The sequence below is a fragment of the Clytia hemisphaerica genome, unplaced genomic scaffold (genome assembly GCF_902728285.1).
Source record: "Clytia hemisphaerica strain Z4C2 unplaced genomic scaffold, Clytia hemisphaerica genome assembly, whole genome shotgun sequence".
Classification (NCBI taxonomy): domain Eukaryota; kingdom Metazoa; phylum Cnidaria; class Hydrozoa; order Leptothecata; family Clytiidae; genus Clytia; species Clytia hemisphaerica.
The window spans coordinates 120,371-189,612 of record NW_027104588.1 but is presented as its reverse complement, the minus strand read 5'-3'; the positions used below and the strand labels follow the sequence as shown (position 1 = coordinate 189,612).

The 69,242-nt window shown below is 36.3% G+C and overlaps 3 protein-coding genes across 3 annotated transcripts in view; all 3 read left to right on the top strand.

Moving 5' to 3' along the window:
• Nucleotides 1-9,668: 9,668 nt before the first annotated feature.
• Nucleotides 9,669-47,121, top strand: LOC136823578 (S phase cyclin A-associated protein in the endoplasmic reticulum-like). The gene is made up of 33 exons (XM_067079759.1): nt 9,669-9,820; nt 13,717-13,885; nt 14,924-15,378; nt 15,794-15,888; nt 17,188-17,965; nt 18,180-18,350; nt 18,557-18,772; nt 20,501-20,572; nt 20,945-21,085; nt 21,596-21,667; nt 22,176-22,205; nt 22,424-22,477; nt 23,753-23,824; nt 25,381-25,451; nt 25,660-25,741; nt 31,504-31,563; nt 31,959-32,051; nt 32,734-32,829; nt 33,185-33,312; nt 33,667-33,732; nt 34,200-34,329; nt 34,828-34,946; nt 35,401-35,524; nt 35,728-36,011; nt 36,613-36,753; nt 37,007-37,083; nt 37,547-37,698; nt 38,112-38,173; nt 38,947-39,037; nt 39,443-39,522; nt 44,548-44,659; nt 45,841-45,880; nt 46,926-47,121. The coding sequence occupies exons 1-33, from the start codon at nt 9,746-9,748 to the stop codon at nt 47,078-47,080; spliced, it is 4,563 nt and encodes a 1,520-aa protein (XP_066935860.1). The 5' UTR covers nt 9,669-9,745; the 3' UTR covers nt 47,081-47,121.
• Nucleotides 47,122-48,867: 1,746 nt separating this feature from the next.
• Nucleotides 48,868-65,615, top strand: LOC136823581 (alpha-aminoadipic semialdehyde dehydrogenase-like). The gene is made up of 17 exons (XM_067079763.1): nt 48,868-49,091; nt 49,467-49,520; nt 49,853-49,918; nt 50,323-50,403; nt 51,806-51,929; nt 52,262-52,394; nt 52,865-52,909; nt 53,212-53,289; nt 53,660-53,717; nt 54,369-54,408; nt 54,533-54,574; nt 54,929-55,023; nt 56,525-56,609; nt 59,698-59,804; nt 60,213-60,366; nt 64,733-64,937; nt 65,382-65,615. Exons 1-17 carry the CDS (start codon nt 48,921-48,923, stop codon nt 65,434-65,436), a joined length of 1,593 nt encoding a protein of 530 aa, XP_066935864.1. The 5' UTR covers nt 48,868-48,920; the 3' UTR covers nt 65,437-65,615.
• Nucleotides 65,616-69,108: 3,493 nt separating this feature from the next.
• Nucleotides 69,109-69,242, top strand: part of LOC136823591 (uncharacterized) — a 2,412-nt gene continuing 2,278 nt past the window's right edge. The window contains exon 1 of the mRNA XM_067079773.1: nt 69,109-69,242. This exon is cut by the window's right edge and continues 942 nt beyond it. Within this exon, the coding sequence (XP_066935874.1) occupies nt 69,149-69,242 (94 nt within the window). The 5' untranslated portion in view covers nt 69,109-69,148.

Sequence of the window (69,242 nt, the reverse complement as noted above, 5' to 3'; positions counted from 1 at the left end):
TTTTTTTTACAATAACATTTGTCTTCTCACAAATCCAAAAATAAAGGTTATAAAACCAACACGGGGGTCAACATTCTTTACAACAAAACCGTCAGATCAAACTTTATAAGATCAACCACGTAAATGTCACTTGTTTTCCTGATATCTGAATAATATGAAAACCTTTCTGTATATATTTGGTTCTTCAAAACCATTTCCCTTTCCCGCAGCAGGCTTTAAAGTTCATGTTGACCCCCGGTTTTATTTGCGCGGTAATCTAGAAAGGCCTTTAGTGCGGTATAAACAAATGATTTCATTGGTTTAAAAAAGTCAAAACATCAAGCTATATCACGTGATCAGAATCATGATCGGACTAAACGGAAGCCGTGGTCATATGTCATATGATATTTTCGCACGTTTTAATTCGGCAAAGTTTAGTAAACTCGACCACGTATCAATGTTTTGATTTTTCAAGCGGGGATTTCTGTAGAATGATAAAATATGGCTTGGCTGGAATCGACACCATAACAGCAGTGGAGTAGTAAAAGGATTTTTACGAATTTTTACATACCACCACCCAGACTCTTGGAAGAGGTATTTTACTACCCTGGTAGTAAAAGCTTTTGGGACAATTTGTCATGGAGACCACCTATTTTTTGGTTGCTTTTCGGACTGATTTTGCAAAAAAAGCTAAAAAATGATTATTTCTGTGACACATTTTTCACGTAGTGCAAAAATTAATGTTTTTCCCTTAGAATTAAAGTCTTTTTATATTGACAAAAAATTTCAAAAATTTCGAGAATTTTTTGTTTGCAGCAAACAATTTTCCAACAGAAAATTTTTTCAAATTATAAAAATTTTCAGATTTTTTCAGAAAAGTCATCCAGAAAATTAAAAGAATTACAAAAAATAGCTAAAATTTGCTAATTTTACCAGTTTTAACTACCCAGGTAGTAAAATTTTTTCAACATTTAACACATAGATACCACCCATTTTAGTATTTAACTACCCTGGGTAGTAAAATTTTTTTTTGATTTTTCGTCACACCACCACCGTAGTAAACGTCATTATGTCTGAGATTTTACTACCGACCCCCCCCTGCCTAAACTATTGACAATTTTTGCAGCACCAAAGTAAAAACTTGGCCTTGATGCTTGCAGTTTGATACTAGGTAGCTGTAATAATTTGTTATTGTTCCTTGTACCAGGGGATGTCGATTACCGAATCAATCGAACTTAATCGAAGCCAATCGAATGATTGATTTTCGATTAGCCGAATTGATCAAACGCCAATCGAATTTCACATCTTTTATTTGATTGGATTCGATTACCGTTCGATTGGTGTTCGATTGACGTTCGATTAGTTTCGATTAGCTTTGATTGCATATACTTTTCGATTGATTCGATTAGTTTGATTAATGTTCGATCAATTCGATTTATGTACGATTGGCATTCGATTAATTCGATTTATGCTCGATTGGCATTCGATTGATTCCATTTTTGTTCGATTGGCATTTGATCAAGTTTTGTTCCGGTTTTTTTGTAATTTCGATTTTCGTGGTTCCGTATTTCCTCTATACCGCCGCCCTGTTTTAAGCGCCTCCCTTAATATAAGAGCTGCACCCAACCTCGTCCCCGTGTATCCCAGGCTTTATTTACGTTACTGATTGACGCCAGAGAATTATCTAGCGCTATCAGTAAGCATCATAAAGCTGATAATGCGCAGGGAACGAGGTTGAGCTGCACCGTAATCTCAAGTTTCGAAATAAGCGCCTCCCCCAATAAGCCCCGCCATCCAATAACAGGCAGCCGGATTGATCGAGTGCGGCTTGCGTATTACGTGGGAACCAACCCCACAGAACTATCTCAGTAGTAATAATTAAAGACACTCCAGGAAAATAAATAAAATCTTAAGTTCGAAATTTGCGCTGAAATAGGATACGAACGGTATTTCGGAATTGCGGAATTCGACCTTGGAATTTGAAAAAAACCCTACCCTTAGTAGAGAGAGTTTTTTCAATTTTTTCTCTCTGAATCAAAAAAATTTCCTAGAAATCTTGAATTTTCCGACCCTTAGAGAGACTTATATGAATTTTTGTGATTTTTGCCGAGATTTTTGCTACCCTCTTAGAGAGACTTTGAAAGGTGAAAAAACCGACCCATACCGTCCGCACATACCCATCACCCATTTTTGCCTAAGTACCCCGCCCCCCCAGGAATTAAGCAAACATTCTTCCGCTAACTTCTTTTGGCGGGAAGGGAATTTCAAGGTGGTGTTACCGCGTAACTTCAGATGACTTCGGCCACTTTTGACCATTTTTATTTTCGTTTGCAATAAATATTGATCGTACGAGCATGAAACTTCTTATATTATACATCATCTTGAAGTCCCTCAAATTAATGTGTTAAAATTTCACAACCTAAAAGTATTTCCTTCGAAAGTAAGTCTTCAAAGAAGACCAAAAAGTAGCAAAAATAACATCGGCCAGCCTCAAAATCAAAAATATGAAAATATATCTGTCTGTTAGTAATTACGGCTCGTTAATTGTTCGCGTATATTTTTACGATTACTAGGCAGTGAACCGGTTTGGTGGGATCGTGTTAAACATGCTTATTAATTAATCGTTTTTCCGATTTCATTTTTAGGCCCTGTCCTCTTTGGAATCAGGACGGATTAAGAAACGAAGTTTATAAGAACAAACAAACTCTGCAAGCATTTGCTTTGCGTTTGTTCTTTTACCGAAGCTTTAACGATTACATGTCAAAAGGAAATGCGATCAACAGAAGAACATAATAATCTGCCCTACACTCTTTGTATCACAGAACCCGGTGGGACCTAACACGGGAAATTGCAAATATCACAAATGTCATGAATTTCTGTTGCAAAATATCTTATTGGGGAAGAAGATTTGGGGTTTACTTTTAATTAAGTCGGGGAAAAATTGTGACGGGATAAAATTTTGTTAACTTTTCAAAATTGTCATCATTTTCCCCCAAATTGTTCAAGTTCATCTCCTTTTGGAAGTTCTATTGACAAACTCAACCCTTAAAAATGACTGAATTACTCAATGGATCTTTCTCTTTCCCCCAATTGGAATTTTTATCTTCTCTCCACTGGGTAAAATTCACCAATAAACTGCGACATGACCTCTCCGATTTCACTAAACTGGGAATCAAACGCAAGTGTAAAATTTGATGATACTCTGTTTGGTTATTGTAAAGCCCCAGCGTGTGGACATAAACGGATGATATACACTGTCCCGGACATTTACTGATACACATAGACACACGTACATTTTTTATATTTCATATATAATAGAATACCCCTTTCTCAGTGACCCAGTGAAGTTTTGAAACCCACCGAGTCTGACTATAGGGTCCCCAAAACTCACTAAGTGATAACTTTTAACTTCGTCGGGTAGGGAAAAAGTAATTTCAAGTAATATTCCAAGGATTCTTAAAAAAAATTAACGATTGTTGGCCGGGGTAAGACCATAAATAAGATCTTTGATTTGGGTTCTATGTAATTTCTTTCACCGGGTTATCCATCAAGTGGAGCTGACCGGGTCACTGATATAGGGAAATAGTAAAAATATTTGCATAAATAATCTCCGTGGATACAGTCGGGTGCATAAATGATTTTCCTGCCGTGTTTTAGTCAAGTTGACAATTAAGGGTCATGTCTACCTGAGAACGATCTCGATTATCGGTTCATCCAGTGGTTCCTATAAAAGACAACGAATGAATAAAAATAGGTATATTCAGGGCTTCATTACCTTCGCTCTTTAGATAGAAAGCACAACCAAACCCATCGAATATTTATTAGACATGTAAAGAAATTTGCAGTTAACGTTATCACAAAACTTAATAAGCGGGTGGGGGGTTATAAAAATGTCCTGGGTGGAAAATTTTCGCTTTTTCGAAAAAATAATTAGTGCCCCCCCTTAGCTATTAGGTACCCGAGAGTACTTACTTGTACGCTATTCCGCACTTTCACGGTATCCCTCCTTTTTATGTCATTATATACCGCCACGCGTCATATTGATACTACCTAGAACTCAAATGTTATTGTCAAAATCCTGGAAATTAGACAATGTAACTTTACTTTATCTATGTTGGGATAAATTTTTGTCATTCAGTAGTCAACGACCTAAAATAGGGGTGCATGATAAAATTATTTTACTAGAAGAAAGATACATTAAAATGGTATAAAGGATGACGATAAAATCAGGTGAAAACATTCGAGAACTAAATACCTTTTCCTAATTGTATGCCGTCCAATATGACGATGCGTGGACTTCTCAACCCGGGATACTTGATAGCTGTCCCATTATTCGGCAAGTCCATTTGGAATATCTTGAAAGAAAAGCAATATATTCAAATTATTTTAATCTTCAACCTGCAAAACCACATCTTAAGAGCCATTTTCTGTAAGAATCAGACAGGTCGAGGAAGTGATATCCTCAGATTTTGCCAATTTTTGGATATTTTGCTCAAATACATGAAAATAACATTCTGTGAAAATTTTTTTGAAAAATCTTTTTTCGTTCCCAAGATATGGGCCTTTAAAATTTGGGCCAATTTGCCCAAAAAAGTGCACTTTTGATAAATCTTTGACTACAAGAGCAATTTTAGACATGATCAAGCTTAAGATTCATTTCAAAACATATTTTCCTGGAAGAAATCCATGGGTTCTTTGAAAAAATGGCATTTTGAGAAATTTTTTTTGACCCTATGGCTAGAAATCATTGCCTGAAATCACAACATTTCTAATTTTGAATAGATTTTGAGAGCAATTAGCTGGCTTGGCCACAAGTGTCACATTGATATTTTTGTATATTTCTGAAGTCTTTATGGTCATCTTTAACTTTCAATTAAAATTGTCATGTGACACTTAAGGCCACGCCCTAAAATGGCGGTCAAACATAGCTTTTCGCTCAATTTTTAGTATTTTCAATGAGCTTTTAAAGCCATGGCCCTAAGTTCCACCACTGAAACAAACCATTTTTAGTTAGTGTTTTGGCCATATTACCCAATCCTAAAATCAAACCCATGTGGTCTAATACCATTTTTGCACAATTTATCTTGGAAAATCTTTTTAAGTCATCAAGACAAGACAAGCCAATTTTCCCCTTAGCAACGCATTGTTTTCCCTAGCAACCAGGCATCCAGCTTTATCAAAATTTTCCAAACTGTTTCCTAGTGGTTCCAGACCATGGTAAATGTCTTAGATTGCAATATCAAAGTCTTGGGCACAATTTTCACTGAATTTTAGGGCAAATTAGGGTTGCAGAGACAGAAATAGCAGACCCCAACAGGTAACGAGGAAGCAACTTTGGCTGATGCTTGTTGCAAAACCCTAAATCAAATCAAATTGATTCTAATGTTTTTAACATTATTGCAGAGGAAATACTAAGAGAAAATTAAGTGGGGGTACTTAGCATAGAAGTTGAAGGTTCTTTTAACAGGTGAAATGAGGCTTTTGACAAGAAATTTCACCACTAAGGAAAAGCTAAGTCTCTTGTTTTTCTTTGTTTTCAAATGCTAAAAATTATTTGCAATATTGATCTTTGAAGGGAAGTCTCTTCTTGCATTTCATACCTTTGTACTGTTTTATCATTATAGATACTACACAGACCTAGAAAAGAACTTTGAAGAAAGTTATGCTGCCTTACAGATGAACTCTAACTACAGTACTTTACAGAGGATCGTACATAATTTCAGTGCAACATTGATTTTTTAGAACCATTTATGCTAGATTCCATCCAATTTCATTAGTTGAATTTTGACTCTTTGATATTAGTTTTGATCAAAATATTGAAATAATTTGACTTGAAATGATCATGCTTGATGAAACTCAATTAAAGTGGTTCTAAAAACTCAGTGTTGCACTGAAATTCTGTATCCTCTCCTCCTCTTAGAGTTCATCTGTAAGGCAGTATAGCTTTCTTCAAAGTTTGACTTGATGACTTAAAAAGATTTTCCAAGATAAATTGTGCAAAAATGGTATTAGACCACATGGGTTTGATTTTAGGATTGGGTAATATGGCCAAAACACTAACTAAAAATGGTTTGTTTCAGTGGTGGAACTTAGGGCCATGGCTTTAAAAGCTCATTGAAAATACTAAAAATTGAGCAAAAAGCTATGTTTAACCGCCATTTTAGGGCGTGGCATTAAGTGTCACATGAAAATTTTAATTGAAAGCTAAAGATGACCATAAAGACTTCAGAAATATACAAAAATATCAATGTGACACTTGTGGCCAAGCCAGCTAATTGCTCTCAAAATCTATTCAAAATTAGAAATGTTGTGATTTCAGGCAATGATTTCTAGCCATAGGGTCAAAAAAAATTTCTCAAAATGCCATTTTTTCAAAGAACCCATGGATTTCTTCCAGGAAAATATGTTTTGAAATGAATCTTAAGCTTGATCATGTCTAAAATTGCTCTTGAAGTCAAAGATTTATCAAAAGTGCACTTTTTTGGGCAAATTGGCCCAAATTTTAAAGGCCCATATCTTGGGAACGAAAACGTTTATTCACTTTTATCGATCGTGATATAAAAGAGGCCCTTAAAAATATCCTTGAACTCATTTGCATGTCAATGAACTTCATAAAGGAACTCTTGCAGGAAATCTACAAAATGTGACGTCATTCTAATTAGATCGTGCAACATTTTAACAACTTAATCGATATTGACATGAATATTTCAAGTTGTCAACATAGGGTTATTATCCAAAATAAGCCAAAAAATAGCGTCAACTTTAAGGGGTTATAGCTCGTTAAAAATTCATCATTTTTCAAAAAGATTTTGTACACTTTACAATTGGTCTATTATATGCAGCACTGCTGTGTAAAATTTTTACAGATATCTTTCCGCAATCTTTTATGATCACGGTTTCAAAAAAGACGGTCAAAGATGTCCGTTTTTTGCCCCATTTTCGCTAGGGATAAATATAAATAAAAATCTTCCAAATTTAGCCCCGCAAAATTTAAACTTTTTAAAGTAAAATCGAAGTTGATCGAACGTTAATCGAAGTTGATCGAACGTTAATCGAAGTTGATCGAACGTTAATCGAAGTTGATCGAACGTTAATCGAAGTTGATCGAACGTTAATCGAAGTTGATCGAACGTTAATCGAAGCTCGTCGAACTCAATCGAAACCAATCGAATTTCACATGTTTTTCGGTTTCGATTAGAATTCGATTAGCGTTCGATCAATTCGGCTAATCGAAAATCAATCATTCGATTGGATTCGAGTAAATACGATTAATTCGATTGGTTCGATTGGTAATCGAACGTTCGATTGACATCCCCTGGCTTGTACCACAATCATGTTTTACTGTATCACTTTAAAATTCACTTTCTTTACACAATTTTTCACCATTGTGCAAAGTTCTTTCTCCATCAAAGATTCAGTCTTTTTAACTGAAGGGATACCAATGATCTTAGCTGCACGACGTTCAAGAGAAGCAAGCTTTGATTTTTGCCCCTCATTGAAGGTGGTTTTGATCGAGCAACTGTAAGTCAACAGTGGGACAATCATCAGTTCATAAATTGATTGTGCAGCACTGGCTGTCAAAAATTTTCGAACACCAAATAACAAACGTAATCGACCTGAGGCAGTTTTGTTGGATTTGTCAAAATTAGTGGAAAGGTTGAGGTGGTGATCGATTGAGCATTTGCTCCTGCGTTTCGAACCAACCGACATGAAAATCAGAATATGGTTTTTCAATGGGAATCAAAACTGTAAAGTGCACTTACAAACATCAATTTGTCAGCAAAGATCCAACAAAATTAATAACGGCACTGTCATCATTGACAATCAAACAAACAATATTCTGTCAAGAGCCTTGTAAACATTCATCAAAATGATCTGCATGTCTACCATTTTAGCGTGCGGTCCGAGGATTGAGCTGAGAACACGCGTAGAACGCCCGCCAGTTCCCGCACGGGTGAAAAACTTTAATCTGTCAATCATATTCTCAAGTGAGAAGACGCAAAGCGATTCTAGCTTTACGATAGTGCCGCGGATCATCAGTGAATAGTATTCAATTATCATTATCCCTTTATTTTCATTTCTAGAACTTTTGCAAAAAAGTTGACGGTAGACTAGTCTTACCTCTTTTATCTTTCCTTTTATAGCAATACAATGCTGACAAGTTGACACAACACATTAACAAGTAATCCCTGAGAGAAGTTTATATCAAAATAATATGCAATAAAAACAAAAGTGGTCTCTTTTACTGAATGCTTCCTGGCACTCCTTTGCAGCTGTTTATCAAATTTCCATCAATAAGGTTGCCATATTTCAAACGGCCCTTCTTTTTGCACCTGTAGCCTCTCAGTATGTATCTACTACTATACTACCTCTCAGTAGTGTTTATCACTGTATCTCACCCTTAATTAGTTTCAATCTGTGATCCTAAGTCTTAGGTTCATCAAAAATGAAACCACTGAAAACGAAAGTAAAAACGGCTCGTACTCGAAATCCCGTAATCTTGATTTACGAGTATAAGTCTAAACTGTTTGTCATACTTTGCAATCAAAATTTTCTTTATGACAATATCCTACTCCTGCTTGTCTTTTCAACGAGCACAGAATCGCTACTTGATTCAAATTCTATCAAAAGTTATTGAGGTTTGAAAAAACACTGCCAGCTAATTTGAAATAGACTTTAGTCATCTCATAATTACAACCCATTTGTCTTCGAAGAAATTTTGATATGTTTTCATTTATATAAATTCTAGCATACATCAAAACATTACTTTGTATCAACAAAAAAATTATCATTCATTTTGGCTTACTGTATTGTAGATTTTTAAAATTTCATTGTTATAAATTGCACTGAAATGACATCTGTAGGGGGGACACTCAAATTTTAAAATGATTGTAAATAATTGTAGGCACATTTGAAAACCCTTACATTCAGAAATCCACAAAGGGGGTCATTTGTCCAAAATGGTTGAGTATTTCAAAAGTTATAACAAAAAGAATCTGGTTTTTGCCTACGCGGGTAAGAAAAGTTGTCAACCAGCTACAAAAAAACTAGATTTCCCAAGGAGCAGTTGATGATATGAAAAAACAATACTTTTTTAGCAATAAGAAAAGCTTTCAGCTTTCTTTTGATTACTGGCTTAGTTGAAAATTTTCAATGATTCCCTGAGAAAATCTGGATTTAAAATTAAATCTTTAATTTGTTGTGCCTCAGCGTACCCCATGGGGTTGTAAAGGAGAGCCAGGGATATAAAGAAAGAGGAAGTAGTCTACTTTAAGATGTAAAAACCAAACAGAAAAATACCAAACAGCTTTTCGGGAATCCTAAAAATAATAACCCTCATTTTTCAAAAGTATGCGTGCCGGTAAGGACACAACAGGACACAAAGAAATTAAAAACAGAGCAAACAGAAATACAAAAGACTTTATTGTTAGATGATGAAAGCTATGGACTTCTAGTTTTTTGCATTGTACAGGTGAATAGTTTCTCTTCATATTTAAAAATAGTTTTAGATTAGTATTTGTTTTCTTCATATTTATATTATTGATTCTTAAGTACAAATGTTATCCTTTTTTCACCTGTGTGGTTTTTGTTGCGTTCAAATTCTCTGACTTCTGTCATCCCTAACATTTATCTCTAAAGTTGATCCCTTGCAGTATCATCTTTTTATCATTGATATTTCAATTGAACTTTGTGCATTTCAGAAAATGATGTAGCTAAGTAGAAGAATAATGTATGTGGATGTTCTAGAAAAATTAAGGACAGAAGAATGTTGCAGAGAGCAAATTCCCATGGATCAATCAACAAAAAGAAGAAAAATGGGTTTCTTTTGACTAAAGAAAAGGTAATGGGCCATTTCATTTTATATCTATGCAGGGGGGGGGGGTGGAGTGAACATTTCTAGGGGATGATTTGTACAGAATTTCAGGGGGTCTGAAATAAAAGAGTGTTTTTTCATCTTACTAGGGGGTGAAATTTTCTTTTTAATTTCCAGTGGTAAAAGACTGATTTTAGTTCATCCACCGTCACTTTAAAGCTTTTTTGAAAATTGTGCGATTTTAAGGTGTGTCCACACATTTCAAAGAAATGTTTTTGACTTTAAAAAGGTTCGTTCGATCACCCTCTGTATAGAATTTAATGGAATGGTCCAATCTTATAAGAACCTCTTAGAAATTTATAGACTGTAGGAATAACTTACCTTAAGGGAAGAAATTTTCGCAAGAAGAAATTTTTGCGGAAGAAATTTTCGCGGAATTCAATTTCGCAAATTCCGCAAAATTCGATTTTTAGGAGGAAGAAGACGGAGATGAACTTTAATCATGACTTATCATAGAAACATTCATATTTGATGTTATTATTTTGTTGTTAAAGTTTGTTAATGTGACTGAAATATGTCTTGAAATCAATGAAAAATATGAAAAAAAAAGTTTTTTTGAAATTTCTCAATTGCGAAAATAAATTCCGTGAAACTTTTGAAATCGGCTCATCCGCGAAATTAAATTCCGCAAAATTTCTCATTTTGAAACTTTGAATCGCGAAATTAAATTCTGCAAAAGTTTTTCTCACAAAAATTTCTTTACTTTACAAAAATTAATCGAAATATATGCTTCATGTTGTTTCAAATTTTGGGTAATTAACATAGCAGTGTTTACACCTACTTTATATTCTAACAATGACCATTATCTGATGTAGATAATTTTGTTTCTTTTGAATTTTTCAGTAGCTCTTAAAATCTTGGTCTATTTGCTAATGTCCATAGTATGAATATTGAATTGGGCATAATATATTTTTCTTTAATTTAGCCCCCTTTTTGAAATCATTGTTTTCATAATCTATTATACCGTAATTTCTCTAATTTAATACGACCAAAAAAATAATTATTTTGGAGGTGTCGCACTAATAATAGGAGGATATAAATTGCTCTGAATCTGGAATCTTTTTATCGTACTAATAATTAGAGGAAAAACTTTGTAAAGGCGCGCTAAATTGGAGGAAAAATAAAAAAGACAATTTTTTTTATTTTCTGTTTTTTGTTTCTTTCTTTTTTAAGCTTTTTTCTAACCCATATTTTCTTCTCTTTTCAAACTCTTCCAACTTTTCACGTGTCATCTGCCTCATTTGGGCGAAAAGATCAGCGTTCTCAGTCTTAAAAATAAAGCTTGCGGGAATTTCCATTCCTCCTTTAGGCAGGTCATGAGAGTATCTCCTTTCTCCTGTAATTTTCACCGACAATCCTCCTCCATTCTTGATGAAAAAAATATGTTAATTTTGACAAAAATTTGGGAACGTGTCCAACCGTTTGACCATCACTACAGATAGCAATCGCGTATTGATCTTCGACTAATGCACCAGGTCTAACTTCTGGCTTCACAGTCAAAATGGAGCCGATATCAGCAGTCCACCCAGTCCAGCTGTAGATATGGTATCCTCTAATACAACAAGCAGCTGTAAATTCCTTTTCCAATACTATTGGAATTTTTAAATCTTGAACAAGAAGAGATTTAAAAAGATTGTCACACATTTTTGTTGTTGTGTATACGCAAAGCTGTTTCTTGTCGAAACGACCTGAGAAAAAAAGAAGTCGCTGCAGTGGAACTTTGTTTGTTAAAAAAACTCACAGCACAATCGAATGTTTTTGACATTCGAATGTTTTCTTCGGCCATCACTTCTCACTCGCGAGATCTATCTTTCTGAACTTACACGTGTGGTTTATTTTGTTCTTGTTCTTCGAAAGAAAATGTCTACCCAAACGAATATAATCGGTTTTTTAAAACAAGCATCGAATACCAAAAGGAAACGCCAGTCAACTATTACATCTTTCCTGGCACCTGGACAAAATCAAGTTGATGACTCTGTGGTATATCTAAGAAGTAAGTACATACTATTTTGCTCTGCGAAGAACAAATAAAATCTTCCCTTTGCGTTAAAATTACCATATATAGTTGGTATTTTTTTGGTAAAAGTATTTGAATTATTATTTTTACCATTTCAGGTAAAGCAGCAGCACCCCCCACCGAGTAAAAAGCGTGTCGGACGACCACCAAATTCACTTACAGATGACCAAATCAATCGAATGCTGGAAAGGAATCATGACTACAACGATCTCTTACGAAAAGCCACGTATTTTGATTCAGTTATCATCAACTTTTACTTAAACCCTGACAGCGTGAAGAATGCCAACGAAATTGAACACTCCACCAGAAAACGTTACACCGAGAAAACAAAAAGGGAAATGAGAGAACACTACCTACTCACGCAAAACTTTGTGGCTTCTGCCAAAGCTTTTAATGTTAACGAATCCACCCTTCGTAATATTGTGAAAACCCTCCCTAGAAACGTTAAACCGATTGACAAAGGAAACCGTTCAGGAGCTGGTAGGCCATTAACATACCCCTTAGAAGTTGAAAATGATCTTGTATGCTGGATTCTCAAGCTAAGAGATATGCATTTTCCAGTATCTGTGCTCGCTTTACAGGAGAAGGGAAGAAGTGTTATCTGCCCTCACAATCCCACATTCAATGCTAGTCGTGGTTGGGTCCAAAAGTTTTTCGCAAGGCATCGACTATCCCTACGCAGCCGAACATCTGTCAGCCAAAAGCTTCCCCAGCAACTAGAATCTTCTATCACTAAGTTCTATCTTGATGCTGGTCGCTACATGAGGATCGGTAAATATCCCTTGTCACTTGTTGGGAACATGGACGAAACACCGGCATTTTTTGATATGGTACCAGCTAAAAGCATCACTAAAACCGGTACCAAAGAATGTGTGGTGAGAACATCAGGTGGTGAGAAAAAGCATGTCACCGTAGTTCTGTCAGCTGCTGCAGACGGAACCATGCTGCCTCCAATGGTAATCTTCAAAGGCAAAACCGAAAGAACCATTGAGAAACTGCGAATACCGGAAGGATTTGTGGTAAAATGCCAAGAAAAGGCTTGGATGGACGAGCATCTCATGAAAGTATGGCTTGATGATATCTGGTTAGAATACATCAAGAAGGTCTCCAAGGATATCGGGTTCGAAAATTCGCTGTTAACGTACGACGCATTTGCAGCACACAAAAACGGATGATATCCAGAGTAAGTTGGTTGAAAATAAATGCGATGCTCTAATGATACCAGCAGGATGCACATCGAAATGCCAGCCAATGGATGTGTGCATCAACAAACCTTTCAAAGCCATTTTGCGAAAATGTTGGGTTGAACACGTATCTAAAGTCATCGAGAAAATGCCTGAACCCTCATCAAAACCCGACTTCAAGCTTCCACCACCAAGCAAACAAGATATTGTAGACTGGGTTGAGAAAGCACACAAAGTTCTGTCAAACGACAAAGAGATGGTAGCCAGATCATTTGAAGTATGTGGCATCACAACAACTGATCCAAGCAAAGTGAGAAGTGGAGAATTCTACGAACAATGCATGGGTAATGCTAAAACTATCTTAGATTTAGAGGACGATGCCACTGAAAAAGACGATGACGATGACGACCCTTTTGAATTGTAAATAATATTTTTGAAAATTTGAAAAATTTGAAAGAACAAAACTAATCCTGAAAAAATCAGTTCGTACTATAATTAGAGGAAAATTTGAACTTTACCGTATTAAATTAGAGGAAAATCAAAAGTAGGTAAATGGGTGCTCGCACTAATAATTAGCGGATTTAAATTAGTTCAAAATGACGAAAATAATTTCCTCGCATTAATTAGAGGACGTATTAAATTAGAGAAATTACGGTATATAGAGTCAACCAGAGTTTCGTAGAACAGGGAGTAAGGAGAAAATCAGAAGGAACAATGATGTCAGACCTGAATTCAACAGAGGTGGCAGTAGAGACAATGTGCGAAAAATTGTTGAAAAAGAAGGAAAAATTGCAAGAAATTTGGTAGCCTGGTCTGTGCCCTCTGAAAAAGGTATGATTTAGTATATGGTATAATTCATTTATTTAATTATTCAAAAATTGTCTTGCTTGGACCAAAATTGAAAGTTTTTCATAAATGACATTTAAATCAGGGGATGATGAGGTTTCTGGGGGTACTGGATTCTCCCATTCTGCTAATTCTTTCCTTAAATTCTGTCAAACTATCTAAACAAAAACCAAATTCTACCACTGAAAAATCCGGAATTTCAAGATACCTGAAGAACTCTACTACTCTATCCGAAAAAGACTCTCTTTACTTTACTTATCATGCAAATTTCATAAAACATTGACTTGCCTAAATTGATGGGATTTTTTATAGTTTTGATGACATGGCTCCAAATGGGGTTCTAGGTCCCCCCCCCAAAAAAGATTTAGGTCTCCCCTGCTACGTTTTAGGTCCCCCCACTTTTCAGTCCCCCAAATTTTCAGTCCCCACACTTTTCAGTAAGGTTCAGGTCCCCGTTGAAATATAAAGGTTCAGGTCCCTGCAAAAATTACTTTCAAGGTTCAGGTCCCAGCAAAGAAAGCTACTGTCAGTTGTTAGTATTATTACTAGTTTTTACATATCAACATAGCATGTCAAGCAACTGAGGAAGAGAAGAACGAATTCATGTATAAAAATGCATAAATATTTGGTTATATATCTTGGCAAAATGCTGATTATACAAGCCACAATGATAAAAATTTAAGGGTAGAAATCTGCCATTTTAGCCTACATTTTGATAGAATGTAAGAGATAAGTTCAATAGAAAAATCCTTAAAGCTTATTAGCCAAACAATAGTAAGGGTTTAATTTACAATTTCCCAAGTGGCTCGCCCCCAGAACTTTAGTGTAGCCCTTCAGCTTCCCGCCCCACTTTTTAGCCCCCCCCTTGAGTTTAAAAAATGAGACAGCTCCCTCCCACTTTTAGGCCAATTTGAGATTTACACCCCCCCCCCAAATATGTGAGGGAGGATCGGAGCAATGGACTGATAGGATGAATGGATCGTGTTGCCACTTAGTCATCTATACTTTTGTTTAAATCGTTAGATGAAAAGAACAAGAAGCAACGTGGGAGATCTAAACAGAAAAGTCCAAACACAAATCAAAGCAAAAGCAAATCTAAACTAACCAAATCACCACCACAAGCACACTATCCAAATAAGCCAGATAATCTAAAGCTGAATACAAACAAAACACCTTCAGTAAATGATTCTTCCGACCCATCAAAACCTGACTTACCAAAATATGGATCATCCGATGGTTCAACTGGGTCAACAGAACGTGAAACCAAATCAGAAGAATACCAAGAGAGGATACGTAAGGCCATTGAGAAAGGATCTGAGGAAACTAACCCCTCTCAACGCCCTAATTCTGTCACTTCCTTTCAAACTCAAAAAAATTTGAGAGCACGGTATTGGTCCTATCTTTTTGACAATTTTCACCGAGCTGTCGATGAGATTTACACGACTTGTGAACATGATGAAAGCACAATTGAGTGCAAGGTTCGTTGTTAAATCAATTTTTTTTTTTAATTTATTTCCTTCCATTTAAAAGATAAAATTCTTTTCTGCTGGATGACCCTATAAAAGAAAAAGGGTTGACACAATTAACCTTTAAACACTTACAAATCCTCAGACAAACAGAAGATATTTTTCGATATTGTTATTAAAAAAACATGGGAAACGAATTTAGCACGCCTTGACTTTAAAGTTCTATAGATATTACATATCCTTGTAGAATATGTAATATATGCACTCTTTTTCATGCTTTGTTGAGTTACATAATTTCCGCCATAATGGAAGCATGTTTTCGATTTGTGTAAGGGATCGCCTCTACAGATTCGAACGCTAGCTTCAATAATGGTAGAAATTACTTAAAAAAAAACATGAAAAACCTCTAAGATCTTTTGCTTTTTAGGAGGTGATAATGATGCTCGAAAGCTGTAAAAGGGATTTTACAAGTCTTATTCATCGTCTTGAAGTCTTCAATCAATATGAGAACTCTAATACTAGGTAGGTTTTTCCCTAATAAATATTGTCAACTTTATTTAAACGTTTATAAACAAAATTTACACTGTATTTGCCCTTTTTGCTGGTGATAGTATTGACTTTGAAGAGAGGTTAAAGAAAGGGTATGCAAGATTGGGCTTTTCCAGAAAAAAAATTTACCCCCACTGTTGAGTGTGGAAACGATGTAAAGTCCACGCTGAGTTGTTATTTATTTAAGCTGAGATCTACGCCAAAAAAAGGTTCTGCTTACGGAAATTGTGGGGAGTTATTTTTTTTTTGGGGGGAGGGGTGCAGTAAGCACTCCAAACGGGTCCAGGGCTGAGCCCTGGTGAGGGTTCAGATATTTAATCTTCCCACGCCTAAAAGTAGCACATAATAAGCTTTATATTCTATTTACACTCTACGTCGTTATATGACGGTCAAAAGGGAGAGGCGGAGAGCAAGGTGGATGCGCTTAAACCTGACGTAATGAAATCGGATGTTAGAATGGCGGTGCTCCTCTCGCCTTGAAAAATTTTTGACTTACGCCAATATCTCATTTTATACTCGCTCCTTACGCCAATACAGCTAAAGTTATTACTGCCTCACTCCGAATATATTCGGCGTACTGTGTGCACCATTTCCACGCCTCAACAGTTGAGGATATTGATTTTTCGAAGTATCAATATCGATATCCCTGGATATCCTACTTTATTAGTAGAGACCCCCTCTAGATATCCACTCTTAAAAATATTCTCTACCCCCTGGATATCCTCCCTTATAAAGATATTAAGTAGTAAAGTAAGTTTGCGACCGCAGTCGAGGGCGACCCGACCCGAAGGCTACCTTTTCGTATAGCTGTCTACCCGAAGGTAGGGAAGGGCGCCAATCCTTTCCCTGGATTTCTCCAAGCTTACCCTTCTTGATCCATCTCTTTAGTTGCTGAGCATCAAGCAGAGAGGCATCAAGTACTATTTTGGGAATTTTTGGTATGACCCGGCTGGGGATCGAACCCACAACCTTGTGCACCGTAGCTGGATGCTCTACTTCATGTTACGGTCGCTTATAAAGATGCTTACCCCTGGATATCGTATTTTTTTACTTGAAAAAACACTTTACCCCCTGGATATCCGCTCCCTTGTAGATATTTAACCCCCTGGATATCCACTTTTGAACAAAAATCCCTGGATATCCGATATCCTCAACAGGAGGGGGGGCACGGACTATTTCTGGAAAAGCCCATTGGGTTTCACTGGTTTGCGTTACAGCACAAAAATTGTTTCTCTTATGAAATCACTGTCCCATTTATTTATTTTACTACAGACCACAGTCACTGGCATGGGAAGTGCGCAAGCAAATGTCTCCTGGCAAATGCAGCAGCCCAACCATGAATCCACGACGTAGTCCGAGTCCTGCTGCAACTCGATTCTTGAACTTTGGAGCACCAAAGATGACGCCTTTCTCATGGGCTGACAGAGTGCGTGGTTTCAGCAACAAGAGCAGTGCGACCGATATTAGCATACAAACTACACTTGTGTCTGAGAATAACACTATTACAAAAGGGAATCTGCCGTCTCCTGTGTTGGAGGCTTCAATAGAGGAATCTAACAAAAGTATCATTGTCGCAGGGAACGAAGATGCTAACCAAGACGAAGAAGAAGGCTGGGAGTTGGTCACTAAAGGTCGGAGCCGGTCGAAAGGGTCCAACTTTAGTAACTCCTCTGGGTCTTCTGTTCAAAGGCGTAGTAAAAATAATACAGTAGGGAATGCAACTGAAAATAACCTTACAAAGTCTGTCTCAACATCTTCCTCAATGATAACGGACAACAATAGTAAAACAGAAAATTCTGTGTCGACAACGTCAGTTGAGTATGTGAGACCAGGGGCCAGCCTCCATCGAGAAGACAACAATTCGGCGACCGCATCAGTGGGCAGGATGGAGAGCCTTTCACGAAGCTCCACCATCATTGAAGAGTATGTCGATGTAGGCGATGTTTCGGATTCATTAATGCAAAGTACATCTTCTTTCAACGTTGATACTGTGGATTTGGCATTTGGATTGACTGAATCTGAAATTCAAATCAAAGAGGAACAAGAAAAGGTATCGTTGCTTTTCAAATTTCATCATACAATGTAAATATCACTTAGGCGGGTGGAACAACAATAGCTGCATATTTTACAACGTGTTTTATCATATATCGTCCCTTTCTGGTATTCTAGATAACCTAAGATTGGCTCCTAAATGTGTCTACCTTCCTATCAAAATGATATGATTTTTTGAAAGTTTCAAAATATATATTTTTATGATCATCTAGGCATTGGCATCAGCGATCGAAGAAGAGGAGAACCTTTGCAAAGAACTAGAAGAAGAAGTATTGAAAGTGGACGATCATGACGATGACATCAGTAGTGATCGGGATTATACCGTTTCTGATGGAAGAGAAACGCCCAAAGATATCTCTGATGAAATACCAATGGATAGCTCTGTAAGTCTCCTTAAAATGACAGACAACATACTTAAACCCTAGCGTTTTCACTATGACGTCAAAGAACTTCCAAATATCCAAAGTCGTTGCATTGACTTTCTCATAGACAAAGAGTTTTGACACCAATCTTTCTTTTAAACTTGAGCCCGGTCTCCTGTCATGCTTTAAAGTTTGATAGGTGTATTATTGTATATTTTCTTCTTTAGATGGATGAAGGAGAAAAGCAGATAACTTGGGAAGAAATGTGTCAACAGTACGATCAAGAACACGAGAGTGGCTCTTCAATGGATTGGGGTGAAATGATGGAACTGTCCGAAACTGTTCGAATGCCTGGTCGAGCATTAGAGCTACACAATAAGCTGTCCTCACCTTCCAGAAAGAAGTCGCGCTCTGAATCTGTGAAGAGATCTGAAGAGAGAATGGTAAGATTCTATGTTGTCTTTATGTTCTCACGTCACGGTTCCAATGTGCTGTATGACCTTAGCAATTAATAATAGGATAACCTGATATCAGATTGTAGTTGTTTTTTGCATATCACGCTGAATCTCTAAAGGGATGGGTGAAAACATAACAATCTAATGAATATACAATCTCGATTTCGGATGGGCCGCGCTCGTTTCAAAGGACTGGGAATGACAAAAACATTGCGTGATTGTGTTTGAAAATAGGGTGCCATATCAGGAAAATTTAGTTTTTGACTTTCCGGCGCACAACAAGATTTTTGTTGTATAATTTTCCGTGTGAAGACTATTTTCCAAAGATAGTTAATTTTCAAGCGCTTTCAGAGGTTTACCGTGCGCGTAAGAAAATTATGAGCAACCGTTATCAGGTTATAATAGGATAACTGCACTTTTAATAACGAGTTTATCTTTCAAATCGTTTTCCATTCGCTATTTGATGAATATATTCATCGAAATAAAGAACTAGCCAATAATGCAGGGTACCTTTTGCCGGTGCATTTTTAAAGCAATGTAGTGTATTGGGGATGAAATAAATTCTAAATTTAAAAGAAAGCGTGGGCTTCTCAAATTCTAGACCCCTAACTTTTTTATTGCTAAAACTGCTGGAAGTTGGTGGAAGAATGAGATGAATAAGGGTTTTGTACTGGCCCTAATGATAAACATTAAAGAGTCTTATAATGAGAGTGCAGTTATATATAAAACTTAGTACACTTTGGTGAGGCATTAAAGTCACGATTTGAAAACAGTGTAACAGTGTAGATAGTTTAAAGAAAATCAAAATTGTACCGGGTGCACCAAAAAAAAGTAAACAACTTTGTCGAGATATTGTGAGCTTCAGGATTTCAATTTTTTGTTCGTTCTTTTTTTATCGCATAGAGGATGCTCTAACTTGAATTTTGAGCTATCATACATTAGGTTTGAAAAAGTATTTCGAAAATTATTTTTAAAAAACTGACTTTTTTTCCATGTCAAAATTTCAAAAAATAATAAAAAACAGCGAGCAAACTTTTCTCTTGACACTTACCTTCTTTACACATAAAAATACAAAATACAACTATGTTCATCAAAACTCATCGTTACGGAATTTAAGAATATGGTAACAAACTATTCCCATGTGAGATAATATTTTTGAAAAAGCTGAAAAATAATTTTGGAAATCTCCAAGAGAGGTTTTGATGTTGTGTGTGCTATGTGAGAAAGTTTTTGAAAAATTAGATCACCATTCCTCGACTAGTTGCTCAAAGAACTTGGGGAACTTGGGTCTGCATTGAGTTTGCTGGTGTTGGAAATGTTCATGGCGTGCAAATAAGATGGACAAACTGTTGACAAAATATAAGATAAGAGAAAAAAGAATCAAAAAACAATGAAATTGTGTTTTTGTCATTTTGTCTTATTTATAGCGTGATTGCTGTTTTTAATGATTTTTTGAAATTTCAACATGGAAAAATAGTCAGTTTTTTAGAAATAACTTTCGAACTACTTTTTCAAATTTAATGTATCATAGCTCAAAATTCAAGTTAGAGCATCCTCTATACAATAAAAAAAGAACGAACAAAAAATTTAAATCCTGAAGCTTACAATATCTCGACAAACCTATATACTTCTTTTTGGTGCACCCGTTAAATTGTGCCGGATCTCATATGAAAAACCCGTTGTTTTTGACATTTCTTTATCCTCTTGTTATTTAAGGCAAGAGCTGAGAGGAGAAGATTGAAATTTCTGGTTGATAAATGCGAAAGACTGCGTTCACTCTCTGAAAAGGTAAATCAAATTCAAAATAAATTTCAAGCATTTCTTTCTACCATTTCCATTGAGTCATTTTACTAAGGATATCGATTAACATTTAACAGTGTCGTCTACAAGTAGGTTGTTATACTCGTAGTAGAGGGGTCAAAATACGGGTCTTACTCCGAACGGACATAACTTTTAATACATACGTTTGAATTTCTGAAATGCACGTTGAATTGTACATTGATTGTTTTAAAATTTGAAGGCTTTCGAAAAAAAATTGAGGCAACATGACTATGAGTTAAACTTTCGATGAATTCAAATTTTTTTGATTTCCGAAAAGGACTCTGCAGTGAACGGTTCATTCTTCACTTATTTACAGTTTAAGTTTATCGCTTTCTGTAGGTGCGTAATGTACGGGAGTTGAAGTACAAGTTGATCAGTGAGAAAGAGGAGAGTATGGTACACCAAATGAAACGCGCTGAGATGAACAGGACGGTCATGCTACAAGAGAAAGTGCGTAAAGCACAAGAAGAAGAAATGAAGGTATTATCCCTTTTTCTCGTCTGTAAAACCAGCTGCCGAGGTAGTGAATTGTGTCGGCACGCTTTAGAGCAGGGTAAATTTTTGATATGATGCTCCTAATAAGATGTAAAATTGACAAAAAAATGCCTCTCGAATCTCCTGCAGTTTTCGAGTAAATCAATTTTTAGTTAATCTATAGTATTTTCCAAAATGAATATCTTGGGAGTATAACGTTGAAATTTCTAAGCCAATAGTTTCCCATTTCTTTTTCAGTTTCATGGCTCACACCACCTCTCTCTTTTTTCTGAAGATTTTTTCGATTAAGAATAAAGATTTCAGGTCTATTTTGAAATGTTCGGGCTCTTGTAGAAATCTGCCCGGGAAACTGGTAAATGCTAAATCAGTCTTGGGAAACAATGATCAAATTTATTTCTCCGCTCAAAGTTTTTACTGTAATTTTATTGGGTTGGACGGTTGGAACGATGTAGATGTAGATTTTAAATCCTTTTAACTTTCTTTTTTACCTTTTAGGTAAATGAAATCGCTTTCATCAATTGTCTGGAAGCTCAAAACAAACGAATGGAAGTACAAGAAAAGCACCAGGTACGTATCTCATTATTCTCATACCAATATTTACTATGTCTGTGTACCTCTTCTGTGTTTTGCAAGAGACACATTTCTGAAACCTACCCTAGCATGCCTAGATGTTCAAACCGAAAGAAATTAAAAATTGCGATAAAGGAATTTGAAAGGAAAATCAGTGTAGATGGAATACAGTTCACGTTCTATTATTCGATGTTCTTCCTTATTGGAACTAATTTATGCGGTAACTAATATTCGCGGTCGAAAAAATTGAAAGAATTGTATTTCGCGGGTTCAAATTTTCGCGGTTTTGCCAAAAAGCCGTGAAAAACGCTAAAAATACCCGCGAAAATTAGTACCATTATTCGATAATATTGAAAGTCACCGTCAACAAGAAATTCTCATAAACGATACGCTCCCTTATTCGATGAAGATCCCATTCCCCTTGAAAATCGAATAAGAGAGCGTCAACTGTACACACTAACTATACTATCATGTATACTTTATCAACTCTTTTTCTTATCTTTAGATATCCGAAGCACGTCTTCAAGAACTTATGGTAAGCGTAATCATTCTTTCCTAAACCAGAAATTAAATTCTGTATCTCTTGTCGACTCAGTCTTCCAAATTCTCAATAGCTTCCCTATATAATAATCTCTTTAATTCAAACTTTCTGTTTATATTCGAACAAATTAGACTTCCCATTTGTGGTGAATCGAATCAACGTGAGTTTTAAATAAATGCTTTTTGGTTTGGACGTGTTTCCTTTTCGTATAGGAGAAAAAACAGAGGCGCAAAGAAGACAAAATAGCTAAAGAAGAAGCTGCAATGGTATAAAATTCATTAAAGATATTCATTTTTATGATAACTAAGCAATAAGGTAGGCGAAAAAGATACCGCAGCTATCAAAGGAAGCCGCCTCTATGCTGATAAAGCAGAATAGAAAAAAAAAGAGTTTCTTAAAATAGTTTCTTAATATTTTCTTTTGTTTAATATGCTGACGGGTGAAGTTCGAAGTTGACAGTAATGTATTTTGCTTTTTGGTTAAGCAGAAAAAAAATTAGTCATCGGACCGAAATTCCAGCCTTTTTCTATTCTATAAAATCAAGCAGCCTCTAAGCAATCTAATTCATTTGTTAATTTTTTCGAAGAAAAATTTTAAAGGGTCTGGGGGTTATGAATTAACCCAGTTGGCTTTTTTCATACTAGTTGTATTGTTTGAATCTATATATATTAATAGCCGTAGGAGCCGTAGTCTGTATGTCTGTTTGTTTGTTGCTTTGTATTTTGTGTGTCACTTTCGTTTTCGCAAGCAATGTTTTGTTCTTTTAAAAGATGACTTTTGCTTCTTGCTCCACAAATATGTTAAATCAGATTCGCGCCGTTTTATAAAGACTTTGTTTTGATTGATAGATTAGACTTTTTCTTTTTTTTTCTTTCTTTTCTTTTCTTTTATGTTTTCGAATGTAATTAACGACCTTATTTGATTTGAGACATTCGAATTCTTTTCAAAACAAAAGAAATCTTTTAAACACAATCTGTTAAAGAAAAGAACAAATATAAAATAAAACATAAGAATCACAAGACAAGTTTGTTAGAACAACAGCAACATTAAAAAAACATTCAAAAGGCGGTAAAAACTAGAGTTCTTTCTTCGTAAAAAGGGACCTTTAAACATCTATGTCGATAATTATTTTGCTGTAAATCTAAGTCATTGTTGAATTTGAAAAGTTATCGAAGTTAAGACGAAGTTATTTTATAAAAAGCAACATAAAATTGCGCTATCACGCTTTTTTGTCTGCGTGTCCTAGCTGCCTTTCGAAAGGACTATGGTTGCGAGCTGACTTTCGGCCCTGCCCCTTGGACCCTTAGCAGAATAAAGAGGAGAAGAAACAAGGGAAATTGTGTGAATTTTGAAGAGAATTCTTCCCTTTAATTTTGATTTCATCGTGTTTAAGCCACCTTCCCAACATCCAAAGGACTTTAAATGCGTTCAGCAAACAGCTAAACCGGCGTGCGACGCCGGGTACCGGCTAGTTTCGTTTAATAATTTAAAGTGTTTCATTACGATCAAACTGATTGTTGATACGCGTGTTTGTTTTTTAGGAGCGAAGGAAACAAATCGAACATGAAAGACTTGCAAGGCTCGAAGAAATCAAAGAAAAACGTGGAAACCAAGTAAGTTGATGCTTTTTAACGGCCATTTAGCAGATTGTCAATTTGTACCAGATCTTTCAAAATGCCCTCCATGAAAAGGGCACCCCTTAAATCAGGCCAAATGTTTGATATTATGCTCCTAATAGGGTGTAGAATTGACAAAAAAAATTTGCCCTTTGAATCTCCTGCAGTTTTCGATTGAATCGATTTTTAGTTAATCGATAGAACTTATCAAGGGTCCTTTGTTAACGGTTTTTTTCGAAGTCTGAAAATCAAATATCTGAGGCTACCGACGGATTCAACGTGAAAGGTAGATAAAGAAAATGGGTTATTTGTTAAATTTCGACCACCTGGTGCCGAGAAATGGCATTTTTAATGCGAAAAATCGACGTTTTCGGCGTTTTCCGATGACGTCAGCATTTCTCTGGGAGCATTTTCAGAAAAAATCATTCCCACAGCTGGATATCCCTGAATTAGCAGTATCCGAAAATGGTATGGTTTGTTAACTTTTGATGCTCTGATCTTGAGATATTTCATTTTTAAGGTGGGGAAATATGCTGAAAAACCGCTGACTCAGCAAAAAATAACGATAATTTTCAATATTTAAACCAAAATATCTCGAGATCTAGACATCGAAAGTTAACAAACCATACCATTTTTGGATACTACTAATTCAGGGCTATCCAGCCGTGGGAATAATTTTTTCTGAAAATTCCTCTAGAAAAATGCTGACGTCATCGGAAAACGCCCAAAACGTCGATTAAAAATCCCATTTCTCGGCACCAGGTGGTCGAAACTTAACAAATTACCCCATTTTCTTTATCTACTTTTCATGCTGAATCCGTTGGTAGTTTCAGATATTTGATTTTCGGACTTCAAAAAAACGTTAATAAAGGGGGGACCAATGAAGTATAAGCCCGAAGGCCTAGAATCGAATCTCCTTGGTAGGATTTGAAGCCAACAAATCCTACCAAAGTTGCGCGGCCTTGAGCGGCTCGCCTGATTTTTACACAAATGACAGATTGAAACTAAAATTTACCGCTAAATTTCGAAAAAAATATCAATCGTAAACAAAGGAATTGCTAGATTCAATCTGTCGTCAAAAATACAACGCATTTTTTAAGGCTTCTCACTTTTTCTTGCCTGAGAAAGGTTAGAGATTCTACTCTAGCCCTTCGGGTTTAAACTCAATGGGGTGACCCTTGATAAGTTCTATCGATTAACTAAAAATCGATTCACTCGAAAACTGCAGGAGATTCTACACCCTATTAGGGGCATAATAGCAAAAATTTGCCCTGATCTAAGGGGTGCCCTACGAAGTGACACAATTCACTACCTCGGCCGCTGGTCTATCATTGCCTAATTATCCTCCTCTAAGGTACCTGATTTCAAATCTGTTCAAATTTCTATTTTGTCCGTCGAATTGCTTAATTATTTTCCTCCTTTTCCGTACCAAAGGCTCAAAGGCTTCCTTTCCTCATTAACTTGAAAAAGCTACCATCGTGTCTGACGTAGTCTGATGGAATTTTCGAAAACGGGCGTCAAAAACGAATTTATTATATTTTTCTTTTTTATAGGCTGCGAAATGGCAAAAAGAGAGGACCGAGCGGGAAAAAGTGAGAGAAGAACAAGCAAAAGGAAGACAACGGTGAATATTTTGATCTGATCTTTTGAGAAAGAAATCGGTTCCTAATGTCAAAGTCATCTTAGAAAAACTTCTTGGAAAGAAAGTAAAAACTGAAAATCACTATTGGATAGAATGACATTTTGCGATTTTGCTTCGTTATTTAAAAGCAGGAGGGCTTTGGGCTTTGTTTTGCGTAACTTTATTTTTCATCTTTTTTCCCAATATCAAGTGATCGTGAAATGAAAGTAGCTGCAAGAAATGAAGCTTTACAACAAGCTACCGAAGAGTTGCAGAAACGAATCGAACAAAAGGTTTGGCGCTATATAACCTTCCTTTTTGGACCTACCTCGGACGTCCTTTAATTTAACCTTCGTTCGTTTGGGCCAAAAAGTGCTTAAAAATGGATTTTTTTGTGTGAAATTGCTTGATTAGTTTTTCCTGATCTTTTACACAGTGATGCGAAATGGTTATCCTTAAAATGTAAGACTTCAAGATTTTAAAAGGAATAATGTAAAATTGGTTACTCACCATTTATCATAGTTGGACATCAACCAACAGGATCACTTCTTTATTTAATTATTCGACTAGAAGAACAATGTTAACAGCTTCCGGCCGGACGAATCTTGTATTGATCGACATATTTGTGATCCAGTGTTGTACATCGTGTTGTAACATAACGTAACGAAACATAAGTGTGTGTATCTTGTATCTGAGACCAAATCAATCTCAAAAGTGTTCCTGCAGCAATAACATAATGTCAACAGAAGTTTAATGTTCAATACCAACAATATTTACACTATATACATTTGGCGGGTCTTCTTATTGACTTGGAAGGCCAGCTTCACCAGCCAACACCTTCATCAATAAGGCAGCAGATGCTGTAGATTTTGTTAAGCAATCTGCCAGTTGTTTTGAGGCAGGAACCCATTCAATCGTAATGAGTTTGCCTTGAATCATTTCTCGTAAACAGCAAAGGTCAATCATAAGACCTTTATCTTCAACAACTGTAGATGTGTGAACAGTGTCTCTCAATGATTTACTGTCTGTGATACAAACAGTCGGAAATGTTGATTGGTCTGAATCATAAATCTCACAGAGTAGTGCTTTGATTAATGCTGCATGTTCTACTGCTTCCTGTAGTGCAAGAGTCTCAGCAGCAAGTGGACTTTTCACAACACGTTTTACTTTCTTTGAAGTCCAGACGATTGGCGCAGAGTGTCCATTTTCACCTTTAATCAGGATAATGAAACCTCCTTGAGACTTAAATCCTGGAAGATTAGCGTGTGATGCGTCACTATAAGCATACAACGTTGACTTTGAAACATCACCAATATTAGGTAAGTGGATCTGAGCAGTTGAATTTTGAAGCTTTCGAAGATACTTGTTCGCTAATCGTATGTCATCTGTTGTACCATCTTTAACACGATTACTTAAATCACACGACGCAAAAGCTAAATCAGGGCGTGTTGTGTTTGTTTGACACCCATTGTATCTGACCAATTAAAGCTTTCAGTTGTAACTTTTCCTCTTGAGTAAGATTACGTTTTGATGTATTTTTTAATTCAATAGGTTGAAGTGTCTTAATGTAGTCATTCTGGTGCATTGCTACGAACTCTCCTGTCTGGTTGATGTCCAATCCTAAGTACTGGAAAGTTGAAAACGACTCTTTGCTTAAATCAAATGATTTCTGAACATGTGATACAATTTTCTCATGGAACAGGCGTGTTCCAGCGTAGAAGAAATCGTCAACATGACAACATAAAAACACCTTGAAGCTTTCCTTTGTTTCTCCAAAAGAATAACGCTTGGTCATATTTGCTTCTTGTGGCACCAGCTTTAACTAGTTCCTCAGCAGCTTTAAGATACCACGAGCGAGGGGCATCATTTAAACCGTAAACAGTACGTTTCAATTTCCAAAGTTTTGAGGTATTCGCCTCTCTTGGCGGTTTGAATGAATACTTCGCGATTAATTGGACACCCTTGCAGAAAAGCAGCTTTAATGTCCATAGAGTGTATTTTCCACGAATTGCTCACGGCAATTGTTGATACGAGACGAAGGTTTTCCTTACAGATAGTTGGGGAATCGGTACGAATTTCAGTAGTGATTTCCTCAAAACCACGAGCGACTAACCTTGCTTTCACGGTGTTGGTGTCCTTGTCAGATTTCTCGGTAATAACCCATCTGGTCGATACTGTCTCTTGACCTTCATTGTCAACCTCCTCATAGACATTGTACTCGGTCCATTTCTCTAGTTCCTTTTGTTTAGCTGCTAATACTTGAGGGTTGTTACTGGAACTGTAAAGGACTTCTCCTTCAACTGGCTGCCATTCAATATTTTCAAAATCAACGCACTTAATAACACCCGACACTAAATTTTTAACATTAAACCAATGTTTATTCTTGCCATTAGCTTTTCCAGCACGATTAACAGCGATAAACTTTTCTTCCTTATTGGTATCTGGGTCAATGAACAAAATCTGCTGTCCAATACGAGGAAGCCGAATTTGTTGAGAGTTACTTTTATTTCTACGATCAGTCTTTTTCTTATCTCCCACCGGTTGTGTTGTTTCAACTGTTTGGATCTCTGATATCTTTTTGTCAGGTTTAGGAAGCTTAGGCTCTGCGATCGGGTTTTCAACTGGAATCATAACTGTTTCATTACTAACAATATCGATGTCGAATAGCTCTGGAATGGGTACTTGTGGTTGTTCATCTTCATCTGGTACGATAAGTATTTCTTTTGGTGATGATCCCGACTTCTCCTTATTTGCTTTGGTCAAATGGCATGGACTTACTCGTAAAACATTTCCTCCGTGACGCACAACAACAACTTTTCCGTCAATTCCGATAATGGTACCTGGACCATGCCAATCCTTGTCTGAATTTCGTTTGTAATAGACTGTATCTCCATTATTAAACTCTTTGCTCGTTGTTGTTCGTGTTTGACGTGATAACGCTGTTTTGATTCTTTTACTGGATTCAGCTTGGATAAATGCCCTTCTAGCAGAGTGAAGAGCATTCAAATGTTCAGCAACAAGTTCACTTGACGTTTTCGTTCGAAGGGCTGGTAACTGAGATGTCAACGTGGACGGAAGATTTGGGTTACGGCCGAAGACTAACTGATTAGGACTGTATCCCAAGTTGTTGGACAAAGCATTTTTCGCACTTACAGCCCAAACAAGTGCATTCTGTATGGAGCACTGAGTGTCAGCAACAATTTTGTGGATCATGTTTCCTAGAGTGGCATTATGTCTCTCGACTACCCCATTTGACCATGGTGATTCAGCAGCTGTAGAAGCTATCGATACATCTAAAAGTTCTGCTACATCACGAAGCAGTTCATTGTTAAACTCTCCTCCATTGTCAGCAAAGATTGATTGTGGTGAACCGAAAATAGCAACCCAGTGTTTCAAGATTCGTCGTCAACTATCACCTCCTTGTGTTTGGATTTGATGACGGACGCCGCAGAGTAGCGAGTAAATAAATCGATCATATGAAAAACAATGTACTTTTTATCGTTAATGGTGATGAACTTTAAATCCATTGCAAGGCAACCATTAAATTCTTTGGAAAGCGATAACGATACGACAGGTCTGGCTCTGGCTTTTCGGTAACGGGTACAAACGTCACATTCCTCTGTAACTTGATCGATAAGTCTCAATAACTCGTCATCTTTGATTTCTGCATCTTTTACGATAGTTTTCAGTTTTGTGGAATCAACAGGATGTCCAAACTGTTTATGTAGCTTAACAGCAATAGACTTTTTCTCCTCTTTCGACTTTGTGTTTAAATCATTTATTGTAAGATATAACTCAATTGGTGCTTCAGGTGCGATATTACGATTGACAAGAATCTGCTTTGGCGAAATAGGAATACAATAATGTCCGCTTGAAGTGTGTTGAAGTTTTATCTCTGTACCGAAAAGAGTTATCGTGTCTTTAACAAAATCAAGTTGTCCACCGGCTTCCTTTATACTATGCTTGGAAAGTAAGAGAGGTACCTCACAGTCGACTACATCTGTAAGGATATGTCCTGGTTTTCCACCGATGTTAATGGGAATGTTTACTTTCTTCAATGATTGATAAACTTGACTAGGACCGAATTGATACGACTTCTTACTTTTTGTTTCTGTTACATCTTCGCGATTTGGTAACGAATCGAGATAGCAATTTAACCAATTCTTTCCGCATACATTCGAAGGGCACCCTGGATCAATAACTGCACAACTTAATGTTTCTGAAACCATCTGCTCAAGAAAACATAACTCGACTCCACTTTCTTGCGTAAATAATTGAATTTTCAAATGTTGTAATGATAAGTCCTTTTTATCCGCATCCGGACAGTCACGATAGTAATGATAAATTGAACCACAAATTTTACAACGAGTAGGGTTTCCATTTTCATCTGGACAGTTTCGATAACGAGTTGATGGCTGTGCTTGAGGAGCGCGACTGTCCCTCTTGACGGGATCCTCGATAATTAGCTCCTCCACGTCCACGATATCGACTACCTCGGAAATTTCGTCCTCGATTAGCATAATAATTGTTACGAGAATAATATGCTTGTTCATTTTCAACTAAAAATATCTGACGTATCTTCAGTTGTTTTATCATCGGTCGTACACGAATCGTAAATAGCTTTAATCTGCCGTTTCATGTCATCATACTTCAGTTCTGCAATAGTGGCTCTGGCTAAATCACGTTTACTTTTTGGTAAATTAGCGTTTTTCAACAATTGATAAGCTAGTACTGGCGATGGTAACTCAATTTTATAAGTTTTCAGTTTATGATTGAGTTTGTTCAAAACTGATTGATATATTCTGCGATATTCATACTCGTATCTCTTTGAAACGTTTCGAATTGTTCGTATGCAGTAAACATTGCCTGATCTTTTGACACTGCATAGAGTTCTCTCAATTTGGTTATAAGCACATCTCTAAACCCTCTTCGACATTTAGCTGTTCTTTCGTTAATGTTGCACATGCTTGGCGAACCTTTGGGGATAAACTGAGATACAACACAGGTCCCTGTTTTGTTTTAGCTAAATCAGTTACTAACTGCCACATTTCAATTTCATGTAACCAATGTTCAAAGTCTCCATCTTCGGAGAACGGGGGCAATCCATACTTTTGCCCTATCGAAACAACACCTGCCATTTTCAACAATTAACCACTTTAGTTTATACTTTTATAACAACCAAAGTTCATAAATTTTATCACACTTTAGTAACCAACCAATAATATCTTTACTGCAAACCACCGAATGCTGCTACCATGTAAAATTGGTTACTCACCATTTATCATAGTTGGACATCAACCAACAGGATCACTTCTTTATTTAATTATTCGACTAGAAGAACAATGTTAACAATAATTTTTAGGCAAATTTGGGCCAAATCTCGGATTCGTGGAAGTTAATTCATCATCTCTAAAGAGATGAGTTATCTTTACATGAAAGAAAGGATTGTTTTTGTTTATGCCCAAAACTTAACATGGTTTGATTTTCAAAAAATCATTTGGCTCCTTACCTCTTAAACATCTAAAAGCTAGTGTGTAACAAGTTTCATCAGTTTTTCAAGCTTACACAGCATCTCTATACTATGCTGTTATCTTTTCTTTTTCGTTTGAACATTTTCATATTCATTCAGCATGTTGCCGACTACCTATATTAGGTGTTTGTTATAACAAAGATTCTCAAAATTCTAGTTCTTCTTAGTGCTAAAAGTGTTCGATGATATCTCAGAGCTGTTTAAGTGTTATCATAAATGAGATTTATAGATTTTTGTACTCAGAGTTTAATGCCGACTGTATGGACGACAATCATCAGCCAAATCTCATTCTTAAATAACTTTGCAATGATTCTCCTATAGCATTGGTTAAGTGTTTTATGATACTTTTCATAAGTTTTAAGTTCAATCTATAACTCACTCTTTGAACTGAAATTTGAAATTTAAATCCAAATTTTAATTTGAGTTATACAAAAACGTACTACATAATCCAGGTGTCGGAAATTCAAGTTTTGATAGTTTATAAAGTTTGCGCTAACATTTCTCACCCCTTTCTTTCCCTTTTAGCACATCGAATCGACGAAAAGGCACGAACAGAAATTGTCTGAAGTCAAAGAAAAGTCAAGAGTAAATATTTTTCGTTGCGTTTTTCTAGGTCTTCTCTCGAAGTGCCTACGAAGCATGCAAAATTTCTTGTCTCTAGATAAACAACCTGGGCTGGAAATTCCGTGATACTTTACTGGACCGGGCTTCAAAAGGAAACATGCCCAGTTTTAGACCTGACAGAGCTATAAAGCTGACATAATTATGTATCTTGTTTCTAAATCTGGTCTTCAGCAGCGCGATTCCAATATTTTGGAACTCGGAAAACAATTTGGCGGATACTGAACACCTTTCCACAGGAAGTCTGTCAGCAGTTAGCCTATCTAGCCTGTAAAGGAATTATGATATCTGTGATTACGATGTATCATTATGGTATGAAGGTTGAAAGTGTTCATTTTTTATTATCATGTGCTTTCTAGGCTGCCAGTTCGTCACGCCATTCAACAGTGGAGGAAACACCCAGTGCCGTTCCATACAGTAAACTCAAGAAATGCACTCTCTGTGACGTCGAGGTATATAATACAAAGTACTATGAACGTAAATTTTGCAACCTTCTGAATTGGTGTAAATTAACTACCGCCCTTCCCACGGTCATGATTATGATGTTATTTTCAATACCTGGAGGAAAATAGCATGTACCAAACTCTTCATCGTGGGAAAAAGAACCGTGATCAAAGTTCTTCCGTCTCAGACGGATTCCTGTTTCACATAAATTTTTGTCAAAGTTTTCCATCTCAGTTAGAAATGGTTATTTAGCAAGAAATAGTGATTTTATTCTCTAGAATAATTCCATCAAAGTTTAAAAAATTGGATTTCAAGCAGGTTTTGCATAATACCTTGTATATACATAGTATGGCGTTCATATATTTTTGTTTTTCAACCTATTTTAGATAGGCTATTTTCGCTGTATGATAGGCATTTTAAGAACATTCTTAGTTGTTTTAACTAATAAATTTTAGTGTCTTTCTAGTCAATATAGGGGGTAAGAAATCTGAAAATTTTCTGGCCATACTTCATCGCAGAGGTCTCCGTATGGGTTTTTTTTTATCAAACAGGCAATGCGCACAGAGTGTGCTACGAAACGATAGATATAAGATACACTCTTGTAAGAGTAGTAAATACCGCTAATTGTGGGGATGGGACAGGTTAGGATGAAAAGGACGACAAGATTGGAATTCTTGATTTTTTGTTTAGATATTTTCGGACGTCTACATGGTCAGTCATTTGAAGGGAAAACAACACAAATTAGCCGTCAAAGAAATTAACAAGAAAATCACTGACGCTGAAATGGTTAGAAATCATTTAAAAAAAATTAAAACTTTACTTTTTAAACCTCGCAAAAAGAATGTCGCGTTGTTTTGTTTCGGTGTGATTCAATCATCAATATGTTGACTTCAACCATGAAGTCCCCTGATGATTTCGATTTACTACACGCTTTTTTTATAAGAGTGTACTCTATAGGAATTTGCCAACCGAACACAACCTCTACCATTTTAAAAGCACTTCTTGATGATTTTCCACAAGAAGCTAAGAATATATGTTATGGAAAACACCACTCTTAAAAAACGTTTATTCGAATTCCTTGGCGTTTATTTGGTTTTCTCTAACCCTGATTTTACTTCTCTTTTCCTTTTTTGTTTTCCAGGAAAGCTTCTCCAGTAAGTTCATTAGTGATACAGATGGTATCAATCCTAAGAAACAGAGGGAAAAAGATGAACGCGAGAAAACCTTCAAAAAGCGTGGAAAGAAACTGAAAGCAAGGATGGCTAATAAGTATGGCTGTTTAACTGTCCTTCAGTTTTAACTACTCGTTAAATCTACTTAATACCGTCAAACATCCCTGTGCCACAGACCCGCTAGGACCCCCGCTTCACTGGAAAATTCGGCCAAAGCTTCGTCCGCGGAGGGGAAATTGCCCCACAATTTCAGCTCAATTCGGACAGTGACTTTCATTTCATCCAGATTTGAAATTCAATGTCAAAAATGACTCCTAAAACATCTCCACTGGATTTCTTTAAACTTGGAGTAATAGAATTTAACCGTTGCGAGAAAAGTTCCACCGGGGCTGTGGTGACATCAAATAGCTTCTAAAACTAATTTGAAACTATACTGCATTTTTTTTTTCAGGGGAAGAGAATATGAAAGTGCATTGATGGCCAACATGAAGTTCGTGGAATCCTCGAAACGTGGAAAGTAAGACGATAGGCTTCATTCAATATTTCAAATATCTGAGACTTTGAGTTCATTTTTCCAGATTATTCATGATATTCATAACGTAATGTTTTATACAGAAGCACCCAAAATATCCTGGGCGTTGGCCACTAGTTTTATTGTTTAATTCAATATTAGAGGCAAACATATAACTTTTCGGATGCTTCCTTATCAAACATTGGATATCATGAAATTGAGTATAATTGGTTCCTTACCTTCGTGTTCTATTTCACCTTAGACACTAAGTTTATTTTTAGATTGTTTAATGTTAAAAAATCTTCCATCTCATACGGATTTCCGTCTCAGCGAAGTATATTAAAGATGCTTTTTCGCCTCAAAATTCAACAAAATTCTGAAGAATCTTGCCTAAATTGTTGCTTAAAGTTCACTTCCGTCTGAGACGAAAAACTTTTTAGACCGCTTTAATCGAGATCGATTGTTTTTTTCAGGCTGCAAAAGAACTGTAAGGAGATTAGCAAAATCTTACAGGGACATTCTAACGGTCCATGGCCACAAAAGAAAATTGCATCCATTGATAAAGTTCTTGGTGAGCTCACCAGGGCCTTTGAAGGGCCGAATGTAAGTTGGAAGTGTTCTTGGTTTAATTTTTTAGTTGGGAAACTTACGTCGGTACTTGCATCTCAATACCCGTATCATCCCAGCTGGCACACAACGTTCTTGTTACGTATATCTAATGTTCACAACGTCCATATAACGTTTGATGAACGTTGAAATAATGGTGGGTTCCAGCCGAGAACTCCAAAACCTCAGGAAACTTTCCTTACAAGACGCAATGTTCAACCCGAAATCATTTCTATTTTCGACGAAGTTTTTTTTCTCCAGAAGGCATCAACAACGAAAAGTTATCCAGCTCCTTGTCGTATTCATGGTATGCACAACTGGAGAGTCTTCTGAGAACTTTGAAAATGTTCCACCCAATACGTCAATTTTTCTATTTTTTAAGTGACGTATTGGGTGGAAGATTTTAAACGTTCTGAAGACTCTCCAGTGGTGCATATCATGAATAGCTTGTATATTCAAGATTTTAACTTTAAATGTTATTTTCACTCTTTATAGACGTACTTGGACAAAAGGATCTTTTGTCAAATCGGCGGACTTTCCACTTTGAGTCGAATTCTGCTGTTATGGGACATCTCCAATGTTGACAAATCACCCAAGAAAGTCGTCCCGGCAAAGTAAGTTTAGACATTAGATACCTACCTTCAAAAGGTCACCTGTCTAGTATACGAGGAGAGGCACATCAAAAGAATTCGTCTTAAAAGATTCGCTACATTCCTTTTCGCTGGAATTAATTCTCATCGTGTATTCAATTCCTTTAAGGCACTTCCCTAATTTCTTTGTACAATTTTCGATTCCATGAAGATGTAAGATGTGAGAAATAAAACATCAACCGTTTACATCCTTAGACGCAACTAACACAAACAGTGATAAAAGATCTTCCGTATCAGACAGGTTTCCGTTTCAAAGGGGCGGAAGCCAAAGGCGAGGACAGAAATTTCTTGTGTAAATTCTAAGTTGCATGCATCTGAGACGAAAGAGTTCATTTGACCACTGCGTTTATGAATAAATCAAATGTTGCCCCCTTACTATCCATTTTATCGTTGAGCAATCTTGTTCCCACCTTTTCAGGCTTATCAAACATACAACAGACGTCATTCTCATCTCTTGTAAAGGATGTCTTGAAAACTGTCAATATATGTTGCTTAGCAACAAGATTGCATTGTTGGTCGACCTGTTGGGATACCTTTTAAACGTAAGTTTTTTATTATTTTTTTAAAATTGCACATGTGATTAAAATGTTTCCTTTCTTTTTATGATATATACTGACAAAGCAGAAACGTTTCAAAACCAAAAGGAAAATAAAATACATAACAAAGACCATATGGAAACCATACCAAGGCTATGCTTAACCGTTTTGTCTTATAATTGTCAGATATGATTTGAATTTTGTTACAGACAATCGAGAGTAAAAGCAAGGACACAGCAACAACAGCAACCACATCAGAAAAAGATTCACCGCCGTCGCAACTTACAATCTCGTCAATCCTATCTTCATCGGGAAATCACATCGTTCTGGCGCTTCATCCTTTATTAACGGAATCGGAGGAAAGCCATCTGGTAATGAGTTTGCTAGACACTATCCAATGCATATTGGCACCGTTCTGTCCAAAGTGGCCTATCAAAAAAGACGACGCGGCCATGCCGAAGGACTTTAATCAGCGACTGTTCGATTTTGTCAAGTAAGTTTTCTCAAAGCAATGATGTTTCTATTTCATTACATCAATTAGCGGATATCTTATATAAAACACTAAATGGACTACAGAGAGCCATGCTCAAAACATCATGCGTGTGCTCTGCTCCTTGCTGAAGCAAAATAATGCTCCATATAATACCATTCTCTCGCCTCCTCGTTTTCCACCATGTCACTTATTTGTTCTGATTGAACAAATTGCCGGTACCGAACTCAAGTCTACTACTGTGGTCTCCTCAGCAAAGAGGATGCATTATTTTCCTTCAACTGCTGTGGCTTGAGAATAACAGCTTTACCGAGTGTTTCATATAAAATATTTATGGTCAAATTCCATGCGTGTTTTTATTAAAACATCAAGATTTGTGAAAAAAAGTACGGCTGTTTCAGTCGATTCTGTATGAAGATAACGTTACGAGTGATACGGTTTAAGTCATATGAATTTCGTACGGGAGCTTAAACTGTCTCCCAGTTTAAGAAGGAAAGGACTGGGGATATTTTTTGGGCAAATTAGTCAGAATTACGTGAGTTTCTTTATTTATGTCGCTGATTTTCGCGTTTTTATATATATTCCAATTCCTCTTTCTTTCCAGCTACGTGATATGTGAAAATATTTTCGAGAAACTATCCGAGGTTTTTGCCACAGTACACGGTCCTGTCGAGGACAATGAAACAGTGCTCAGACTACAGACCATTGTCACGTTTATGCAACCTTTGGCCTTTTGCTTGATAAGGTAAGACGAAAAGAGCTTATGAAGGATGTCGTTGATAAATTTAGTTAGAAAGGAATCATTTTCTGAATATCTATATTCAATTATACTTACTCCAAACAAGAGTACTTGGTAATCCTTCGTCTATTTTTGCTACATGTAAAATAGATTTAACGAATCTAAATTTTGCCAGTTGACATCACGTTAACATGTAATTTAACCGTCAGAATATAGAAATTAGCCTATAGTAATATTTTAGTTTATATCTATCTTCCAGACTGGATCAGATTTTCCACAGTAAAAAAGAAGAAGCTAGTCTCTTTTGCCAGCTGATACAAGAAAAATCTTTCTTCGGTAAGGCTTAAAAGTATCTTCCCAAATTTAAGCAGTCTTATTCCACCTGTTTGGAAATTTTAGAAAAGAATTTGATATTATTTAATTTTGAGATCATTTATAAACACTCCGTCATCTACCCGACAGTTCATCTGTGCCATGCCATGCCGGCTTTGTTTGTTAGCGAACATATCTTAAAAATTGAAAAAGTCGACCACTCGAGGGATCGATTTGAAAACGACCGCATGTGCAGATAAAGATTAGGGACCTTACAGTGCAGAGTAATTTTAGTAAATTGAATTTTTAATTTGAGCGAAAATCGACTGTACATTTTTAACAGATTTTTTACTATTACGGGACAGAATTTTTCGAATTTCTTAAAATTTTGCTCGAAAAAGTTGATTTCACACTTTTTACACCCTCATTAACAGTCACATCCTTTTATTTTCAAAGGTATTTTCAAGTTAATTTTATTTTGATTTAGGATTGGTCGCTTTACTTTATTCACTACTACATCAAGGAGCTACCCGTATTTCACCGAGCCCGCTTCCGCTAGGCGAGTTCACTGTATCCATTTTGGTCAAAGTTTTTCGAACAATGAATACGTTTGCTCTTATTGATGTTCCAACTTTTCAGGTAACCTTTTTTTGCCGTTTTTTCGCCCGTCCACTCGAGCACTCGTCTATTTGAACTCACGATAAGTTGAGCTGAACATATGAACAGTATATTTAATCTTCTTTGATTCGCCGTAAATTTGAAAAGCCTAAAAATTAGAAAATTTATTGCAAGAGTCTTTGTAGTCTACGTATCAAAAAGAAATCGCTATAGAGATTGCTATATAATATCGTTTCATTTTTAATTCTAGTCCAGCATGCTAGATGACTAATTCAGATAAATTAAAAAAAAAAGAATTGCACAGACTAATTGAAGGGACAAATTGTAGTTTATACCATAACCGATATTATCCCGTTATACAATTATCGTAACACCCGTATTACTGTATTACACGGAATATAAACAATCAATTGTAATTCTTGCTTTATTTACAGAGAACGCTGGCGGGTGAAGGGACATCTTTCCAATATCGCTCTGTAACAAACTATTTGTTGAGGTAAGATCAAGCTCAAGAATGTCTTTTTAGTTGGTTTGCTCATAACTTCTTCGATCTAAAGGAAATTACCATTTTAAATAGACCAACTTTATACAACTTAAATGGAGAAACAAGTAAGGTAGTAAGGTCTATGGTTGTCTCGCATGCTAGACGACCAATTCAGACAAAGAAGAAAAATTGTCCCGTTACAATTATCGTAAGACCCATTTTATTGTATGGCGGACTGTTCTTCAGTGATTCATTACTAAGATAGCTATGATTTCACAATGATATCTAGCGTTACATATCTCTAAGCGGGATTAAAGTCATAAATTTCATTCAATTATTTATTTTGAACATTTTAACAACACAGCTCTGTTTAATATTCATCAACGCTCTTTATATACTGTCATATTCTGAGTATGTCGCAATCTTTTTTTCTATACTATCTATGACACTTAAAAAGAATGAAACTAGAATATTTTTTAGTTTAACAATTGAATAAAAGGCTTTATTTTTTGCAGTTTAAATAACTAGTAGTCTATATTTGTAAGATCTCATTTGTTACCAAGTTTATACAAAGTATTTGCACTTTGAGGACGGTAGATTGACGAAAGTGATTTGGAATAGCCCACAGTTGTGACCCGCATAATCAAGGACGGTAAAAGTGCTGATTTTACCGTCGTCCCCAGTCAATCAAGACCTTGCCAAATCAAAACTTAACCGTCTCCGTCACCGAAGGCGGGACCTATATTTTTTTAACGTTATGCATGGTATGTTTCATGTTTTTGTAGGTATACTTCGATAAATGATAAGAATGATGAATTGTTACATGAAGTCATCATTAATATCGGGTATTTTACTGTCGTCAATGAAGAAAACCAGGTACATCATTTCATCGATTCACTTGTTCATTCATTCATTCATTTGTTTATCCACGCATTTATTCATTCGTTCATACTTTCTTGACAAGAATAAGATCACCCATTAAAAATACTGAGTCCGATTGTTTTGATTTCTTGCGCGTGGTTGTTTTCGGCTGGCAGCGTCCCTCTGATCTATTTATTGTCATATATGAGGCAAATCGGCCTCCAAAATCACTTCGCCTAGAATTTTCTTACCGTGTAAGTTTTTTTAGGTGAGAATTGTCAGGTCATAGTTTGCTCTATTATTCAATTTTGGTAACTAAAGTTGTATTAAAAAGGTCACACCACATAAAACTTGCTTCGCAAAAGGAGATGGAACTCTACCAACTAAGTTTCTTCATATTTCAAATCTTAAAATTTTTAGGCCTACTTGCAACTGGGTCGTGGGCCATCAGTACTTCAACAGTTGACAACGCTACCCTTTGGCTTCTTCAGTGATCCGAGGTAAATCACTTTTCGTTATATTTTACATCGCTTTCTTTCAGCATTGGCGAATTTCTAGTGATTTCATGATATTCATGACGTAATGTTTAATACTGAAGCACCCAAAATATGTTGAATCTTGTATACTCATGATGAAGGAATTCCAGGAAACACAGTAAAAGTGAATACGTAGAAGCGAACTTCAGTTCTAAGAAATCTTCAGTAACTAGCATAAAAAAACGTCTACCATATTAGATAAGAAAAACGTGGTGTAAAAAGACTAAGTTCTAACAAAATGACGTAATGTTCCGAAGTAAACAAATATGGCGGCTTTAAATATAAACAAAGTAGCGAGGCGAGCGTCATATAGCTCAACACCCCCACTTGACGCTAAGTCCGTTAACGTCCGAAAAGTTGTTGGTTGAAAGACTCCAATAGGTGCTTCTTTGGAGGCTTGGTGAAAACGTCGGCTACGTTTGAATTGGAAGGCACATAATCGATTGCAATACGATTGTCATTATAACAGTCACGTATGAAATGAAAACGAATATCTATGTGCTTTGATTTTGGTCGGTTGACAGGATTCTTGACGAGAGCGATAGCACCTTGGTTGTCACATTGAATAATTGTCGATTTCTTGATCTCGTCGATAGCTGATTGGTTTGCGCTTTTGATAATGGCAGAATTTGGTTCGTAGATTTCGCGTAGAATCTGTGTCAGGAAAATGGTTTCTTGGCACGTGATCGACATTGCCATGTACTCGGCTTCACATGTGGATAGCGCCACCGATGGTTGTTTCTTTGATTTCCAGCTTATGATTGGGCCATGTTCATTCAGGTTTGTACAGTAACCTGTGATACTTCGACGATCGTCGGTAGATGAAGCCCAATCAGCATCACTAAAAGCATTTAATCTCAGTCCCTTTTTGCTTTTGTGAAATTTCAGTTTATAGTCAACAGTTCCTTTGACATAACGAAATACATGTTTGAGCATGATCCAATCACCAGGAGTTGGATTAGAAAGATGTTGCGATAACTTGGTTATGCAGTAGCTGAGGTCTGGTCGGGTGCACGTCATTGCATAAATAAGGCTGCCTACCATCTGTCGGTATAGTTTGGTATCTTCCTCGTTGGATTTACCTTGGTTGTCGTTGTAGGCATTCGGGTTGGTTTCACAAGGAGTTTTTCTTGGTTTACATTTCTCGAAATTAAACTTCTTGAGCATGTTAGTAAGGTATCTTGATTGTGACATTGTGATTGAATCTGGGTTGACTTCGAAATCGATACCAACAAAAGATGAGAGTTCACCCAGGTCCTTCATGTTGAACTTTGCGCTGAGTTGCGATTTGATCGATTTCATTGAGACTGCTGAACTGGAGGCGATGATGATATCGTCAACCCATACTAGTAAAATGACTGTTTCGGATTTCTCAGTTTTGTAGAATAAACATGGGTCAGCAGATGACTGTTTGAAATTAAGTTCACTTAGGAATTCTTGGAGAAGACAGTTCCAGTTCCGTCCGCTTTGTTTCAATCCATAGAGCGATTTGTTAAGTTTCCACACTAGCTTCTCGCCATTTACTTTGAAGCCTTCAGGTTGTTCAACATAAACATCACATTCGATTGGTGCATGCAGATAGGCACCTTTCACATCCATCTGGTGCATCATCCAATCATTCTGAATAGCTAATTGTGTCAAGATTCTAACAGATTCCATCCTTGCTGTTGGTGAGAATGTCTCTGCATAATCAATACCTTCTTTCTGGGTATAGCCTTTTGCTACGTAGCGAGCTTTGAAGATGGGTGTTTCTGGGTCCCCTTTGATCGTGTAAACCCATTTACCTCCAACTGTTTGTTTGCCATCTGGTAACTCTGTAAGGGTGAAGGTTTCGTTCGATTTTAACGTTTGGATTTCTGCTTCCATGGCCGACTGCCATTGCTTTGACTGATTTCCGCTGATAGCCTCATGGAAGGTGGGTGGTCCATTGACATGGTTGATACAATCATAGAGATCTAAATGTTCAGAGTTCACAGAGTCTCCGTAACGCTCAGGTTGTTTTCTCTCACGGGTAGGGTATCGTTTTGGGGCTTCTTGGTTGTCCGTATTGGTTGTTGACTGGTCTTCCGGTTCTGGGTTGTTAAACAAATGGTTTGGTACGGTTGGTGGTTCTGATGTGCTGAACTGATCTGTGAATTTTACCACTCTGTACTTCTTCACAGTTCTGTCATCTGGAAAATATACCAGATAGGACGGGCTTTCTTTGTCATACCCGATGAAGTGACCCTTTTTCGAGCGAGGATCTAACTTTTTCTGTTCCGGTTGTAGAAATGCATAGCACACAGTACCGAAGATGTGCATCTTGGAAAGATTTGGCTTCGTTCCAGTGATAAGACCGAATGGGGTATTCTGGATTCGTTTGACGTAACAACGATTACGAATGTGGGTGGCTGTCATTATGGCGTACGTCCAGAGGTACTTGGGTAGATTGGACTCGATAAGCATGGATCTTCCCATTTCGAAGAGTGTGCGCCAATTGCGTTCAGCCGTTCCGTTTTGATGTGGGGAGTACGGTGCGGATAATTCATGCTTGATAGAGTGGTTAACTAGAATTTCACGAAATTCCTTTGAAATATACTCTCCTCCGTTGTCGCTTCTCATTTTCTTGACATCACCTACAGGAAATACATCTTCGAAAAAGTCCAAAGTTTTCACCTTACCGAAAGGTGCAATGTCAGCTAGAAATTTCTTAACTGCCTTTGGTGCATCAGACTTTGCTTTCAAGAAGTATGTGAAGAGGTTACCGGAAAAATCATCAGTAAATATTATGGCGTATCGATAACCATCCTTTGCTGCTGGTTCGATGGGGCCAGCAAGGTCTGTGTGGACCAATTCAAACGGTTCGGTTGCACGAATATCAGGTTCACGGTTTCTCTGGTTACATTGCTTGGCAAGGACGCATATTTCACAATCGAAAGTCTCATGATTGCAGATATGCATACCCGACACAACTTTCTCTAACTTTTCGATGTCGTGGGTATTACAATGGCCAAGAATTTTGTGCCACGTTTCAAGGCTTTCTCGTCGGTTTTGGGATGAATAAGATTTGTAGAGGTAATATAGACGATTTCTCTCTTCGATTTGGAATATGGTACCATCTGGAGTAATGAGTTCTGCATACTGTTCATAGAATCTCACTGATGCTCCGAATTTGGTTGCTGCTCTAACAGAAAATATGTTTTGGGGGAATGAGGGTATGTAGAGTACATCTCTCAGTTGAACATTGACAGTTTCCCCTTCTTTCGTCACAAGTTTCACGATAACAGTTCCTCTCTTTAATGCAATGTTATTAACTCGACTTCCATCAGCAAGTTCGATGTGGTGGTTTGCTGGGTTGAAGGTGGGGTCCTCCTCAATGAAGCCATCATCATGGTTAATTATATGGGTAGTGGCTCCACAGTCTACTAAAAAGTTCTCACCACTAGCATACATGTTTCGGTTATCGCTGGCTTTAAAAATGAATGAAAACGAATGTTCATTACCGTCATTGCTGGGTACGGACGCTGCAGTTTTGGAGTGGTCAGTTGTTGGTTTGGTTTCATTTTGTTGTTTCTTTCTACACGACTGGTTCGTATGGGATGATGATCTGCAGGTACTACACCATTTCTTTTTCGGTTTACGACATTCAAACGCTCTATGTCCCGCAATACCGCAATTGTAACAAGTGAACGTTTTAGAGTCTCTTGTTTTCAATACAGATTCTTTGGTACTCTTTTCGGTCGATGAACGAATTAACTCTATTTCCTCGAAATTTCTGAGGGTTTGCTTGAACTTGAGAAAAGTGTCAACTTTTTCTGACTGGGTGATAATGGCGACAAAGGGTTTGTATTCGTCAGATAAACCTTTCAAAACCATAGCAATTAACAAAGCATCACTTATCTGTTCATTAGCAGACCGCAATGACATGGCCGCTTTTTCTGCTCTCATAAGGTAATCTGTTATGTTCTCGGTAGTTCCTTTTTGTAAGGTTGTTAATTGGTTGTACAATGTAATAACTCTTGGTTTGCTATCACCAGCATAAAATTCTCGAAGAATCTTGAACGCCTTTCGACCATTATCTTTTGCTTCCCTGATGACTAGGGAGAGAGATCGGTCATCCAAAAATTGGATAAGTTCTGAAAATGCTGTCTCGTTCTTGTCGGCATTAACATCATCATTTTCCCCAACAAGAATGTCTTTGAGTTTCCTTAACTTCATGTAGCCTAAAATCTTAGTTTCCCAGATTTCAAACTTTCTCTCATCTCCATCGAATGTAAGATTTTTCCATTGGGTACTGGGCCCATAACCTGTTGAATCTTGTATACTCATGATGAAGGAATTCCAGGAAACACAGTAAAAGTGAATACGTAGAAGCGAACTTCAGTTCTAAGAAATCTTCAGTAACTAGCATAAAAAAACGTCTACCATATTAGATAAGAAAAACGTGGTGTAAAAAGACTAAGTTCTAACAAAATGACGTAATGTTCCGAAGTAAACAAATATGGCGGCTTTAAATATAAACAAAGTAGCGAGGCGAGCGTCATATAGCTCAACAAAATATACCTAACGTTTGGTACTAAGTTTATTGTGCCAATTTTATTATTAAACACTCTGTCTTTTTTGAGGCCTTACGTGTAAGACATTATGTCGTGAATATCACGAATATGAACATATATAATTTGTCCAATTTTCATAAAAGACTAGTACGAACAAAGGACAAAACAGACGGGTCTTCCACAATTCTTTTATAATTTTAGTCAATACCTTATCGGTCCTTTTTACACCTTTTCTGGCCCCTTTTACGTCGGCTATTACGCCAAAAGTCAATTTTTCCCATTTTAAGCCTGACTCTAATTTAATTAGCGACGAAAAAATAACGTCAATAAGGGCCGTCGTAGAAGAGCTGATTAGGTAATTTTATATTTACATTTTACAAGAGAAGGAGTTACTGAGTAAGCTGAAAAACACAACAACGAAGTCCTGTAATATGAAATATGTTTATTTTTTTAGACTGAAGAACATTTTGTTTCCGACCTTGATAAGCGTTTGTTTCAAGAATAACGCGAACAAAGAAACGATTGCACAAGATGTTAGTCCTGCTATTCTCTCCCAATATATAGAGGTAAGTCATTGGAACAATTTTGCTTCGTGCGAGTTTCAAAAACCTTCAAAATGCAAAGAAGAGGATCCAATGTGAGAAATTAGATCTGAAGAAAGAAGAGTAAGGAAAAGTGAATTGCCAAAAACTGGCTCCCTGAAACCAGACCCATCTACCTAGTTTTAAAGAAATAATCCAACGAGATGATTCTGCTTTACGTTTTTTTTAATAACAAAAGTGTGCTTGACAAATGACCAAATTTTGGGTACAGTTGGAAACCCATTCATGTTTTTTACCGGATAGCCAACCTTTTCAGGATATTAAACAACACAAAAGTTTGCTTGTCCAAATACATCCAAAAACATTTCATAAACAAATTAGAATAGGAATTAGCCATTTTAGCAATGTTATAATCATATTAAAAATGGCTTAAATACAAGCAGCAAACTTTCAGAACTCACGGCCATATTTGTTTACGCTTGCCCGCATGCCATGGGTCTAAAATCCATTTTATGAAACAAACCGTAAACCAAAGTTGATAAAAGACTTTTGACGCTCGCATAGGGCGTTAAATAAGCTACTTTGCTATGCTAGGGTAAGGATTGAGCAATTAAGCCCATAGCAACCTGGTTAGTTGTTTGGTGGATATTCTGACTACCTTGGTACACAAAAATGCTTCCTGTGACCTAAATACTTGTGATATGACTTTAAAATTTTCAGGCTTGAAAACGCCCAAAAAAACAAAAATCGAAATTTTTTTCGGTAATGTTTTAAATCTCAGGTAACTGCCACCTTAAACAACGGCGCATAATTATAATTGATTGCTCGTTGAATTGTCATCGGTTAAAGGAAGGTTTTGACCGACGAAGCAGCTGCGACGAAATCCTGGCACTATAGATATAGAGCTAATGGACATTTTATCAATCCAATTATAAAAGCAGTTTATCCCAAGAAGTCTCTCACTGTTCTCTTGATTATACCATCGAAAATTTGTAGTCTTTTGATTTCGCAACGTGCGAAAGGCAGACTAGTGTGCTTCACTTGAAAAGGGTCTATCGGAATTTTTTTTCAATGCTTTACTGTTGCTTTTTGATTAATTTAATTATAACTTATTTGCAAACTTTTCTTTTCGACATACAGGCGACATAATGTTTGTCTTCCAGAAACCTTTCTTGAGCGAGGCCATCTTTTTTATTTTCTTTCAGGAACGCATGAAAGATCAACAGAACCAAGCACCAAAATCAGGTATTTTTTTAAGGGCAAAAATGAAAAAAAAAACTCCTAGAGAATTAAAAGCTAAAATTGAGTCGTCGGCGGCTACTGCAAGTCCGGTAACAATTCAAAACTATGTTCAAACAAACTTCTTGCATAGTCCTTTTTAGAAGTCCAGTTTTAATTTCATTGTCGAGCGAACTTCTGAATTGTTAACCGTAACTACGGTATCTTAGTTTCGTTTGTAACATTGGAAACATACTAAAGATTTTAGAAATCCCTCAGAGACCATCTCTGATTTGATTTAGTTTTTTGTCTTACGACGTCGAAGTATGTTCTCCCTGGTTCTCCAGCTAACTAAAACATCCCCAGCTATCCTTAGAAGACACATGGCACTACATCAGTCCCCCTCCTTTCTCTAAAATTTACGTACCATAAAATATCCTTCACTCGAAATCAAGGTAACCGTAGTTTTTGTCTTTCAATAAAAGTTCTTTTCAAAGCAAAGTACAAAATCTCATGGAAAAAAATCATTAAATGACGCGGTAGATAGAATGTGGGCTGAGTGCGTGCCACCCCAGTTCTCTAGAATCTGACAATGTGTGTCTGTCTATGTGTCACAAAAACTTCGGGACAGCCTGGAGACTTCAAAAATGGTCGGATTTGGCTGAAATTTGGCACGCTTGTTCCCTGGGTGAATATCTGGGGGGTTTCCATTTTTTGAAAATTTAGATTTTTTGGGCCTGGGATGAATTTTTCGCCAAAACGAAACTAAAACTTTTGGGCAGCCTGAAGAGCTCAAAAATGGTCGGATTTGGCTGATATTTAGTTCCTTGGGTGAATATCTGGGGTTCTTTTTCATTTTTCAAAAAAAAAATTCTGGGGACTAGAGACAAAATTCTGTTCAGTCTGTTCAGCCTGTTCAGCCTGTTATTTTTTAAGGTTTCATGTGAGTTCTTCCACCCTATTATTTAAGCATCTACAGTGGGACCTTTGTTGAGTTAGTTGGGAAAATACTGCACTTAAGCCCTGCGCGTTGCGACTATTTTATATATTGATTTCTTTCTCATCTCAAAAGTGGAATCGATCGACGAACGATCAAACATCTTGTTACGCTTTCCGAAATCTATGTTAATTCAAGCTCAAGAGTTTTTCCTCAAATCCAATGTCAACAAAATGGCGGAAATGGCTACGAGCGAATCTCAACAGTTGTCAGATCTTCCAGTAAATTGATGAGAATCACAGAAGGATTTGAAATGTTACGGTGGTTTGAACTACTCAAAGAAAGCCTATTTCTTTTCTCAGGTATTAATAGATATAAGGTTGTCCTCCCAAAAGTTCCAAAAGACACTTTGAAATTATGAATCCTTTCTATCGGTTGCCCTCACTCTATCCTTTTCAGAATTTTTAAAAGAATAAAAAAACAGAAGCTGTTGCTAGCAATAGCAAAGGTTACATAAAAGCTACACAAAAATTGGATACCTGATTACATCAAAGTACTCTAACTTTAAGTCAGTATAATGGAAATTTTTAGAAATATAACTTTGAGAGTTTAATTTTCAAATAGTATACTGTATATTATATTTACGAAAATAGCAAAATAGAAAATATAGGTACAAATTTTTATTTAAAAACCTCTATGAAAAGCTTTTTTATCTTGTACATTGTTTTTTTTTGTGTTAAACTTTTTCAATTCATTACATAGACATGTTAATATTTTTTCATAGGTAATATACCCATCCTTGTTACCCTTAAACGATTTATTGTTCTAATGGGATCATCAGATAAAAAACGAAATTTACCGTTAGTGCCAACATGTATTCTTTAGCTGCCTTTAGTCCTTTTTACAAAAACTTCTTCCAAAAATTTCATAGTTTTTAATTTTTAAATCCTTGTTTTAAATGTGGTCTTAAAATTTAGTTTTAAATTTTAAAATCCTACTGAAATTGACTCGACACAAGAAAATTTTAATGTCAGTAATAGGGAAAAGGATGATTAGACTACGGTACAAATAAAAATCGTTTGATTAATCAGATGGAATTAAAAATTTCACAAGAGTACGGAAGAGTGGTTATCTAAAACAATGGGCTGTTCCATTTAAAATCCATACAGTACAGGGGGAGAACCTTTTCAAACAAAAAAATGTATAACCCCTGAAAAATGGCAAAATTGGAAAAATTCTTTTGAACTATAAAGAAATCTATACCCCTAAAAGTTTTGAAATAAGTCTTAACCCCCCCCCCACCCTTTGAAAATGAAAAAAAAGTTTACTTAGACTGGAATGGCCTAATATCTCACTAAAAGCAAGCTTTATATGATAGGGCCAAATATGTCCCGTGTATTCTTATTTAGTTAGATTTCTATATTTTTCAGTTCATAGTGTACATTTTGAGTTTTACGTTCAACGTAGCCTCGCTTTATGATAATATCTAACTGTCAATATCATTGTGTGTTATTGTGAAATACATTCACACTTTCGTTTTTTTATGTATGAAAATAAATACTATCGACCTTAATAAAAAAGGCTAGCCTACCTTACATTGGAGACTGGCTCGAGTTTTTAGAGTTATAATATTTGTTCGTTGTAACTCGAACCCAGGATCTCATATCGTAAGGTGTAGTAAGTATATTAGCTACAGTTCAATATTATTTTCCTAAGATTGACAATCGCCATGTTCCATATTGTGTCTGGACTTTGTGCTTGGAGTTTTCCTTGATAATAAAATCCAATCACAAGAAAAAAACAATCTTATCTATAATATTCAAGATCTTGTTTTTGTCCCTAAGATCTTGTTTTTGTCTCCTCAAAAATCCATGGTAATGTTAATTATTTTTTATGATGTAGTCATCATGGAAGAGCATCTCTATGCTGATAAAGAATTTCTCCAAATTTTTGATCGCACCGCACCGAAAGGGCGAAAAAAATGGCTCATTATTTTGTTTAAAAATGCTGAGTAAGCAAATGGTAATGACGCCCGTTAACTTAATTCTAATCAATTCACTAACCTCATATTTTTCAGACTAACAACTAAAACAAAACATTAATCACAAAAAAAGTTAGTTAAACATCAAGATGCATTCAGTTTTACGAAGAACTATCAAACCATCGACATGCAGACTTGCTTCAACACGTCTTTCTTCCTCATACTTGGTCAATGATCCTCAATATGGATTCTTGAAAGAATTGGGATTAGAAGCAGATAATTTGGGCGTTTTCAATGGTAAATGGGGCGGCAGAGGAGAGGTATGATTCCTTTGTACTCCTTCCCTTAAGTCTTTCTTTTAGAAAATTTTATAAATTTAACATGCTAACAATGCTCTCTAATTCGATTTTCAAGGGAATCAGATTTTTATCAAAAAAGGGAGAGTATATTGAATAGTAGATCGTATGAGAGAGTTTCTTGACGGTTACGTTCGATATTATCAAATGATGGATCGATCGACTAAGTAGGTAGTAGAGCGTCGAATTAGAGAACGCCAGCTGTATTTACATTGTTAAATTTCACTGATTTTTGCCAACAACATCCGTGATTGATTTGTCTTCTTTGTCGAAGGTACCAAGGTGAGACGAGGCGTCTTCCAGATTCTCTGTACTAATAATTTTCTTTCTTCGCGACAGTGGATTGAATCAAGTAGCCCCATCAATGGACAAGCCATCGCTCGTGTAAAACAGGTAACAGTTTTTATCCAGCTATATATTACATTTTGTGGGCTAGAGTCAAGCTACAATCAGTTAGTTACTTCTTACGAATTTAAAGAGAAGTAAAAGTAAATATCCAACCCATAGAAATATCTAGGTTATCCCACCGAGCCATCGCAAGTGCTCAATTTTTTTTTCAGACTTGCTCATTACTTGTAAGAACGAAAAGACTCGTACCGCCAAAGAATAATAATCTTAGAGTAAAGCTTTTAATCCATCGCCTGACTATTCGGTTAAACTTTCATTCTAATGATTAGCTTACCTTATTTTACCAACTCGCGCTCGCGTGTTTTAAATGTTTCTAGGGTGACGTCACAGATTACCGAGAAGCTGTAGAAGAAGCAAACGAAGCATGGAAACAATGGAGAACTGTATAAATACTTTAGTCTGATTGGTTCAAATATACTTGTCTCTGTTGCGATTACCTCAAAATTTCTCTTTTCTAATTGCAAAATTTCAACAGGCGTTTATTGTGTTGGGCTTTTTTGTTCCTCAATTTCCCGCTTCGATATCTTGTACTAACCATTAAGCTAAGCTACCCATTTTTCTTAGGCCATTCACCCCTTTAAAATAATCATCCTCGAGGCCACTCTGCCCCCCCCCCCCATTGGAGGGCTATGAGTCTTGGTACAGACATTTAGAAAAATGCCACGATTATTTTTCTGGCTCCCCCAATAGCTAACTTTTCGAATGATGTATTACACAAATAGTCCTTTTTTACCTCGTCGACTAAGTAGCTTTCACAAACCTTTATAAGTATTAATCCGTTTTTCAGGTTACGCCACCGATGCGTGGAGAAATCGTGCGACAAATCGGACATCATTTACGTGAAAAACTTATTCCTCTGGGTAAACTGGTAAGTTGATTGGGCTATTTCAGAAATTCTCTGTAACCCCTATGTTGAGAAGGTGTGACGACCAGGGTGGTCTAGATGATAAAAATCCAGGGCTCTGGGTTTTTCGAGTGTAAAAATCCACGGTGGGCAGTAAAACGAGGTTGAAAATCCACGGTGGTCAGTAAAACGAGGTTGAAAATCCACGGTGGTCGCTAAAAAAAAATAGGTGGTCACTAAAACGAGGTTGAAAATCCAGGGTGGTCACTAAAACGAGGTTGAAAATCCACGGTGGTCGCTAAAACGAGGTTGAAAATCCACGGTGGTCAGTAAAACGAGGTTGAAAATCCACGGTGGTCAGTAAAACGAGGTTGAAAATCAGGTGGTCGCTAAAACGAGGTTGAAAATTAGGGTGGTCACTAAAACGAGGTTGAAAATCCACGGTGGTCGCTAAAACGAGGTTGAAAATCCAGGGTGGTTTGTAAAACGAGGTTGAAAATCCACGGTGGTTGGTCGCTAAAACGAGGTTGAAAATCCAGGGTGGTCACTAAAACGAGGTTGAAAATCCACGGTGGTCGCTAAAACGAGGTTGAAAATCCAGGGTGGTTAGTAAAACGAGGTTGAAAATCCAGGGTGGTCACTAAAACGAGGTTGAAAATCAAGGTGGTCAGTAAAACGAGGTTGAAAATCAGGGTGGTCAGTAAAACGAGGTTGAAAATCAGGGTGGTCAGTAAAACGAGGTTGAAAATCAGGGTTGTCAGTAAAACGAGGTTGAAAATACAGGGTGGTCACTAAAACGAGGTTGAAAATCCAGGGCGGTCAGTAAAACGAGGTTGAAAATCAGGGTGGTTAGTAAAACAAGGTTGAAAATCCAGGTAGTCTAAAAGTAAGAAAAAAAATTCAAGGGGTCCTAAAAAGTATGAAAAAAGTCCACGGGGTCACCTTTCCCAAAAAATACCTCCTCAAAATAGGGGGTACAAATTTTTTCTGCAATAGCCCATGCGCGTTTTTATGCGGATAGAGCAGAATGAACAATACAATTTCTTAACATTTGATAATGGTGTGGTGTGGGAGGGGGAAAAAGTTGTTCTTCTTTTATTTTTTAATGCTGTGTAAGCTAATGGTTAGAGATACTTTGAATTATGTCTTTTAATTAGGATAACTACTTTTAGTCCAAAGTCTTTTTCTTTTTTCTTGTTCGTTTCAGCCATTTATCTAGTGCTTGTTCACATTCGGCATACCTTGATGTTGTTTCTTGTTCTTCCTACATATCCCCATCCTTGTTTTTCTGATACCGAAAGTTGGTCTAATGGCGATATCCTTCATTGGCATCCCACAAATTGGTGCCGTGATTAGATGATGGATGTCGATATTGACCAATTTAGCATATTGACTTTAAACATTAACTTATATATCTTTCTCATAGACATCCCTAGAGATGGGCAAGATCAATCCAGAGGGAATCGGAGAAGTGCAAGAATACATTGACATTTGTGATTATGCTGTTGGTCTGTCGCGTATGTTACCTGGTATCGTTATCCCTTCAGAAAGTACGTGTCAATTTTGTACTGTTCTTTTTTTGAACTTTGGATTGTTACTCAAACCACCAAAACATGACGAAAATATTTAGTAAATACAATTTTACCTTCAACTTACTTTAAAGCTTCTAAAAATCAATTATGTGTATGTCTAAGAAGTATTTGTGGTTCCAAACTTGAAAATAAGAAAATTGGCCTAGACTTCAATGACTTAAGAAATTCTTCAAGGACTTAAGAAATTCTTCAAGGACCACAAAAAAGAATACCACTGTTTAGATAGTAGTAGGTTATTGTCGTTATCCATGGTTAGTATTTTATCAATATCATCTCTTTCACAATTTCAGGACCGAACCATGCGCTCTTTGAACAGTGGAATCCTTTAGGTTTAGTGGGCATCATCACAGCATTCAATTTCCCTGTGGCTGTGGCTGGGTGGAACACCGCTATTTCTCTTGTTTGTGGTAACACTCAAATTTGGTATGAACGCTATTGTTTTCGTTGCATTATTATGTGATAGGTGCTTCAAATTCAACGAAATTCTTCAAAATTTGAAGAATCTTATTTTTGTTGGACGTCCGTTTATGTCTGAGACAAAAAAACTTTGCTTTGTTTGCTTTTCATTATTCCAAATAAGTTTTCCTGCATACTACAGAATACTTCAATTCTTCGGAACGTTTGTATACATATATATCCACTTCTAAAGGTGTCATTGTCATCGTTTTTATTAGTCTTACCATTGGTGTTCTCCCCTTTAATATTCGTGTTTTTTTTACAAAATTCGACAACACTGTAATCTTAATTTTCTTCACCTTACACTTACCTTAAGTCAAGGGTATTAATTTTCCGGAAATGAACAAACGCAGAGCTACTAGATTGTAGTTTTACCATCAGTCATGTAATAACAACTAATGAACATTTTTATTCGCTCTACTCTAAACCACAAACAGGAAAGGAGCACCAACAACTCCACTCGTCTCTGTTGCTGTCACCAAGTAATAATATATCATTAATTACTACATACTAATTCTTAACTATTCTCTTAATTACAAATTTAGTTAGTTATTTTCACGGTATTTTGATGATACTTTAACCAATTGTAATGGACTGCCGAAAAAGAATTTTTTAAACTATACTTTGACATCGGACAAAACAAATATCGACTCCCATCAAAAGCGCTATAACTTGAATTTTACAAATCACTAATCTAAGGTTTACTTAACCTGTAATTATTTCAGCCTTTCCATGGATCCGTCTAACATTTATATCAATATGAATATTTTGTGCTTTCTATTAGACTCTTATCAGAAGTGTTAGATGCAAATAACTTGCCAGGATCCATCTGTTCTTTGGTTCAAGGTGGAGCTGATGTCGGGTAGGTGACAATCACACCCATCATAACATGTCTGTTGAGTACTACCCTTGTTTTCTTACCCAACCTAAAAAAAGTAACCCCAATCAACATTTGTAATGGTAAAAACCGGATGTTCTTTGGATATCACTGTTGTTGATTATTTCAGCGGCCGTAGATCATCCAGCAAGGTTCAAGATTCCTAAAATGGTTCATGGTTGGTTTCTCTTCAATTGATGCTCAATAATTAAAGAGACAGGTCAAATCCAGGGAAAGGAGTGGCACCTTTGCCTGCCTTCGGGTAGGCAGTTAGAGAAAAAGGAGCCTTCGGGTCACCCTCCACGGCTACTGTTGCAAACCTCCTTTTCACATTTTTGCTCATTTTCTCTTTCAGAGAAGCTATGGCAACTGATAAGAATGTCAAATTATTATCGTTCACTGGTAGTACTAAAGTAAGGATCCTTGAAGATTTTTTATCGTCAAGCTCTTATTACAATGGGCTTTTCCGGAAAAAATCGTGCACCCCCTGTTGAGGAGGTCCATTTCTGTTCCAAGGGGGTAAGGTTTGAAATGCAGTGGAATTTTATAAGGGTAGACGAAAATCCGTCAAAAATAAGCGGAATTCCAAGGGGGTAATGATTGAAAATTTGTAAAAATTCGGAATTCCAGAGGAGTATGATCCTAGAATTGCCTGGAATTCCAAGGGGGTAGGTCACAAAAGGTTGGACCTCCTCAACAGGGGGTGCACGGTTTTTTCTGGAAAAGCCTAATTTACTGTCGAGAATATTTACATCGCTCTTCGTACTTCAATTGTTCTTCAGGTGCCCTGGATCTACCCTTCAGCCGCATGGCTTTGAGAAAAGGGCTTCGAATGGCAGAATCATTTCTCGTCACGTTTAATTCATTTGACGTGCATCCACAGCAATTTCAAACAAACAAAACAACGCCTTTCTCCCCTTTTATCGTTGCTCGAGCACACATTTTGAGAAATTCTTTTGTTTATTCTGCTTTGTCAGCATAGCGACGCGTCCTCCTTTCTTCATCATAAAAGGATATCTTTAAATCTTTTTCGTGTGCTCGTATTTTTATTTCTTTTTTTAAAGGTTGGACATAATGTTTCAATGAAAGTTCAAGAACGCTTTGGTTAGTCGAATGTCTTTTGTAATGTATGTTCACACCAAATGAAAAGTCTGTTCTTTTTCTTTCCGAATTTATCTGCTTATTCTAATACAACGAAATATTTATGATATACTTTGTTTATTTTTAGGAAAATTTTTACTCGAATTGGGTGGAAATAATGCTTTGATCGGTAAGATGGAAAGAAATTTGGAAATTTGGCCCTATCATGTCAAAGGCTTTTTTTACTAGGAGGCCTTAACCCCAGCCCCCGTTTTGGGGGATCATTGTACCCAACCAACCAAAATCCGCTAGGGCCGTTGAACCCGACTATCATTCAGCTCCGATGGAAAATTGCCCGCTCCATAGAACTTAAGCGTGGACGGCCGACAATCTGCCATCGTAATCATCAGATAATTCTATTACTAACTTTAGATTTTAAGCACTATCGGCTCCAATATTCAGAATAGTGTCAACGAAATCGAAGAAAATGTGTTTGAAAATAAAGCCAAAGATTATTTTTAGCATTTCTGCCCTTTCTCTGTAGGTATGGACGATGCGGAGATTGATCTGTTGGTACCAGCAACTTTATTCGCTGCAGTTGGTACCGCTGGTCAACGATGCACCACTCTTCGAAGATTAGTACGTTAAGTGTCTCGTTCAAGTTGAAAAATCTCTTAGTTTTTCTAAGACATAGATTGGGTTACGTTGCAATACCTCTTAGTTTTTCTAAGACATAGATTGGGTTAAATATTTTAAATATATTATCGATGTTGAGCATCGACGGACGAATTTCCTCTAGCCTTCTTTTCACTTTTCTACAGGCTGGTCGAAAAGCAAGGTAGACTTACCCCGCCTAGTTTATCCGCTTTGCTTCTAGGACGAAAAACCAAGCGGAGATTCGTTCTACATAGAAGCAAATTTAATTTCTTTGCAGGATAAGTCTTCGGGTTGTCGTCAATTAACTATCGACACTTTACCTCGTTATTCCCTAGTCCAAGGAAAAGGAGAGTAATAACTATTAAAATGGTAGCTATATAGATCCAACTGACGATTGTCATGACAATGACGGCTAGTTTATTTGTATACAAACCTTTCATATGCCATTCTACTAATACAATAATCCAGAAAAATAGCGAAAAAAAGCAAAACAAAAATTCAATTCAATTCAAAAATGATTTATTTGCCTGCATAATTTAAACTAAAATTTACATTATGTGAAAATTACAATATAATTAGGTTGGGGAGCAGAGGTTACCCGACTAATCAATGGGATGACTACCTGGTTGCAAGTATATGTTTAGGATTTTAATAATAGGGGAGGGATTAATACACAGCAACATAAAAGTAGCGATAGAACAAAAAGGAACAAAAAAAGTATGCTATTTAACAATTAGTACTGTAAAAATGAAAAATAAAATGTTAATCAATTTTTCAAATAAGTCTCAACTTAAAAAAGGAAAGGTTCTCAAAGTTGAAGTACAAGTAAGGACATAATCAGAGTTAGCTGTGTAGAAGATTATCGGCTCTTTTGTTAAGCAGATACAGAGACAGTGAACTTAGGTCTTCTTTTGGGTGCAATATTAGTTGGTTCCAATTTAATATCGATTGGTATTTTACGGACTTTAAGCCATAGTTCAAGGTTTCAGCTTTGGGACGTTCTAAGAGCTTCAGGTTCATATTTCTTGTTTGATATGCATGAGAAAAGACTTTGAAATCAAGGGATTCCTGTAGTGCTGGTGGAGAGATTTTGTTAATAGTTTGATGTACAAGTTTGATGTTACACTTGAACACAGTTTGAATGATTGTAGGTATACCAGTGTTTTCAAAGAGTTGAGAGGTTTCAGAGTCAAAGTTAGAAAGAGTGAGGATGCGAAGACATCGTTTTTGAATCCTTGGCCCCAGACAATGTTTGCGTATGATATATGTCAATGGAAAAGAGCATAGTAAAGAGTTTTATGACAGAAACAGGAACAAAATAACGAAGCTTAGCAAGTATACCATTTGCCCTGCCAAGTTTTTTTGCTAGATGGTCAAAATGAGAGTTCCAGGCTAGAAATTCATCGAGAAATAGCCCAAGGTATTTTACGTAAGTTGAGAGTTCGAAGTCAACATTTCATTATAGCAATTTTTTTTATTTCAGATTTTACACGAATCCATTTACGATGAAGTTGTGGAGCGTCTCGTTAAAGCGTACAAACAAGTGAAAATCGGAAACCCGTTGGAAGGTGAATCACATATTTGTCTATTAGAACTTCTGTTTGCAAGTGTACTGTAAAGGGCTCCAAAGGCTCCTCTTTCGATAGCTAACTACTCGAAGGTAGGGGAAGTCGCCACTCTCTCCCTAGATTGCTCCTTTATCCTTCTCAATAATTGCTGAGCGTCAAGCAGAGAGACATGAAGTGCTATTTTGTACTGAGTACGAAGTCCAGCCGGGGATTGAACCAACGACCTTGCAGGCGGTAGCCGAACGCCCAACCTTTGCTACAGTCTACCGTACAAATCCTAATCAATCAGTTTACTTTACTAAAATTGAAAAGATTACTTTTTTGTAGGAGTTTCTAAGGGTCTTTAAGCCATAATAACCCTATCCCCTTCATATCTCCATAGAAAATCAACCCTTGGCAAAGTAAACGAAAGCTGGATTTGAAGTTTCAGGGGACCATATAGAGAAATTATAGAGAAAATAAGATAAAGACTTACTACTTGTAAGGGTCAACCAAGACCGCTCCCAGACTATATAGCTTATAGTAAAATTTAAGAATGTTCACTGAATGCAAAATAAACTTGCAAAAAAGACATTTTCAGTTGAGTTGCATTTAATTTGATTAATCGAATTTTCTATAAGAGATCTTAATCTTAATAAACCAGCCGAGGCTGGAAGGTCAGCCAATAGAGCTTAGCTAGATAGCTTTAATAAGTGGGTTAACAGATGTAAGAGATGTACTGAAACAGAGTAGACTAAAAATGTTGAATAATGTACAAAATGTGAAACATTTGATAACTTGATTTAAAATTATTTAAAACAAGCCTGAGAGCTCCTCCAAACCCCCCCCCCCCACGAGAAGATCAAAGTATACTTCTCTTTAGCATTGTAGCACTTTTTCTACGACATCAAACAATTAAGCTATAGTTCATTACTATAAAATAAAAGAGAAACATAGTGTAATTAAAACTTTTTGTTAATTTCATTCCAGTCAGTTATGATACATTTTTTCTGTTGGATGTAGACAATATCCATGTCTGACCAAAGTGTTATCTAGAAATAAATTAGAAAATTGCCAAAACGTCAGAACCAAAATAAAGATATCCATCAAATATACATAGAAACTGTACTTTTTGTTTTACTTGATAAAACTCCAATAACACTTTAAACTAACAAGCTACAAACTTTAAGTCACAAAGCGCAAACTCCAGAAAAACACAATTTGCATCAAAATCTTTGCAAAACGTAGTTCATATTTATAACATTTCAACAGGAACTGTATTTTGGTAGACTTGGGCTATTTGTCAGTTGTCTGCAAGGCCAATGAGGTACGTAAAAACTGACTGCTATTCAGTCAAAGCCAAAATTTGGCAAGGTCAGAAAAACATATTTACATCCAGTCTTCGTAAATAAATTTTGTAGTTTAGTACCGTCAAGTTACACAACATGCACACAACCATCTTGAAGACTTTGCTGGTCGCAAATGATAATCGAAAGCAAAACTTAAAACTCATAACTATGCAGGGAAGCTCATTTTTCCCCCATTTGGCTTTAAACTCCCTTTTGATTGGTCTATGAATTCGGGCGATCGGTTTACCGCCTTGGCGGAATAAACACACGACCATAATAAATAAATTAATTAGCAATTAATTTCAACTGGGAGTCCTCTCTTCTGTGCCAAGCACTGGCAGTGTTTTTTAAACTTTAAAACAATGTTAAATGAAGACCAGATGGATCTGTTTGTTATGACTGTGCAAGTTGTGACGAGAGTGTGCATGTTGTGTAACGGTATAATTCATTAAATTCTAGAAACCATTTTTCATGAATTTCTGCAGTCCGCTTTTTGCAAGTCTGATAAGAGATATGTATAAACTGTTATCGCCATTCATTCCATTCCATCATTCAGTCAAAACGTGCGCCAAGGTTAGAAAAACACAATCTGCATCCGGAACTGCGTGAAAAATAGTTAGATCAATTTCAACAAGAACTGTTTACATTAATATTAATATAATTGATCAAATTTCAAAGACCATTTGCCATAATTTTGCAAGTCCAATAATAGGAGATGTGATGTCATCATTTGGTTCCCGTCATCTGACCGACCCTGATTTACGGTTAGCAGGTAGAGTTGGAGAGTCGGAAAGCTTTTCCGCTGCTTTGCTGGATGGATTTCCACTGTCGACCTATGCACGCTCTGTGTTTACAAGTTTTCAAATCGAAGTAGCGAGCCGCATGCTAATGGAGAGTAAACCGAAAACCAGTTTATCCACGGTTTCTCAATTTCTTAATTCGGATCAGTCCACACGGATTCCCTTTCAACAAGATGTAGCTGCTTCTTAAAAGAAAAATATTTTCGACCGACCGACCGACCGAATGACCCCCAATTTTTAAAGTAGAAATGACGGGAACCAAACAATTTTTTTCGATTCGCCTTATCAATCCTGTCCAAACCAAGTCCAAAAAAGCACGATTGCATCCAGGCTTTATCAAATTTAGACAGTAGCTGTACTTTTGTAAACTTTATCAAATTCCAATAAAACATTATAACACCATCAATCCCACCTAGAGGCAAACAAGAAAAATATGTTTCTATTGCAAAAACTAATAAAAAGCAGCAATAAAAAGTATCAGAAAATTCAACATAAACAAAAACTTGAGCAAACGGCTTTAAACCTTCAAAAGATGTAGAAAAAGAATCCCCTTGATGAAAATCATGTGTTTGATTTGCCGAGTTAAAAAAATAAATGACAGAAATAGAAGCTTGCAACAGATTTACACTGGAAATACTTTGGTACAACACTGACTTATCACATCTGACTTGTCGCTGGAGCCGCCATCTTGATACATTATGATCTGTAAAAACAACGCACGCTAAAAGTACCCAAAAAGTTAACCCGATCGGAAGAAAGTTTAGAAATCAAAGTGAGATCGATCGGGAAATCGGATTTTTTTTTTTGCCGTCTTATGATGATGGAGGAACTGGAAGAAAATTTTACCTATTTGAATGCTCAGCTTAGGCTGACCAATAACTATTTGGTAGTAGTACTAGTACTATTTTAGTAGTGTACATGTAATTGAAAACCGTTTTTTACCTCTTTTTAACGTTTAAGATGGAATATTATGTGGTCCTTTACACACAACTGAAGCAGTTCAAGCTTATGAAAATGCAATCCATGCAGCTAAAGAACAAGGGGGTACCGTCGCTTTTGGTGGAAAGGTAAACAAATTTGATTACACTTTTTCATAAGCAACCAGGTTGCTAGGTCTCGAGGACTCAAAGTTACCCATTTTTCTAACCATGTCAAAGGATAGCGATAGCCCTTGGTCCAATAAGCATAAATATGGTGCAATATCAGGGGTGGTCAAAGTAAAATGCTGACCCGAAAATCGGAGTTGCTTCTAAAAAAGTGTGTGTAACTATCAATAAAAATAAACTTTTCAGTGACATGACAAATGGAAGTGCCACATTGACCACAAAGTTTGTTGGAAAAAATTTCGACATAGTGTAGTGAAATTTCACTTGAGTATGCTTTAAGATAATCGAAAATCGACCAGCAAATTTGGTGCGTTTGAGGCAGACTTCAGGAGTTTTGATACCTATATCTTTGTCCGTTGATTTTTTAAGGCTCTTGGAGGAAATTATGTGGAACCGACCGTCATCACTGGTATCGCACATGATTCCCCAATCGTTCACACTGAAACTTTTGTTCCAATCCTCTATGTGTTAAAATGTGACAGTTACGAACAAGCCGTTGAATGGAATAATGAAGTAGATCAAGGTATGACATATTGGATGTAGCCCATCTTTTTGACGTACTCAAACTCAAAGTAAAGCGTTCACAAAGGCCTTAAACTTAATAACAACGAGAACTAAAATACTTGTATTCATTTTTTTCATAACTTCTCTATCGGGGAAATGGTCAGCGGTGATTATTCTGCGCTGAAAGTAATTAGGAACTCAAATTTTCTCTATCAGTCATGTCTAATTCAAAAAGTTACTTTGAATCAGATTGATTCACTTTATTTCATTTAGAAGCAGAAAGCACCTCAACTGGAGTTGTTTAGAATTCGCGTAAAAAAGGGGTTATATGATGATACGATAATTGTTACGGGATAATATCAGTATCTAAAGACTGCAAGTTATTTCTTATTATTGATTACTTAATCTCAATGTAGCTGATAATATGAGGTGAAATGATCATGATCCATGACATGAAATGAATTGGGCCTTTCCATTTTATATCCATACAGGGGGTGGACGAACATTTCCAGAGGGTAGTCTGAGAAAGATTTCCAGGGGGGTTCTCATTTTTCCAATGAGGTAAAAGGTTATTCTAAAATTCACAGAGGTTCAGAGCAGATGCACCTTAGCAACGGTTAAAAGTTTTCTCATAGTCATCTATTATTTTCTCAGTTATTGATAAATAATATTCATATTATGTAATAAATTAATTTCAGTATAGCACTAATGATAAAAAGACTGATTTTAGTTCGTCCACCCTCCCTTTAAGGTATGAAATGAATTTTGCCATTTTCCAGGGGTTTCTAGTAGGTATCAAATATTTTCAAGAATTTCTTTTTGACTTGAAAAGGTTCGTCCACCCCCTGGGATGGTTTTTCTATTGAACAGCCCATTGTGCAGGGCGATCGTTTAAGCAAGCATCATCTTCCTTTGCATTACTTGTAAGATAATAAGACACCTTTTCCACCAAATCAAGCAAAGGGTAGTTTTAGACAAACATAATAGTTTAGATAAACAAAAACGAAAGTAATATTTAACAAGCAAACAAAAAAACAAACATATTTTAGAGAAAATTAGAAACGCGTCTAATAATTAAAAATACTTTTGTTTTAATACAGTAGGGACAATGATATTCACAAGAAAATTGAGAAGGCGATAAAGCTAATAAAGATGAAGAAAGTTTTGTTTACTTATTTATTTTCAGAAGTATATTCACTCCAAAATTAAAAACCTTACCCTTGGTTGTTTATTCTTAATGAGTGATTTGTTGAAAACTCGACACCTCTCGATCTTATCGATTGTCTATAACTGATAACGTCATTCACAGCAGTTTCTTGTTATTGAAGTAGGCAGTTGCTCTTGAACTCAGAAATTAGCAGCTGTGTTGAGATCAGGAGCGTTATGGATCAGTTCACTTTGATATTTGCTGTTTTGATTTACTTTCCGCTATCAATTTTGCCACAAACTTTGAGACCGGGAAAAGAAAGGATGATTTTGGTTGGACTATACCATCAATGTGATGAGATTGAAAGAAAGAGTTTGTGTCGAGCCTCGGTCGATTTAGCTTATGATCAAAAGAAGTCCGACTGGATTGACTTTTTAAAGCAGAGAAACTATGATCATATTAATGGCTTACTAACTATGGATGATTTCGATTATAAAGTGTTCAATTTTTGTGGAGTTCACCAAGCGGTCTCTTTAGCTATAGATTTAAAATTGAATGAAAGTTACTTTGTTTCGAATAAACATCAACGTATTCCTTTGTGGAATGGACACCGAATCAGAAGGTGGAGATTCACTTCCAAAATTATGTCCATGGTCGTAGACGCACCTCCACATGTGTCTAGAGTCTTACAAGAGATCTTTGCGGGCGATGACTTCGTTGTTTGGTTTGTTGACGGTAAATTTGAGATTCCAGATACTTTCAAAAATCGAAACCTTCGCTCGGAAAGTAAAAGCTACCTCAAAAGTGCTCAAAATTTACTCAACTTGATCAACAATCAATCTTACCCAATCAATTTCATAAAACGGAGTCCTAAAACAAAAAATCAATATCGACTCCGAAGCGGAAACAGAGTCAAGCGATTCACTATAATATACATTGATAGCGGTTCCTCATTCTATGAGCTGGAGCTTGAGCTTTTTCTCAAAGTTCTGAGTGAAAAGACAATTGATATGAAATTATGTTATGATTTCATAAAACTTAACTTGACGAACAGTGAGAAGGTTGATTCAGTTATAAACACCACACTCTTTGACACAAAACCCCGTCTTTCCATCATCATCGGACATCCAGATCAAAGCTGGCGATTCCTGGCCATGTATTATAATGTCTTAGAAACTTCAGGTATTCGCTGCTGGAAGAATCCAATAGCAGAAAAAATATTTTTTCTTTTGGACATGAGAAGACCATCAAAGGTTCCTGTATCATTTTCTCTTTACCAACCAGGGCATGATGTTTATACGTTCAGTCGATTTGAATTCGATTTTTCTTTGGACGAGCTTTTGATTCCACACCTTGTAAAGCAATTTAATCAAACAGACTTCACTTACTCCGAACAAACCACAGCTCATAAATGTGTAGAAGCTTTCAATGCTCCACTACTTAATATGGTACAAATTATACAGGTCCTAAACCATAAACTTGACTATTTCCAATACATATCTTATCAGACATACCGAAAGAAAGTTGTTGGTCGAGCTCAATTTAAATCCGATCTTCGCCGTGTGTATCACATAGAAATATCTTACAGACCTAAAAAAGCTTCTAACGATATTCTTTTTCACCCAATGATACTATCCGGAAAGACGTTCAAATCAAACGAACTTGAACAATGTCCTATACCCTCCTGCCACGCAGGAAAAGAAAACATCTTCGGAAAATTGTCTCTCAAAATTCATAGCATTTGGGACAACCAAAGTTATGGCTGGTATTGCCAGAAATGTCAGCAAAATTATTTCCAGCCAAAAAATAATTCCACTTTGCATAACACTTGCACTCATTGTCCAAAATTTACACTGTCAACTCGAAATCGTGATTCTTGTTATGATCCTTATAGTGACAAGTTTATTCAATTTTATAATCAAGATGGTTTGAAACTTGCGATGGGTTTGAGTATAATTGGTTTTATCTTTTGCTTTTTCACATTGTTGGTTTTCGTGAGATTTAGAAAAACACCCGTCGTGCGTGGATCAAACTTTCCAATTACAGTCACGCATATTATTTGCATGATATGTTTATTCACCACAATGCTTCTACCATTTCTGGTGTCCAAAACATCCACCAGTACATGTCTGGTGGAGCTGCTTATAATTTCCTTGCTGGTTTTTTGCCCCCATACGTTAATCTTAATCAAGTGTCAAAACTTACTGCTGGCGTTCAATTCTAAAGTACGTCTTTCGAAACGAAAAAAGCGAAGAATGTTGGGAAGTCAGATTTCATTGGTCACTCTCTTGATTTTCATAGACATGGGTTCTCTACTGTTAAGTTTACACTCAAAACCCATCAAGTTAACAGTGGATACCGACAACTCAAAGTACATGAGAAGCTACAGATGTGATACACAAGTACACACGACTATTCAAATCGGCTTCATTATCATTCTCTATCTTATGACAACCATCCAAGCATATCGTGGTCGTGATCTCCCAGGACCTTTCAATGAAGCAATGCCCATAGTTTATTCATCGTTTACATGCATAGTGTCATACATCACTTATTTTCCCTTTGTTTATCTTCAAAAGGAGAAGGACATCAAGATCGTAGCCCGAGTGTTGATTTTGATCGTCTCAAACTTACTGTTTGTGATGATATTCTATAGCAGTAAACTTTACATTATCTTATTTGTACCAAAGAAAAACACTGCCAATTATCTTCAGCAAGAAATGTTGAAAATTTCGAAAGACCGAGTTGATGCGAAGCTTAAATCTCATTTTGCTAGTACTTAAGCTTAGAATTATTACCAAGACGAACTAAAGTGTCAATAGTTGGTAACATTTGTATATTTCTTGCAATAGTTTAATTGTTGGTTATTCTGCTCAAAATTATCCTAATTACACGCTTTTTTTATAAGAATATAATTTATAAGAATATTTATGACGAAATTGGCCAGAAAAATTAAGAATATTGTATTAAATGAATCAATCCTTCCATACATCTTCAGTAAAAAGTATGTTGTATCCTAGATTTTGGCTGGATTTGGATCCAAAACTAAGAATTCCGTAAGAATACTTCAGGATGATTTTTCCCAAAAAGTTTACGTTCTCAAGGTTACGTTCTAATTTGCTGTATAAAACCTATTTTCCGTCTCAGACAAAAAATCCTTGCTTTGATGACTGAAGTACGAAAGCAAAGAAGGTAAGAAATTCTTCCTCAGTGGTGTAATTCTTTCTTTCTTTTACAGGACTTTCCAGTAGCATTTTTACACGTGACATTGGAAAAGTCTTTGATTGGATGGGTCCTGGTGGTTCGGATTGTGGTATTGTCAACATTAATATTCCAACTTCGGGCGCTGAAATTGGAGGGGCTTTTGGCGGTGAAAAACATACAGGCGGTGGTCGCGAATCGGGAAGTGACTCTTGGAAACAATACATGAGAAGATCTACCTGGTATTATGTTTCTCTTTATTTTTAAGGAATGATATAGTGGTTCCTTCGCTTTTTTATTTTTCAATAAGCCCACTAACCGGTCTGACGGGGTTCAAAATTATGAGGGAGAGTAATCTTTCACTACGAAGAAACAAACTCCGTCATAAAGTTTTGCGAACCCCCCCCCCCCCCCCCTAGATCCGCCACTGTAAGCTCTAAAGGACCTAGTAACCACAGGTGGACAAAGCTTATTTTGGTTAATTCAGAGATTTTTGAGCAATAATATTGAGCTTTCGTTCTGACATTTTCAGGAAAGACTGCTCAGATAAAAACGCTGGTTTTAAAATTTTAGGAATTAAAGTATAAGCTAGCTATAGCTATGTATAAGTTAGAATCGGTAGAAGTTGAATTACTGCTTCAAGTAAGAATTCTATGAAATCTAAAAATGTCCTATCTATTTTTCAGCACGTTTAATTATGGCAAAGAATTACCATTAGCTCAAGGAATCAAGTTTGAGTGAAGTCGACGCAACACAAGGTAACTTTCATCAAACAAACAAAAACGGAAAGATTTTTAGATATTTTTTAGAATATTCAAATTTACACAAGTCAGTATTTTTTGAACTGTTTTTCTTAAAAAACATTTTTTTAATTTATGAATGAATACATTTTTAACAACTAAGAACATGTTAGCAGTTTATTTTTCACTCACCATGATATTTATATCCCAACATCTCCTTTGGAGGGTGAAATTTTCTAATCTGATGATATAACCACGAATAAATCAAGTACGGTATTTCGGAATTGCGGAAATCGACCCTTTTCTTCGGAATTTCGGGAATCAGACAAAATTCCTTCGGTATTTTGGAATTCTCAAATTGTTTCTGTATCGGAATTCCATGAATTTTTGCTTCGAAATTTCGGTATTATAAAGTTTTTATCTCCCTTTTTCGGAATTCATACATGAAAAATCAAATTTGATGAAAAATTAGTCAAAACGAAGAAAAATACCCCAAAAAATCGGTTTCCGAATCGCAAGTATTTTTTATGGAATTTCGGAAATTTTGGCAAAATTATTCGGTGTTTCGGAAATCGCAAACCCCCTTCGCCCCTCTCCCAAATCAAGTCCTTTTTGGACCTACCGGGAGGTCCTTTAATTTGACCGTTGTCCGTTCGTCTGTTACAAGCTTTTCTCGGGATTGGCTCATTAGTTTTTTTTAATTTTTTGCACAATGATACAAAATGGCAATGCCTGAAAAGTGACGGAGCCCGATTTTTGAAAAAAAATTTTGGGGGGGCAAATTTGGGCCAAAAACTACCTAAAAATAAGGTTTTTTGGACTTTGTGTAAAATTGCTTCATTAGTTTTTCCTGATTTTTGGCAGAAAGATACAGTGCAAGGTTCCTAAAATGTGGCTGAAGTAATTTTCGAAAATTTTTTTCGTCGTCAAATACGGATTTTCGCAATTTGGGAAAACTACCTAAAATAAGGTTTTTTGGACTTGGTGGCAAAATTGCTCATTAGTTTTTTCCTGATTTTTGGCAGGAAAGATAGAGTTCAAGGTACCCTAAAATGTGACTGGAGTAATTTTTCTCGGAAAATTTTTTTTCGTCGTAAAATACGGATTTTCGCTTTTTTGGGGAAATTCCCTTTTACCATTTTCCTGTTAGCAGCTTTTCTCGGGATTGGCTCATTAGTTGTTTTTAATTTTTTGCACCATGATACAAAATAGCAATGCCTGTGAAAAGTGATGAGGACCCGATTTTTGAAAAAAATTTTTGGGGGGCAAATTTGGGCGCCAAAAACTACCTAAAAATAAAGGTTTTTTGGACTTTGTGTAAAATTGCTTCATTAGTTTTCCTGATTTTTTGGCAGAAAGATAGGAGTGGCAAGGTAGCCTAAAATTGGCTGAAGTAATTTTTTCTCGAAAATGTTTTTTTTCGTCAAATACGGATTTTCGCTTTTTTGGGGAAATTCCCTTTTAAACCATTTCCTGTTACAGCTTTTCCTCGGGATGGCTCATTAGTTGTTTTTAATTTTTTGCACCATGATACAAAATAGCAAGGCCTGAAAAGTGACGGGAGCCCGATTTTTTGAAAAAAAATTTTTTGGGGGCAAATTTGGGCCAAAAACTACCTAAAAATAAGGTTTTTTTGGACTTTGTGCAACAAAATTGCTTCATTTTTCCTGATTTTTGCAGAAAGATAGAGTGCAAGGACCCTAAAATGTGGCCTGAAGTATTTTTCTCGGAAATTTTTTTTTCCGTAAAATACGGATTTCGTTTTTTTGGGGAAATTCCCTTTAAATTTCCTGTTAGCGAGCTTTTCTCGGGATTGGCTCATTAGTTTTTTTTAATTTTTTGCACAATGATACAAAATAGCAATGCCTGAAAAGTGATGGAGCCCGATTTTTGAAAAAAAAAAAATTGGGGTAAATTTGGGCCAAAAACTACCTAAAAATAAGGTTTTTTGGACTTGGTGCAAAATTGCTTTATTAGTTTTTCCTGAGATTTGTCAGAAAGATAGAGTGCAAGGTACCTTAAAATGTGATTGAAGTAATTTTTCTCGGAAAATTTTTTTTCGTCATAAAATTTTCAAAAAAAGACGACCAAGCTACACAATGATAAAAGAAAATAAATCAGTGTTTGCTCAATACCAATAGTAAAATGTAGAACACCTACTTTTATCTGATTTTGATCAACAGGTAGGTCCATTCAGCATGTTGCTTGTTTCATATGAGAACAAACCGTATAAGAACAAGGCTTCGATGGCCAAAATATTAAGAACAAGTTAAGAACCTAGGTTTTATCGAATCTAAAACAGCGAACTTCTAAGGAAATTGCACAAAAATAATCACAAAGTGATGAAGTTAAGAATAATCATATATAATAATTTTAGGCTAAGAACTTGAAATAGTTAAGAACACGGTATTATTATTTGCTAGCAGCAAAAGCCAATTCCTTAGTTGGCCCAGAGAAATGTAAAGAGATGTGAAAACAGCTTTTCTGATTACTCAAAGTTCAATGATCACTTCTGTTGAAAATTCTATTATAAAAAACGTTGATTAGGTCATTAAATGAAAGTCCAGAAAAGACGGCTCGCCATACAAATCGGACGGTTTCTACATGATTTGACGATAAAAATTAATTTATTTTTTTTCCTTTTTTGCCTATTACTTTCTAGTTCATATTTTAAGAATAAGGAGCAATATTTTTACCAATGTATAGCAAAAGAAATTCTTAACACAATGATATTAAATTGGTTCTTGTAAAACTGTCAGAAGTCGAGTAAAATCAAGATGAAGTTATAACTTTCTCGAGCTGTAGCTTTCCATATTATGATGCGGTTATATCAGTCGCTAAAAAATTCTGAGCAAGAAGATATAGCTACCGTTTCGTATAGGAGAGGTATACCCAAAATATAGGCCCTAAAAGTTTGCGCATAATCAGGCTTGAAACAAAAATTTTTGTCTCAACACGCTACTGTAGTTATGCATTTTTTATAGCGACAACAAAAGAAACCTATTTACTCGACATAAACTCCCTTAATGGCAAGAGACCTGGTATATGACGAGCCGTTTTTCCATTGTTTTCAAGAAGCTGTTTTTCCATCTCTTTACATTCCTCTGGTTGGCCATCATGACGATAAAGTTCAAGTGAATTGTTTTTATCATGCGATCATGCTAATTTGATTATTTTTTTTGTTTTTTACAAGAACATTTGTTTGTAAGCATTGAAACTAAATCAGACAAAAAGTCCTGAAGTTGAAAGCTACCGATTCAGAAAACAATAACGGGTATATTACTACATGGAGAGCTCAAATAAAATCATTTCTTTAAGCTTTTGATCAATACCATAGATATTTTTGATAAAATCATAGGCATGTTTTTTTTTATTTCAAAATGATGTTTCTTTTAAAAAAAGAGAATTTCTTTTTTAATTATACACCAATTTCGACAGCTTGTGATCATTTTGATGCTAGCAATAGACATTGGAGAGAGAGAGTTTATTGATATTTTTTGAATGCTTTTCATGCGTATACTTGAATATGTTGTGATTATCAAAATGAACAGTGCTTCTTGAGGTTTGTACACGTATTCAAGGTCACGCTTAGGTGAAATGTTCCATAATTGTATACAGTCTAGTAAATGAAATAAAATCGACCGTCAAAAAGTATGATATGTATCTCTTCACCTTTCATTTTCCTAGATTAGTGATTCAAACAAAAAAATAAGATGAAAAAGAAAGCGCCGCCAACAACCGATACCACAAGGAAAATGAACCCTGTGGTCAGTGGTATGATGATGACTGGCACCATCTTCGGCTCCG

Coding starts and splice junctions, on each gene's coding strand:
- LOC136823578 (XM_067079759.1), top strand. CDS start 9,746: ATGTTGCAGAGAGCAAATTCCCATGGATCAATCAACAAAAAGAAGAAA. Junction 17,966..18,179: donor TCAAAGAGGAACAAGAAAAG/GTATCGTTGCTT, acceptor ATGATCATCTAG/GCATTGGCATCAGCGATCGA. Junction 25,452..25,659: donor CAAGCAAAAGGAAGACAACG/GTGAATATTTTG, acceptor CCCAATATCAAG/TGATCGTGAAATGAAAGTAG.
- LOC136823581 (XM_067079763.1), top strand. CDS start 48,921: ATGCATTCAGTTTTACGAAGAACTATCAAACCATCGACATGCAGACTT. Junction 49,919..50,322: donor CATGGAAACAATGGAGAACT/GTATAAATACTT, acceptor TCCGTTTTTCAG/GTTACGCCACCGATGCGTGG. Junction 56,610..59,697: donor AATCGGAAACCCGTTGGAAG/GTGAATCACATA, acceptor TTAACGTTTAAG/ATGGAATATTATGTGGTCCT.